Raw genomic sequence first — 72,089 nt, 5'->3', positions numbered from 1 at the left:
TGAGGACAGGGCATGGGTGTTCAAGACTCTTTGGTGCAATAAGTGTGAGGGCTGTCACAGCAGCATTCTCAGAAGAGTGTGTGTGAGAGAGGGAGAACGAGAGCGACTGGGAGAGGGCTCTGGTTTGAGTGTGGGAGGGAGAGGCACGGCGCCAACCCGTCTTTTCACCAGGGGATGAGCCACTAATCTGAGTTTGTGTCCCTCTAATGGAGCTTCCTGACCAGTGTAGGAAGTTGTCATCATTGGTTAATGTTGGACTGGAGCATGGGGCAGGGGCAGGGAACATGCCTGCCCAGTTGGCGCTGCTAAATGAATTGATGCAGTGGAGGGGTCACTGTCAGTCAGCCGTCACTTACCCGATCTCACCTGCTTTTGGCTCCACTTCCCCTGGCTTCTGCTTAGCCATAATTGTTGAGTATTGAGTGTTTTTTTTTTATTATTAAATCAGATTGCAGTGGTGCTCAACAGTAAAAAGTGGTCTCTCAGCAGTCAAATATTTGTGCATTTGTGTAGAGATTCTAAAGGTACTACACCTCACCAGGGTGAAAAAGCCATTTACTGCTGTGGTCACCTCAGACATGTTTCTGGTGAGGATTATGGCTGGCCCTTGAGAACATTGCCAACCCTAACGCCCACCATCCAGACAGAGAGCATGTGGGACGGGTATATTTATTCGCTTTAAAGGTTGCAAGCGGGCATTTTGGATGGCACAGGGTGCCCACCGTTTCCATACCGCAGCCGAGGTATCCCACTTTAGGGAGGGAGCAGGCACAGCACATTCCCTCTGGTGGAGGCTGGTGCCAGGCCGCGCTCGTGGGGGGAGAGAGATCGATGGGCACCCTCATGGCGTGGCTGGAGCCTGGGGAGAAGGCTACGCAGAAACTGTGACTCATGACTGTGGGTCTAGACTAATGCCACCCGCGACCACAGACAGATAAGTCTGCCTCTCTCTCTCTCTCTCTCTCTCTCTCTCTCTACTGTATTCAGTCTCCCTTTCAGTCTGTCTGCCCCCCCTCCCCTCCTCACTCTTCCTCTTACGCACATGGCCTCCCTACAGGTTGGAACATGAGGTAAGAGGGATGGGGAGCCTGTCTGCTCCTCCTCACACCACGGGAGTTACTCAGAACTTCTGTTCCGTCTCCTCCTCCCCGCACATCACATCAGCAAACACATGCTAAAAAAAGGAGCCCCCTCGTACAGTAAGCTGTTCAGCATCTGCTGAAGCCTGCATCCTGCGGCAGACGTGAGCTCGGAGCTGGGTGCAATAAATCCTCAGGCATGCCACACCACTGTCCGCCACTGTATTCACCCAACCAACGAGAGGATGTGGCAGGTTTTCTCTGAACTGGTGTGTGTGTGTGTGTGTGTGTGTGTGTGTGGGTACTCTACTGGGTTTGGTAGGTCTGGTATGGCTGTGGTGAGATTAGAATGGGCTCTGCCCTGGTGACCCAGTGTGAACTGTGTTCACCTGATTACAGCCTACATAACAACACAAGCGAACATTGTTTACACTGAACGCAGACAGAGTGACAAAGGAGAAGCATGTAGCCATAACAGACGTGTCCTCATCAGTCCTGTTTTACTTTTCCATTGATCCCACAGCACTGTAATGACTGAAACAAACAGGCGAGACAAAGCAGCGCTCCCAGTGGGAAACGCTCCACCTGTGGGTCCTGGGCTCCCTCACTGCTCCCGCTGGGAGTGGTGGGAGACTGGCATGCCCCACACACACACACACACTGCTGCTGTTTGTCTACCATCATTACGCAGCAATGAAGCAGCCCTTCATCTGTCACTCGCTCCTCGTTAGATACACAAACTCATCCATGCAATCAGACCCCCCCCCCCCTCCCGCTCTCGTCCCCCCCAGTTCATTCTCTCCCTTCTGGGTTGGCTGCATACCTTTGATATGCCTGGGCATGACTGGGGCACAGGTGATGATGAGCCAGTGTCTGTCTGTCTGTGCGTGTGTGGTGTGTGCGTGTACAGTACTTGTGCATGTGTGTGTGTGTGTGTGTGTACGGCGGTGTGTGTGTGGTGTGTGTGTGTGCGTGTGTGTGTGTGTGGAGTGTGTGTGTGTGGAATGTGTGTGTGTGTGTGTGTGCTGTGTTTGTGTGTCTGCGGTGTGTGTGTGTGTGTGTGTGTGTGGAGTGTGTGTGGTGTGTGTGTGTGTGTGCGGTGTGTGTGTGTGTGTGGTGTGTGTGTGTGTGTGTGTGTGTGTGTGTGTTGGCTAAGAGGAAGAGACCCCCCTGAGCCACACAGTGTAAGTCGCAGGCTTATAGGGGTGTGAGGGCATAGTCACTTTCTTTTATGTGAAATACCATCATGAGGAGAAGTGTGTGTGTGTGTGTGCATATATATATCATGAGGAGAAGTGTGTGTGTGTGTGCATATATATATCATGAGGAGAAGTGTGTGTGTGTGTGTGTGTGCATACCTCTCAGCACCTTATATAAGTATATATATATATATATATATATATATATATATCATGAGGAGAGGTGTGTGCACACATATATATATATATATATATATATCATAAGGAGAGGTGTGTGCATACCTCTCAGCACCTTATATAAGTATATATATATATATATATATATATATATATATATATATATATATATATATATATATATATATATATATATATCATGAGGAGAGGTGTGTGCACATATATATATATATATATATATATATATATATATATATATATATATCATAAGGAGAGGTGTGTGCATACCTCTCAGCACCTTCGAGCTGAACTGGAATTTACAAAGATAATTATCGCTGTCATTGCTACTGGGCGGATGGATTGGTTAGTGATAGAGTTCCTGAGTGAGTGTGTGTGTGTGTGTGTGTGTGTGCATGTATGTGTGCGGTTTTGTATAGTAGTTTCACATTTGGTTTTCACATTGAGATTCAGATTCTTACACGTTTACTGTGTGTTTGCATCATGTGTGATGAGGCCTTTCTTTCTCTTTACATGTAAACATATAGTATGCAGTTTGTTCATCGCAGTGTTTAGTCTTTTTGAGCTCCAATCAGATCTGTATTTGATGACTACAAAACTATTTTTGCAGTTGATTTGCATAGTCATTTTCACATAGTAAATGAGTAAGATGTGAATCTTGGACATGTGATTACTACTCAAACACTAGATGGCAGTGTTGTGTCTGACTCACATGTCAAGAAATCACATCACCCCGCTGCACTTTTGGACTCATGACATTTGACCTGGCGCTGCCCACTGTCCTCTTCCTCACTTCTCAGAGGCTCTCAGGGATGTCTGTCTACTACAGTCAGGGCAGGGTTAACCCAGCAAGCATAACTGTGGTCTCAATGAAGCGACACTCAGCTAAAATCTGCTATTTATAAGCTATAAATGTAAGTATTCTGAGGCGATGTGAGACAAATGTTTGAAGCTGATGTTTGTCCTATTAATGCATTAATTAACTTAACACTCTGTTTTCCGCTTGGGGTTATGAAACACTCCATAAAAGGGCTCTTAAATGAGATTAAAAACACTTGATAAACGTTCTCAGAGCACCACTTAATGTGCAGTAGTGTTCCCATTTTCCCATTCCCATCCCAGAGTAGGGTTGCTTAAGCAAATTGGCAATGAGACCGGATGGTTTAAGTATGAAATGAATCAAATGTTTAATCATGCGTCTATGTATCATTTTTACTGAGATGTTAAAGAGCTGCTTTCCGCACATTTCCTTAAACAATTGTACTCCTATCCTATAGGTAAGTGTCAAACGCCCGCATAGCTTAACAGATGAGTCAAGTGAAGCATCCTAAGATGTTACTGTTTTGTACTCTTACTGTTTTGTATGCGTTGGCACTGAACTGACAGGTATACTTTTCTTATACCATCTTGAGCCAGTGAGATTCTGTGTGTTGTGAGAGTGTCCAGCTCCTGGCGAGGACACAGATGCCTTGACAAGGGAGGTTGACGGGGTGCAGGACCTCGGGGGCGCGGGCGCTTTGTCATGTCTTCATCACAGGGCCGAGGGCTGAGGGTGGAGGGGAGGAAGTCCTGCAGAATGTCAGGAATCTAATCTCCCGAGAAGGAGGCAGGGCATTTGACCTCCCACGGCCCACAGGTTTAACCTCTTCCTCTTTCCGTCTGACTTGAGCGGACTGACTCTCCCTGGGCACGACTCCCCTTTCTCTCCCTTTTCTCTCACGCTCACACGGCCTCTATCTATCCCATTATCCAGTCGCCTGGTTATACATTCGGTCATCTGCCTATCCGTTCACAATGTGAGCCGACGTGACGCCGTTGTGTTTCTGCAAAACTCCGCCGTCCTTAATCACCTCTCAGTCTAGCGCAGTCTTTGTGGACGCTGTGGGCAGAAGCTGTGTTTGCCACTCCTGTATGTCTCCTGTATGGTTTGTGTCTCTAACAGGGGTAAAGGGTCCTCATTCGCCACTCCCCTCCTGTTGCAACCTGCCTTCGGGCACCTCTGCTCCTTCTGAGCAATTAGAGACCAGCAGTTCATTAGCATGTGTGATAGACTAGACTGAGTGGTCTGGCACTCTCTCTAACGGGAGCTTTGTCACTTTACCATGAGAAGACAGAGGGGGACAGAGACAAAGACTTGAATGAGAAGGAGAAAGGGGGGAGAGAGGAGGATAGGCAACTGGAAGGGGAGAGGTTTTTTGTGTGCTCCACAAATACAGTGAGTTGTTTTTAACTTGAGAGCCAGCTCAGTGTGCAAGATCTGATTCTTCATTCCACTTATGTCAACAGCTCCAGATAACCTCCACGTCTGACTCACTGTGAGAACATTCCAAGTGTTTTTGCTTTTTTTTGAAAAATATCATCTCTGGCTATCGGACGGGCGGCATTAGCACGCAAGAGAACTTTTCCTGTGTCCTGGGTTTTGCGGTCAGGTGATACCGATCATGGTAAACAGTGCTATGGATGAGGAACGCTGGTCCCACTGGATGAGAGGGCATTGTGTTGTGTTTCCATGGCGACAGGACAAGAACACACACCACACACACACACACGCATGCACACACACACACACACAAGCATTGTTTGTACTAGGCCTCACACAAGGTAATGGCTAATCTTTATAAGAATAAATAAAAGGAGAAGCTGACTGTTTGAGACGCAACCTCATTCACCTGAGCTCTTCCCATTAAGTACATTGCAGGCCAAAGTCCGTGATCATGCTTTAGTTTATTCAAGTAGCAGTGGACAAGTGAATTGTAATCTCCATAGAGACCTGGTGTGTTCATTCAGAAAATATTCTGTTATTTGCATGCATTGACAAGTCAATATGATACTGCTGATGTTTGTATCCTCTGAAATTAGAGGAGAAAATTAAGCTTCCTGTTGGTAAATGTAGGCACAGTGCAAGTGAAATCCGACAGCTGTCAACTGGGCAAGTATTTAACTTGCCTGGGGCAATGGGAATTTGAGCAGTCATTACTGATGCATTAAACATGACTGACAAATGAAAATCCCAGACTCCTAAATCAGCCAGAGATCAAAGGTGGCTGGGACTGCAGTGTGGGGCTCGCTTCTCCCATTCTTGTGCAGTGGACTTGCAGAGATGACAGGGCTCACTCATCCTGCCCAGTTTAAACAGGCTCGCATGAGTCCGGCACAGCTGAGGTGGGAAGGGCTGGCTGGCTGGCTGGCCCGTCTACTAGCTTGGCGTACCTTCAACACCGGCAGGCACAAAACAAGCCCCTGTTGTAACATCCTGCTTTTAATCTGTGGAGATCAATAGCTGGTGCCTACTTAATCAAAGCCACTCCCCCCCCCAACACTCTCCCCCACATATCCCCCCCCCCCCCATCCCTTTGGTAGCCGTGCCCTCCGGCACCCTCTGATACCGTGGGGGGATTAACGTTTGATTGAGATCAGCTATTAATCTTAAGTAATATGCAGCCAGAGCGCTGGTGATATCGCTGTCAGTGGCCGGTCTTATTGAAGACGGGAGCACCTGTGCTACCTGCCATCAGCTCCTAATGTGCCCCACGCAGCAGCCTGCCATCAGCTCCTAATGTGCCCCACGCAGCAGCCTGCTAGCAGCGGCTGGCAGCGGCTCAAGCCCTCCTGCAGGGCGTGTCTGCACTGCCGCTGCTCACTGGGCCAGACAGCTCCCCGCTGACACACAGGGCCCCGGGGGCCACGGCGTCTCATTCCAGGCCGGGGCCCCGCGTTTCCTCGTACGCCAGCGCGGCCAAGCACGGCACCAGCCGCACGGGGCCGCCTCTGTCCGTGTTCGTGGGGCCGTGGACGGGGCAGCGGAGGGCCGCTGGGAGGAACAGAGATGTATCTGTGAGGGGACAGAGGGGACATGTGTCATGGGGGACACCTTGCTCCTCTTAGTGCTTGATTGCTGTTTGGTTTATGGGGGGGGGGGAGAGTGGCTGTAGTGTTTGCCCTGTGAAGTGGAGAGGAGTGTTTATTTGCCAAGGCCCATGCTCTCAGGCCCTGTCTCCACCCGGCTCAGGCCTCCAGATTTATGGTGTGCTGGTTGCTATGATACAGCTATGCATTGTGAGCCCTTAGTGGACCCAGTGACTGCGGATGTTTTCTCTCTTTCCAGCACATAACCTGGGAGAGACACTAGACAGCACTGGCCAACTGTTCACGTCACTGTCAAGACGTTTTGCTTCAGAGATACAGCTTTAACAGAGACCGTAATGGAAGAAAAATAGTAGCAAACCTGGTGCATTGCATTGAAATCACTGATGTGTTCATGAAAAACAAAAGGGTCTGTGCTCAGTGTCTAACTTCTGAAAAATTATGTGTTCATTCAAGATTATACCTCTGAAATTCCTTTTAAAAAGGATACTTACCCAAAGAAAATGTTATGTTGGGATTACTTTTTTTTTAAATGTTAAATGGCCAAATGTGTTCTTGTCTAATAAATGTACACGTAACGACTGCATTAATTTACATATGTAATGTGGGTAGGAACTAACCCTATACAGTCCCGCGATATGTGAAAGCAATGAAACTAGCTCTGCCTTTCAGAGCTGGTCCTGCACATAGCTCTCTACCTATCCTCTAACACGCCAGATAATTACGACATAATGACTAAATGAGAGCTGTGGGTTTGACTCAGCAGGAAACAACCGTTCTGTTTAACATCCAAAGCTCACTCTGGGCACATTACTTAAATGATTAAATCTGGACCATGTGCGCTAGGTAAACCCATGGATTGGCCATAAGCGGTGCAGGAGAAGCCGTGTGGTCGGGGGGGGGGGGGGGTTGGCACAATACCTCTCTATCCAACCTACTGTATGCTTCAGGTCTCAAGAGTTTGTTGGGAGCCCCAGAGGTGACGTGCAGCTGAAGGTGACACTGATAGACTGCGTTTGCTGTGATCCTGCATTGCCTTGTACTTTTCACAGCAAACTTATTGGGCTTATGTAAATGGGCCACCCAGGGTCCAGTGGGGCAAAGGGGGCTTAGATGGCCCTTCTGGATGATCAGAGGGACTAAGCAGAACCTTGTGATTAGCCGTAAATGCAGCTGAGACCACTTCATTGTCATTCCAGGCAACTGAGACAGACCAAGCAGACCAAGCATCAGCATGCTAATCCCATCCATGCCTGAACACCCCACCCACCCCCACCCCCCCGACACCCACACACACACACACACCCACACACACACACACACCCCATCTGTTGGTGAATGAGCGCAACACAGATGCTCCCCGCGTCAGCAGGGGGACAGCAGACAGTGGACAAACACACTATTTCCACACAACATCAGCACACAGAGCACAGCGATGCTCAGGCCAGAGTGAGAGCCCCTTTGATGAGCCTCGCTGGCTGACAGGCAGGCGGGTCATGTTCAGGATGAGTGGAGTTTGGGCCTGGGGTGGTGGTGGTGTGGATGTGGGTGGGGCTGGATGCTCACTCAACAACCCACTGAAGAGAGAGAGAGAGAGAGAGAGAGGGTCATGGCCAGTCCTTCCCCTGGGATCTAATAATGTATTGTGGTTGCCTGAGAGCTTGCGGGTTCCTCAGGGACGACCTGGGATGGCAGGCTTCATTTATTTGTGACAGAGACCGCATTTGATCTCGCTGTGGGGATGGGATACATAAAGCTCCGATAGAGCTGGGGAAAAGGGAGGAAGCGCTTCCCTGCTTACTTCCTGTGAACAATGGCTCCATTTAAGAGACGTGGAGTGTCAAAGAGATTGGGCCAGGGTGGGAGGGGGCCCAGGCTGTGGATTTCACCCTTGCAGTCTCTTTGCTCTCAGCCTACCTGTGCTGGCTAATCCTGGGATCCCATGCAGCATAATTGCAAGAGAGTGATGAATAGTGCCATTTAAAAGGTTTTTCGACAGACTGTGTACACTGAGGTGGCATGGTAAATGTGTGCACATGTGTGTGTATGTGCATTGGCTTGTGCCGGTGTGTGTGAGTGTTTGAGCGTGCTCCAAGACAAACTGCTTCCTTGAGAGGGGTCGAGGGTTTTGTGAGAGTAGATCGTATGAGCTATAATGCACCTGCACCTGTTCGCTTCTAACACACACTTTTAAAAGCACCTCTTTTCTTTTGAAGCAAAGGGACGTAGCTTTTGTGCATTAGCCATAACACACACGAGTTCATCCATTACAACAACAACACAAAACATGAAGCACGCAGAGAGCAGACAAAGGACACAGAGCACATCTGCAAAAAACACTGTTTTGTTTAGTTGCTGTGGCAATTACAGCACATCATCTTTTTATTCCAGTTTGTTCTCTTAAAGGGAAAAAAAATACTATCGATTTCATAACATTTGACTTTCATTCAGCAAGTTCATAAAAATGGCAGGGCCTGTGATTCATGCGTGGACAGAAGCATATGAAGAGGTGTCCTTGAGTTTGGTGTTTGGATTGGCTCAGCCAGGGGATGTTTTTCTGCTGGGTTAGCTCTGCAGGGCACTGTTTCTTGCCTCTCTTTGCAGAGCTATGGGAGGAACTCGCACGACACTTTTATTTGTGTTTGCTGTTCTGAGGTCTCTTGTCATGCACATTTTATGATGTTTGGTGAGGACGGGGGGTCTGGCTTGTGGTTCTTTGCATGAGCTTAACATGTTCTTTGTTTTGTTTTGAGTTGTTTCTGAACGTGTAATCAGCAATTAAGCAAGAGCTGTTCCATTGGCAAACCTTCAGTTGTCCCCTCAAAAAGGATCCTTATGTGCTTTTGATGACTTCAACTTTTTTGGTTCGGCAAAAAGAATAATCGGCCCAGAAAAAGGCTCAATTATGAAACCAATGAGAGATGAGCTTCTTGACCTCAGGCGTTTGAGCCTTGCTGCATGAATGACATTTATTGTTGGCATATGACTTTTGAAAGACAACTGACCAGAAATCTTATTCAAACCTCATGACCCTCTCCTAACCAATGTGTAATTGCCATTGTCAGAAATGCTGGGATAATGGATCTAGAGGAAAGGGAGTTATGTGTCCAAGGTTGTTGCTCAATATTTCAGTATGGCCTTTCTCCGTCACTGGGAGGAATGAGGGACTGTTGAAAAGTAGTAACTCTTTCTTGCCCTATAATATTTTCCAACAGAATGACATTTGTATTTTGGGCATCCATGTTACGTCATAGTCTCAGGGAAGATATGTTTCCACATTCCAGCCGAACACACAGGTACTTACCATTGTCTGATGATGTACCAAAACAATGCACTTAAACAACAGCCTTCACATTTCTGTCTTATTCCTACATGTCATGAATGTGCCAGGGGTTATTAAATTTGTCCCCAGACATCTGAGAACTTCCAGGTGGCAGGAGAGAGCCTTGCCTTTGTGAGGGAGCCCAGCTTTGACTTTTGACCGGAGCTGAGTGTGGAATGAGACTCCTGACCGGTCTGGTGAGGTCGGCGGCGTGCTATGATTTGTGTGGCTTCATTCATGTGTGCGCGGTTTCCTTGGGGCCGTTGCATGCCGTCATGCGCAGGGGTACAGGAGACCTGGGCCGTGGGCTCCCTGGCATGTGTTTGCTCATAGCAGCGCAGGGTGGGTTTTTTCTGTTTTATTTTGGTTTGAGCATGGGGTGGAGGATGGGGAGTTCAGCCACAACTTCACCTTTAGCCAACATTTAATTAGAAAAACAGGCTTGTTTTGAGAATACTTCTCACAGTTGTCACAAGTGGAGCAAAAGAAGAGAAGAGTCACAGAAAGCATATTCGTATGTGACTCAAACGAATGTATTAATATCAAAATTAAATTCTCTGTTGTGTCTGTTACACAATTGAGGGGATTTTGGTCATTTTTTGTGTGTTGTTTGTTCCACCATCTAATTTGAATATTTCTGTTTTCTAAATCTGTTAAGCGTGACCTTGCCATTTTGTCCGTGCCAGGAGGTTCAGGCATCTTGGGCTAAACCGTGTAATGTTTAACCAGCCATTGTAGCATGTGTGGATGTGGAAGTGGTAAGGTGTGGGTGCTTGAGGGATTTAGCACAATTTCCATGCATGCAAAACACAGACACACACACACACACACACACACACACACTACACCCCCCCCCACACACACACACACACTTCCTCCCCATTGAAGTCTTAAAGGATTATCTGTCATTTCTTGGAACTGTGCCTATTTTGTCATCAAGAAGATCACATCTTTCAGCACTTTTCATTTGTTTCTTTGTCTCTTTGTCTTTAAATAGCTGTATTTTCATTTGCATGAAGATGAATCAGCTTTGAGAGAGGTGTTCATGGAAAGGGGTTCATGAATAACAAGCATACAAGTTTGCCCATTGCTTTATCATTGATTTGCAACCAGGTTTGCCTCATTTGAATTGCCTTTGGACATTTTTATGGTGTCTGCTAAAATAGCAATGTGCTTTTAAGTGTTTTAGGGATTAAAGACTTTCAAATGGGTTTAATTTTTTCCTCTAGGCGACAGAACAAGGGATTAGCCCACTAGCTCACTTGCAGTTAAATCTCTTGTTACACCTTAGCCCCTGGTCTATAGACTCGGACCTGACAGTGCATGCTAGCTGCAGAGCTCATGTAATATTTATGACATGACATTAAGTCTTTCTGTGAAGCCATCCAGAGACACTGCATATTCATGTTTGAATAAAAGTGTCTTTCCAATTTAAGTCAATCCACAAGTAAAAGCAAATAGAATGCAAAGACTTGCAAAGACACAACATGCCATAAAATGATTTGGTTTGTAGATGGTTAAGTTTATTTTGTATCCTTTTAGAGTTTCCTGGTTCAGTGTGTCTCCTGCACCCACTAATTGGACATTACCATCAGAAGGAGCTAAATCTTATGACCCATGACCTGAAAGACAAAAAGCTACCACTCCTCTGTCTCTATGGTTACTATCCCACTGAGATCTTCAGTTATAGGGGAAACAACATTCTGTGCAACTGACACAGGGGAAATGAAGATTGTCCACTTTCATGGATTATTTGGGGCAGCCGTGGCCTACTGGTTAGCGCTTCGGACTTCGGAGGGTTGCCGGTTCAAACCCCAACCAGTAGGACGGCTGAAGTACCCTTGAGCAAGGCACCTAACCCCTCACTGCTCCCCGAGCGCCGCTGTTGTAGCAGGCAGCTCACTGCGCCGGGATTAGTGTGTGCTTCACCTCACTGTGTGTTCACTGTGTGCTGAGTGTGTTTCACTAATTCACGGATTGGGATATATGCAGAGACCAAATTGCCGAAATTAATTTGTAATTTGTATAATTTGTTTTTTAGTATATTTAGCATATTCTTTATCTTCTACTGTCCTTATTGCTCAGTTGTGTTTTTATATTATATACTTTAATTACTCTTTCTGCTATTAAAGAATGTGTTTGTGTTGTCTGTATGCTGCTGAGACCTTGAATTCCCCCTGGGGATCAATAAAGTATCTATCTATCTATCTATCTAAATTTCCCTCACGGGATCAAAAGAGTATGGTTATGGTTACACTTACTTATACTTATAGTAGTAGCCAAGATGGACGACACTCCCCTTGCTTAGGGTCTCGGTTTCAAGTTTCAGGTCTTGAGTCCTGACAAATATCTATCGGGACGCTAAAATGTCTAGGTTTTCCACAACCACTATCAATTTGGTCCGGTTTTCAGAACTTACTATCGTGTTCTGTCTCTCACGAGGCCAACCTAAACCCAGTCAAAAACCATGAACAATGCATTATGCATCTGATTATTTAGCTTCTGTTGAACCTGTATGAGTGTCAATCATTGTTCATATGCGTGCGTGCATGTGCAATGCGTTCCCATGCAAAGTGTCCCGTTTTAAGAGTCAACCTAGCCTTGCTGGCATCAAAACAAATAGAGGATCAAACAGGTTAAGGGAAAGACACATTTCATCATTGTTCACAGGGATTTAATTTGAGGAAAGGTGCATATACAGCTCAGCTTAGTGTTGGACACATATTAATTAAATTCTTCATGTCCTCAACTATGTGTTTTTCAAAACGTTGCTGCTAAACAAGCTTCCCTGTTTTACTGGGGAGGAGTTATGGTGCCAGGCCATTGCATTACCCTGTTGAGCACTTTGAGAACAGAGAAGCATTTAAAGCAGATAGAGTGAGAACCTGTGTGAGGGAGGAGCTCAGAAAATCTCAGGTCGACATGTAATGGTTTCTGTGGAAGCGTGCCAAACTCACCTAAAAGATCCACTCTGGAGCCTCTTTTATGTCTCATTCTTGATTCCTCTTAGCAAAGTAGCATGCAGTGGTAGTAAAGTGACTTTCAGACAGGTGATTGACTAAGAGGGATCAAAACACCAGTAGCATGAGGTCTCTGTATTATAACTCGGCATTCTCATACCTAGCACCACCCAGCATGAGACACCCATAGTGCCAAACAGACACTACATAGTCATGTTTAAAGTAGTGGTGATTCAACAGCTGCCTTAACCCTTCAGCAGGGGAGTTTTGAACATTCCAACAGAAGATTCTGTTCCACAACAATGTAAGGTTCTAAAATTCCATGTTGAATTCAATGAACCCAGATATTCTTTAGAATATTCAATTCTCAACATTCCCTAAGGGTTAATTAAGCAATAAGCCCCGAGAGGCCATAGGTTACACTGATTCTACAACAGCTAAGGGGTGTTGTTAGCCTGGCTAGCGCCACCACTTCTCAATGAGACGTGGTCTGGGAACCAAACGTTCATTTTCTCGTATTTGAATAAAATGCCCTGATACGTTTATTGGGTGCCACGGATGTCTATCAAATGCGTCTGTGCATACTGTAGTTCATCATCGTCTTGCTTTCCCCCCTGTTCTGTGATTGGTTCCCTATCTGAGGCAAAAATTAGGGCGGTAGTTTCCAGGCTGCCTTAGCAGCGTGAATCAAATCGCGCGCAAGGCAGCATGGGAACACCCAGGCTAGGGTGTTGTTAGGCACAACGTTCTAGCGGAGTGCCTAAAACCCCCCTTAGCTGTTGTAGAATCAGTGTAACCTACAGACTCGAGTGGCTTATTGCTTTTCTAAAACTGTTACTATAAATACCTGGCAAAGTTTCATAAAGTAAAGACACAGCAACTAGAAATATAACTAGTTATTCCTAGATAATCATTCTTCCGCCAAGAAATATATTTCCTCTATCTGAATTGTTGCCAAGCAACGTTGTTATGGTAGGGCAGACAGTAATATAGAACGAAATGCAGTCAAGGTGTATGTTTATGCTGCATTTTACAACGGCATCGAACGCAATTCAGCCAATCACAATCAGGGATTGGAACTATCAGTTTTACAATTAATAATAATCTGCATCGGGAAGTACAGAACATCCCCAGTACGGGAGCAAGGATGCTGTCTGTGTAAGAGATTCACTAAGAATATAAGCAAAATTCAGCTCTGATTCAACACTCAGGGTGCCTGCATGATATGAATAAGTATAATAAGTCATGTTTTAAAGCCCCCATTAAAGTATTGTTGGTGGCTTGCGGCTTGTGTTATGCTGTATCATCAGTCTTTTAAGATAAAGACAGTTGGAAGACCTAATGAATGTAGTCCAGTGCCGAGGGGCTCCTCAAGACCAGAGCCCCGTGCATGTACACAGTGGGGCCCGCTTGGTAATCCACCCTTGCCCAGGAAACCAATGAAGTGAAATTGCTCTCTAGTTCTCTCTTTTTTTCTCTCTTTTCACAGAGGGATATTAGGGATTGGTCAGGGTTACAAGAACAAAACATTCATGAAGGGAGGAAAAAATTGGACTCACTCCAAAATCAATAGAAGCTTTAGTCAGTGTTTGTGTTGTATTGATTGTACAACTGGTCATTCACTAGTGCAGAGCTGGGAGGAACGGATGAATTGTTTTTCAGTGGACTTGTTTTTCATTCATGAAAATACTGCTTGTGGAGTTTGAAGTGAATGATCTTAGTGTGCACTGCTGTGCCTGCAGCAAACAATAAAAGATTAAATATTACTGTATAAGCTTGGTTGTAGTGCACCATGGTGTTTGTGGTGTTTGTCAAATAGTACTGAGCCCTTTTATATAAAAGAAAGCATTTTGGAGCTCACAACATGAAAACTTGTGTACTGCGGTTTTCATAAGTTAGCTGTCATCAGTTTTGCTGGGAGTCTGAACTTGCATTTCCTGGACCATGAACTCACTAACCTGCGGATGACCGCCGTCGCCTCTGGCTATGGGCTTCGGCAGACAGTAATGCTTCATTGGTGGGCCTCGCCTCTCCCTTCAGCACTCCATCAAGTCAAGACAGAGGAGACCTTGGAGGAGCGGAGAGAGGCCCGAGGCCTTTGGTTTCTCGACATGCCATCTCCGGCTCTGCGCGTGAGAAGGGAGGTGGTTTTTGTGCACGTCACGGAGGGAAGCGACGCATCATAGGTGGCTTCCGATGCCTTCTCCTCTCCTCCTCCTCCTCCTCCTCCTCCTCCTCCTCCTCTCCCTCTTCTAGATCTCGGCGTTCATGACTCACGCATTGTGTAAAAAACACTCCTTAATTGTGTCAGTCTGCAGCTAAGCAAACATCTTAATGTCTTTTTTTTCCTTCTTGTTTCCCTTGTCGGCCTGTTACTGGTTTGCTCCACCGCAGCCGCCTGTGGAAGAGCAGAGCCGGGGTTGCCATGAGGCCAGCCGTGTGGGTCAAACCTGGGCCAAACTCTGGGCTGCGACACTGCTCTCAGCACCTGTAACTCTACATTTTCCTGGCCTGTATGTTTACTCCAAGCAAACTGACATGAACCTTTACTCAGTCACTTATTAAGGATTTATGATAATTTAACTATTGTTATAAGTTACTATATGTAACTTTAATGGTATCTAAGGGCAATTATATTTTAATGCCTTATATTGATTCAGCACAAGAAATTAGAACCTTGTCATGTCAGGAGGTAAAATCATAGAACACTGTGGACAGACAAACTTTTTCCTTTACAGTGTAATGATCAAATAGACTTTTGAGAGACTTTTGAAGATACATTAAACTTCAAATTAATCTTTATGAAATCATTGGAGCAAGTGATATATGTTTGGCTAACCTCTATTCATTTTCCATTGTTGTCCAGATGTCAGTGTTTGTGACTGCAAAGTTGTTTTTTCCCCTGATTATTTTGTTCATTTTTGTTCTAATCTAAAGCATAACAAAGCTTTGTCTTTGAAGTGAACAAAATGTACCAGGACTTAATTAAATCCTTAATTTGTAATTGTTTCACAACTGGGCATTATTTTGATATGAGTGAATCCTCATGAGCACCACTGTTTAGAAGAGTTGTTGATTTTATTAGACAAGAAATTAGCTGCCATTCTCTTGTCCCAGTTAACAAACCGTGATACATAAGCCAGATTGAACAGCATACGCGTTGGGTCTGGAGTCTAGCTCAGGATCTCCCAATAAAAGAGGCTCTCGCCGGCCCCATAGTTATATTGTAACACATCTCTGGCTCCTGTCCCTCAGCCCTCTGTCCCACACTGCAGAGAGGGACGAGAATTCCTGTGAGGGTACGGTGGAGAGAGCACCAAAGCAGTGGGTGTCCACCTCCCCTCCATTTAAACCTCTGGAGTGGACACTGCTTCACCTCCGCCCCAATCTGCCGCGCGCAGCAGGGTACACAAAACACATAGGATTAATCCATATAATAGAACAGGTACCTCAATGGGGTTTTGTGGGCGGCAGAACGGGGGTAATGCGCTGTGTTTTCTAAATGGGAAAACGGAGGGCTTTTCAGAGTGAAAACATGCTGATTACTGTATTGTGGAGTGGCTTTTGATTCCCCTGCAAGGTTTAATCCATGAACACAACAGTGCCCCTGTCTCCCACCAATGGCCATTGAGCTCCTAAAGAGACTTCTATTACCGATGCAGGGAGGATTAATTCTGAACCCGATCGGTCATTAAAGAGACTAGGGCCCCGCTGAATTGGGGGAAATGGTGGGCTAGCCCTCCGCTGCTTTTAACCGTTGTGCCTCTTTCTTCTCCCGAAAAACGGGGGTTCACAGTTTGTTGTTCCAAAACAATGTCTAGCTAGGGGTGGATGAATGAAGCCTCCCACTATGCATTTTTACCCCCCCCCCTTTCTTTTTTCCCCCTTTCGTGCTTTAGCGTTCTCCTCTCCTCCTGCGTCCATGGAACGCAATTAGAGTCGGGGGGAATTGGTTGGAGAAGAGGTTTTTTTTGGATGTTGGTGGTGGTAGTGGTGGAGGGAGGAAGGAGTGGGTTATTATCCCACTGATAAACCTGAAAGGAGTTCACAAAAAGAGTGGCCAGGACAGGGGTCTGAGAACAGACAGACGGACGGATAGAGGGAGTCATGGAGACAGAAATGAGCTTGTTTTAGCTCTCTGCTATATTCCATTAGAAATAGCTGGGATGAGATTAAAAAACTTTGGCTCTGTGAAGGTATTGTGCTGGAGACCGTTTTTGTGAAACGGTCTGGTCAAACCTGACGTTGTCTCTGGCCGCACACATGCCTTTGCATCTTAGTAATGAATGGACCAATACACTCTGGTCACTCCATTCAAATATGTACAGCCTTAAATATGGAAATTACAGCGTTTTCCAACTGAGACAAGAATAGTGTAAGAAAAGCTTTATTTTGGTGGGATTTGTGGATTGTCAACACTTGCAAATGAAGTAGACGTGCATGTTCCAGCATCCAGAAATAAAACAAGCTTTGATGCCCACTTGCACATAACTTTGTCTTAGGAACAGAACCGTACAGTTGCCAAGCCACGTGACATCCAGGTGACATAAAGGTCACAATTTTTTTTCATGTTGTGTTTCTCTTGACCCTCCTCCCAGGCTTAGGATGGATTGGATTGGGCATGTCCTCAGGCCACCCCTCGCTGTGGGCTAACACACAAGGAGCGCGTTCTCCCTCTGTCCCAAACACCACCTCACCTCCTCCTCTATGGACAATACGTGCTCCTGGAGCCAGGCTAACACACAAGGAGCGCGTTCTCCCTCTGTCCGTCCCAAACACCACCTCACCTCCTCCTCTATGGACAATACGTGCTCCTGGAGCCAGGCTAATAGCACTAGGAGCGCGTTCTCCCTCTGTCCCAAACACCACCTCACCTCCTCCTCTATGGACAATACGTGCTCCTGGAGCCAGGCTAATAGCACTAGGAGCGCGTTCTCCCTCTGTCCCAAACACCACCTCACCTCCTCCTCCAGGCTAATAGCACTAGGAGCGCGTTCTCCCTCTGTCCCAAACACCACCTCACCTCCTCCTCCAGGCTAATAGCACTAGGAGCGCGTTCTCCCTCTGTCCCAAACACCACCTCACCTCCTCCTCTATGGACAATACGTGCTCCTGGAGCCAGGCTAATAGCACTAGGAGCGCGTTCTCCCTCTGTCCCAAACACCACCTCACCTCCTCCTCCAGGCTAATAGCACTAGGAGCGCGTTCTCCCTCTGTCCCAAACACCACCTCACCTCCTCCAGGCTAATAGCACTACGAGCGCGTTCTCCCTCTGTCCCAAACACCACCTCACCTCCTCCTCCAGGCTAATAGCACTAGGGATCAGCTCCCGTGTGTGTGTGTGTGTGAGACAGAGAGAGAGGGAGAGAGAGAGAGAGAGAGATAATGTGTGAGTGTGAGTGTGTGTGTGTGTGTGTGTCTGTGTGTGTTTGTGTGTGTGCGCACGTGTGTGTGCGTGTGCGTGTGTCTTATGTGTCTCTACCTGTGTGTAAATGGAACCCTTTCAGTGACACTGCCACTTGAGCCCAAGGTCCAGAACACCCTAGCTGGCCTTTACTTCCAAGGGCTGTTTGATGTCAGTGCCATCTTTTAAGCCTTGTGGACAGGAAGAGCACAGTATCAGGACACACCAGTCAAGCAGATCAGGCCTCCAGAAAACAACAGGCCCATTACAACACTTTCAGTACAGAGCAGGAGGTGTAAAAATAGATACTCACTGAAACACATCCTAACAAATACGCAAATGCTTTAGGCATGGCTATGCAGACATAATAATAAGTTAGATTTATATAACGCCTTTCTCAAACCCAAGGTCGCTTTACAAAAGTCAAAACAAAACAAAACAAGAGGGGAGGGGAATATATATATACACACACACACAGTATACACACTGATACACAAAGGCAAGTATTCTGGGGACACTTCATATTAAATCTGTACAAACTCATCCAAGGTACTGTTTAGGCCCTTGTTTACACAGTTCATAGTTCAATAATTGAAATTAATTTGTTCATGAACAAAACCAAATATACACTGTAGGTCAGCATTATTTCTAGTCAGCACTATTGTGTATGATTATTGTGAGAGTCAGCGCTATTGTGTATGATTATTGTGTATGATTATTGTGAGAGTTAGCACTATTGTGTATGATTATTGTGAGAGTTAGCACTGTTGTGTATGATTATTGTGAGAGTTAGCACTATTGTGTATGATTATTGTGAGAGTTAGCAGTATTGTGTATGATTATTGTGTATGATTATTGTGAGAGTCAGCACTTATGTGTATGATTATTGTGAGAGTTTTGTATTTAATTGAGGGCCACCCTGTCCTTTCTGACTGTCCTCCTGTTGACTCTAAAAATACTCCGCTCTGGTGTTTTGTTTCTGTTCATATTTTCCTTCCTCCATGTCGCCCATTCCTGTGTGACACACACCGCGCCGCTCGGCAGAAAAAAAAGGTCACGTCTTACGCACTTCTCACCGCGCGCGTATCAGGAAAAATCGTTTACCCTGCGGTGTGGAGCCCAGTGCGCGAGTGAGTCTCCCCTCTATATTGGGCTGTGTGGTGGGATTTACAGAGAGCGAGAGAGGGAGAAGGGGGAGAGGAAGAGGAAGGAGAGAGCGAGAGAGGGAGAGGAAGAGTGTGGGACTGAATGCGAAACACAGGGAAAATACAGAGATTGAAAGTGTGAGAAAATGAGAGAGAGCAAAAGAGAGAGTGAGAGATTGAAAGCTCTGAATGATAACCTTACCAAGCAAAAAGCAACGCGGAACCCTGCCCTGCTAATAGTTTCCACCCCAGGCCAAGGGACACTTCCTGCTGGCTGGGTGCTGGCTTGGTGTGGCGAAGCCCCTGCTGAGGCTGGGGAGAGGAAGCCACCGCTCAGCCTGTCCCGGCCTCCCACACAGCAGAGCAGACCAGGACTAGCGCCATCCACCCCCCCCCCCCCACCTCCACCCTCTCCCTCTCTCTCTCCTCTTCAGCCTGGCTTCCCCATATCCTGGGTCAGCCTCCTACCCCCGACAGGCTACACACGACACTCTATCAGTTTTCACTCCACAGCAAGTGTAATTCACTGTTAACTAAGCCATGTGTTTATCTAGCTAATTAAATACTGGGAGATCCCGGGGTCCGTTGGGCAGAACTGACTTGCCAAGAATTAAAGAATTTATCTTGGCCGCTGCGAAAAGTGAGCTCAGATTTGGAGTTCATCATTCCCTTGTCATGTAGTGCCATGGAAATCCCCCAGTTTGCGAGTTAAATGCAATAACAGTTCTTTTTAGCAACACCAGAACTATAATCGTGCAATGTAAGAAGTCAGCCTGTAAATTTATGACACAAGCAGAGTTTTTCTTTTTTTACCGATTTAGTTGTTTAGACTAGACTTAAGTTGTTGATATGATTATGTAGGCCTCCAGACAGTAAGATAATTGACACAACAGAGATGGAGGGTGAAAAAAGTACATGTCATCATTTTGCCTTTTTACCTCACAGAAATGAATTGAGAATTACAAAAATATTCCCAGAAGTGCTAAAACTGCATTAGCACCAGGACGAGAGAGAGCAATCATTCTCTCAGGTGCTGAGATATGATCTGGAGAGGCTGAGGAGCGAAAACAACATCTCCAAGGCTGCACCGCCCAAACCACAGGTCTGGGAGGCTGTGAGTTAGTGGTGGACTGTTGTGTGCAGTAAAGGGCAGCTGTGCATCACAGATTATACATGTCGGGGTGGCCAGTGGTCCAACAGGCAGCAAACCCTTAAAGGGACCCCGAGGGGTTTTTCTGACCCCAGTCAGAAAAACTGAACCCAAAAACGGCAGTTTCCTCTATAGGGTAAGCAGCAGCAGACCTCACAGGCCAGCCGATTCAACTAAAATAAGAGTAGTTTTAGGGTGAGTCAACATCTCCAGCAAAGATCCAGCACGCTTGACTGGGAAAGCCGCAAGGGTCTATAACTGCTTTATTGTGAAAGGGGCAAGGAGACGCAGTTCCAGAACATTCTAGAGGAGATATTGCTACACTGCTATTACTACCAGGCCAGTTTCTGAGAAAAAGAAAAAAAAAACTCTTAATGTGCTCTCTGTCAGGAATGCATATTATTTCAATTAAAAGTCGCCTTTGAAAAAGATGCACATGATGATGAGCCTTAGTCTGCCGTGCGTGGCCCAGAGGGGCCTGCCATCTCAGCGTGTTCCCAGGCCCATTGCGCGTGATGACAGCTGTCCTAGGCGACCGCGTTGCGTGGGACCGCTAATTGGCGGTTGTTCATCCTGTCATAGCTGTATGATGAGTCCATAATCAGAGTCATTGTCTCAGCCATTGTTATTTAGGAGTCAGTGACACAACGCAGTCAGCACGCCAGCTCGTAATTTACTTTTCTGGGGAATCCGCAGTCATGCAACAGACATCCCACCAGGCTCGTCCATGTGTACAATCTCAGTTATGGGTAATTGACTGTGCTATCAATACTTGGGGTAACACGAAATTGGCCGTGTTGTTATTCTGTGCCAGCATATTTCTACTCTGATGAGGGGAGACAGAGTGGTTCCCCATACTACATGGTGCATGGTGTTATGAGTAAGACGATACATAAGGACAGTGCAGCATTTGGCAAAATGTTTTTACTGTTTTTATGTCACAGAGGTAAGGTGCCCAGTGAGATGCTACTTATTAGTGTATACTCACTATTCTACTGCATGGACCCCACTGTGGAATTGTTCAATATTTAAGATGAAGTCTAATATCAGCCTTAGGATTATGTGCAATGTATGTTTGTTTGTGTGTGTGAGTGGTGGGGGGGGGGCATGATATCTAAAGCTATGAGAGGATGTATGGACTACGATAGCGGGTGGGGAGGGAGGGTCATGGCTTTTATGTCTACATGTTTATTTGTGTAAGTGTGACTATGTGTTAATGTAGACTTTGTGCATCCACTCAACTGCTGAAAACATCTTATTTTATCTCATTCATCAGAAAAGAGTAATTACTTTACTGATGTATTGAATTGTATAAGGGCAGAAGACTTGCATTTTTTTGTTCAAACTTTTGTTTTAGTCCTAAAGAAAAATACAAAATGAAGAGCATGGGGAATGTGACCAGGACTAGCTACTCTACAGTAACATCTACCCTGGTGGTGAGAAAGTGGCGTGTGAGGGATGGTCTTCCTCTCAAACTGAAGTTGTGGACAAATTCCACGGTGGTTTCATGCCACTGCACTCCAAACAAACAAATCTGCAATAACCATAACTTGTGACCATAATCAGTTAGTGACCATAACCACCTCGCTCTCCCAGGGTTCAAACTTAGGCTTCCATGTGACATGGGCTCCATCAGTGACCGGGGCTGAGGAGAGTGAGTCGCAGCTCTAGGGCCTCTCCCACTGACCAGCTGGTCGTTTCCTGATGGGCTCTGCATGAGCGTGCTATTTATAAGAGTGGTAAGAAAAATGTTTGCAACTTCCCCTGCATGATGAGCAGGCTGAAAACCAAAACGAATCTGCCCCAAAACAGACTGTTTGTCATTTTCTGGTTTTGTGTTTGGTTGTGTGTGTGTGTGCATGTGTGTGTATTTGTGTCAGTGTGTGTGAATGTTGTGTGTTTGTGTTGGTCCTGTGGCTAAGTGTGAGTGCCTGTCTGTTTGTCGCGATACTGTATGTGAAAAGCTCTGCCCAATGTTAATGTCTGGACGCATGTGTGACTGGGGTGTGTTTTTGTCTTTGTGCTTTGTCCTCGGGGAGTGCCTGTCTGCTTATTGCAATATGCTGTATGAATTACTTGGGCCCATGAGTGTATCAGGATGTGTGTGTGTGTGTGTGTGTGTGTGTGTGTGTGTGTGTGTGTGTGTGCGCGTGTGTGTACATTCATTACTTGTGTGTGGGGAGTGTTCAATCAGTGGCGAGGACACAGATTGACAGATTCTGGTCTGCTGTGTGTGTTTTTCTTTCGCATCTGTCTTCCTCCTCGGCTGCACAGAGACGCCCTGGCGGAGGGGCTGCATGCCGCACTGAGTCCTTGGGAGTGGGGGGGGGGGGGGCGGGGGGGGCCCGGCCGCACATTGCGTGAGACTCAATCATTGTTTGGTGGTGTCTGTGACAGAGGTCGTCAACACGGCATTAATTAGGCTGAAAAACAAAGCATAAACAATAAACACGCGCCCGCAAAAGCCACAACTACCTCTCATACCAACCCAGGGCCCGGCCAAAGTAAGTAAATACAATAATACATTCAAGATTTGTTTCCCCCCACTAGAAAGTGCCGCTATATAAGGGCTTAAGTGAAATGTATTATTCAACAGATAGAATCATAAGGATGTCATTCATTGGAAGCGGGGCAAACCGGTATTGGACAGATCATGTATCACATGGCAGGCTGGCAGCGTCCCTGAGCAGATGTGCAACTTGGCTTTTGGAATCATTTCTCAAATAACCCTCTCTGCGTGCTGAGTGTGTGGTTTGTCTGTGTGTGTAAATACAGCATAGCTTTTAATGTGTTCTAGCATGTATGTGTTCTATGTCATGGTATTCTCTCATTCACACTCACTCTCAGATGCTTTCTCTCTCTCTCTCGCTGCATGTTTGTTTTTTGTGGTTGTGTTTGTTTGCATGCCTGTGTATTTTGTGTGTTTGTGCATGTGTTGAGTGCATGCAAGAGACTTTTTTGAGAGGTTAAAACTGTAACGGAATTACTTCTTAAGTGGAATACCACTTTGGGTACAATAGCCACAAACTAGCACCATTGTCCAAATGTTTTTGCAACATGGCATGTTTTTTTATTCAAAACGTACAGCAGTTTCTAAGTGTACTCTTTGCCTCCATGAAAGGAGATCTTTGAGTGTAGGTGACGGCTGGCTCCCTGTTCTCTGGGCTGAGTAGATGGTGAGTAACAGCCCAGTTGAAACCCTCCTGGCAGTCTATAAACCAGCTGGTCCAATTTCAAAACAGGGAGTGTGTGTCACTGAGCTAAATTGAACAGGCCATAATTGATATTTATTTTTGAGACATTCTAGCCAGAAAAGATGACTACCCTCTGCACTGTCAAAATCCCTCGTACTGCATGGCATATTTTTTGATTACACACTCAAATACTTGATTGAAATCCAATCCACTAAGATGGCATTGCCGGTAAATGCTGAAAAGGGGCTGTCAAGGGCCCATGTTTGATAATAAATGAAGTGAAAGCAGCAGTCTGCATCGATTCTCATGGACGAGCCATTTGCATTCGCTGTGTGGTATAAGAAACAATGCATAGTCTCCCCTGAATTCGTAGAATGGCTTATTGAGAAGTGCGAATGCATTCCTGGGACGCCCGAGAGGGGAAGTATATGGCGGCGTGTGACATGCGGCTTTGTTGGCGGCCCAAGGATGTCTCTCACGGCCATCAGCGTGTCACCTCTCATCAACTCTAATCACGGCTGATTGTTGGGGAGACGTGACGGCCTCATGATTCAAATCACTGCCGCTTGTCCCCCAACCAAAAAAGGAGACGAGAGCGTGACTGCACATTGGACCAGCTTAACATTCCACATGTTTAACTCATATTGCCATAGTTGTGAATCGGGATGCCCTGCCCTGACCCTGGGCCACATTGTTCAAGGAGACGGACTTCCCCATCCCTGCAACCTGGGGACTATTACCATTGGAATTCTCAGGATGGAATTCCTTTCAGGGCCCCGTTGACCTGACTCTCCGCTCAGTGGCAGCTAAAGGGGCATGCTCAGCGATTAGCTACCGGACCATGATGACCGTGGCGCAGAATAGCTGTCATGACCTGAGCGAGACCAGTGACACGGTTATTTATGGGAACAGGCAGAGAACCTAGCTCGGCTACTTTTTTTTTGCTTGTGACCTTGTTACAGACTGAGAAACACTATCGCCTTGGCATGCAATTAATCACAGACATCACATCTATTACGATAATGAAATCAATTGATGCTCCGTTCTTTTGTTGAATTTAGAGACATTTAAATGTGCATGTGACCTCATTTAAATGGAGGGCCTGATTAATGTGTCTTAAAACAATGATTTGGCACTGACTGCACGGTTACAGTCTATATGACATTTGGTTTTCGAGTCCTTACCAAAGTTTCAATCATCACTGACATCTGTCTCACTTAGAAACCAATGATATGACTCATTTCTGTTGTCAATGAAGCATATCGAAGTATCTGACTAAACGTATTCACAAGGGGGATAGAAATACAGCGTTCTTTAATCACATGACGTAAAGTCCCCATTGCACAATGGAGTGTTAGCAACAAAAGCACATGAAAACAACAAAACAAGTAATACCATTCAAATGTGGCAACATTAGACTCTGCTTCTTTTGATCATGGATGACAATTCCTCTACAATTACAGCTCAAGGCACCATTGTAAGTTTTAATCAAGGCCTGCTTTTACAACTAAACAGTCGCAGGGCAAAAAAACAACAACTTTGTATCACTTTGTTGGTTTGACTGGACAATCCCCTTCAAATGTTAATGTCAATGAATTTGAGGTCCCACGTTTGCTTGCCATTTGCAAAAAATAACAACTTGAGTATCAGATGCTGGCTGATTTGATGGTGATAGAATTTCCTTTAAACAGCTACTTCACTGTGTCTGTGCATTTTTGCGGGCCTTGCGTGTACTGGCTTTGATATTGGGAGTCGTAGTTCCACAAGAAAAGCTCTCTTGTGCTTGCCCCTGACTGGCAGTGAATTGACTGTGCGGTCAAACGATCAGGCAATGAGTTTTTATCTTTAGTAAAGACATCACGTCCAATGAACATAATGACTCACACTCACAGCGGCGGAGGTTTGGGAGAATCAGATGCGCGGAGCCGGTGCGGAATCCTGTGGATTACACCACATGTGCAAACAGGATGCACAGCGTCGCTGCCAACAGTCTGAGGCCTGCTCTGGCCACCACACATGGGACTTCTATAGGCTTTCTGGCACGGGCCCACTGCAGTATGCTGTATCATTTTTTGTTCTTATTATCCCCCCCCCCACCACCACCACCACCACCACCACCTACCTCCAGCGTAATGCATTCATGCCTTCTTTCTAAAAATCCACAAGGTCTTTATAGATCATTCTGTGTGATATTGAGTTTAGGTTTAGGTTTTTCAGGCACCATGCACCTGTTTGAACCAAACCTCGAAATGCCTGAGAAAAAAAACCATCCTCGGATCCAGGCTTTCTGCTCTGCCTAAACTCTTGTGGGCTTTTCTTGATTATTGGATATGTCCCGAGACGGACATTCACGCACCCTTTGTTGCGTGCGCTCGCTGTGAGAGTGTGTCATGGAAGATGCTGTGTCATCCACTGTCTACAGCGAGTGAGGTCCACCACATCGCTTATTAGGATTGGCCGCCATGGCGACCCTGTCCTGCACCACTTGCATCAGGTGGCGTGACGTTCCCTCCGGGGGCTAACGTTTTGTCTCCTCTCCTCTCCTCTCCTCCTTCGGCCCTCTTTTTCACGGCCACTGAAGGAGCGTTAAAGAGCTGCCCAAATAGAGAGGAGACACCAGTGCAGCAGCTGGTCATAAGTGGGTGGCTGGGAGTGGGAGGTGTGGAGAAGGGGTGGGGTGGGAGTAGGCTGAGAGGGTGTGGGGTGTGGAGACAATCATGGGAAAAGAAAATAGAGTTGCTGGGTGGGCCGTGGCAGCAACCAACCGCTCGCCTGCCTGCCCGCCTGCCTGCCCGCCTGCCTGCCTGCCTGCCTGTCTGCCTGCCTGCCTGTCTGCCTGCCTGCCTGCCTGCCTGCCTGCCTGCCTGCTCTCTCACTCTCTCGCCCGCCCGCTATGGCACTGGGCTCTTTTCAGGGCCCCGGGAAAGAGGGACCAGTGAAAAGCTCTGACATGGGGAGAAAGGAGCCTCTCCAGGAGCCTTTGTCTGCCAGTCCCTCTGCATCTCAGGCCTGCCGCTCCAGTCGGTGCCTCCGAGCGAGCGAGCGCGCTCTCACCCCGCAAGAATGTTTGTGTTTGTTTGTGCTCCTGCGATCGCTCAAGCTCAGCTCTATTGTTAGTCGTTTGTGAGTCACAGACAGAACTCTCCACTCAAATAGGCTTTGTCATGGGAGAGGAAGAGACTGTCTTCTGAAACAGAGGACCCACAAGACTCTTCATTGCTACATCTGGAAGGGTTTGTTGGTGCAGTACAGACGTGTGCTGAGCATGTAGCTCATATTTTGTATTATTATTCAGTCATTGTGTAAAATACAAAGTGGAGAGTAAACGCATATGTATATGGCTTTAGCATAACCATACTGAAAGTAATACCCTGTAATTGTCGTGTCAGCCTATATTTTTCTCAGCAAGGGCAGAAATGGTTAACATTTACTCGGAGTAAGCATTTTGGTGATATTAAGTGCTCATGTCAAATCCTGCTGTTGGTTTTACCTTCTGCCATTTCTGGGTTTTGAGCGTAAGAAGTGTCTGGATTCACGTTGGTCCACTGTATGACACGATTTGTTTTGGTTCGGCAGTCAGCCTGTAATTTTAAAGATTTATTCCCCATGCTGACCCTATAATTAACAAGGTTTCTAATACTTAAGTTCATACATATATAAAACTTTAATTGCCCTACATATCAGCACAACAGCAGTTATTGGTATGTGAGCTTCTAACTGAAAACATGAGATGGTTTCCATAGTGACAGTCATCACTCACTTCACAAGCCAACTCCCTTTCTTCATTTGGGTTTTTGTCTGAGCGCCAAATCAGAGCTGGGGTGACCACTTAGAGAAAGTCTTGGGGGTTTTTATCGTTTTTGAAGAGTGCTCTGAAGAAAACAAAGCTGATTGATACACCAGTCTGTGGTTCACAATGTTAATTGTGCCTTCATAACTTTCTGTAAGTGTACTTCAAGGAAATGTGGGCCCTGTTTTCATAAATGAGGGACAAAGTGTTGCTTATAATTTAGCAAATGTGGTAAACACTAGCGGAATAATCTGCGCACAATGGCTTGGAACGTCGACAAAGTGGCTGAAAACCGCTCATTAGCTTTGTCTGTGTTACTGTACGGTAGAGACAAGTGGTTTCTCCTTGCCTTCCTCCATGTCACCTCTGTGTCACAACAGCCCAACTTCCATCCTCTCTGACCGGCCCGTGTGGACGAGCCTTGTCCATGGTGTGGCACTCTGTCGGCAGCCATCTGGTGCCCCGGGCCACACCCCTTCCCTGGGCCAGGCACGGAGGGTTTTTCGGTCATGTCTCGCCGACGGGCTCAGTGAGGTCGCGTGGATGGTTGGACTAATGGTCAGACGCCGCGCCCTTCCAGCGACCACTGTCTGACAGCTCATTCAGAAACCTGGACTCATCGGAAAACGTGAAGGAAAACCAAGAGCACAGGGAGGATGTGTGTTCGTCTCTGTGTGTTTTTCTGTGTGTGTGTGTGTGTGTGTGTGTGTGTGTGTGTGTGTGTGTGTGTGTGTGTGATCTGTTCTAGTGATGTTCTAACCTGGCAGCTGGGGGGCTGACAGAAAGTAGTGTGTGTGTGTGTGTGTGTGTGTGTGTGTGTGTCATGGGAGTGTGCATTTACTCTCACAGGCCCAGTTTTACAGGCAGCGGTGATGAGAGGTGTAGATGTGGGATGCAGGCCAGCAAAGCAGCACAAGTTAAAAATGGCTTTTACAGCTGCCTGGAGACCTAATGCCACTTCCCAATGAGACCTAATGCGTTTATCTATTTGTGGATTACTTTTTCATTACAACTCACTGTCATAAAATACAGAAATGTAGAGGCCAGCATTTACTTTGGAAGGATGAGATGTAGCGGAATTATAATTACAAGAAATTATAATTAGAAATGAGCTTAAATATTTTCTTCTACTGTCAGCACATTTATACTGTGCAAATGATGGTTTCTTTTTTTCTATGGATGACGCCACTTATAGGCAAGGCTGCTCATCTGTAGACTTGAATCAAGGTCTTGACATTAAAGTCGTACTTTCAAAATAGATTCTACCATTAAGTGTCAAAACATTTTTTTAGTTTCTGGTGGCATCAGCCTTTTGTTAAACTTTGACCAGATTTAAAAGTAGAAGCCATTAAACTTAATGTTTTCATTAGGTGAATATGGTTTCATATGGTTAATCTAAAATATGTCTAAAATCGGCTTACTATGCATACTATGTTATGTATTGTATAGAAAACATACAGTATCTGCACAGAGGTACTGTTAATCTAATGCATTATTGTGTCACTGATGTTCTAGATTTTTGTGGCCCCTTGGCTTCTCTCTCCGGAAGCTCATTTGGTTGGGAAATGACTATGATATCCATCCGGCAGCTGCCTGATGTTGATTTACTTGAACACCTGTTGCTGGCACCATGATAAGAGATAATCTGATCATATTTGATCAAAGTGTTGAATGTGCTGAATGCCATATATTGAGCTGAGAGAGCTCTTTTGAACCGGCATGTATTTGTACTGCCTACCGTGCCTTGCTACAAGATATCCATCTGAGCTGATAGCCCCTCAGATTAGAAAGGTTACCCTGAAGTTTGCCAAACCACATACCTCATTAACCTTGTCATTCAGAATGGGTGGTCTCGGGTCACTGTCCTTAAAGGTAAAAATCTTTTCTGGAACTTTTTCTAATGTCAGAATGTCCGTGAAATAATTTATTATCAGTAAAGGACATGTTATAACATTGGTCGATGTTGCCCTTCATGTTAGATGAAGCAATGCTTGTTTTGACACCTGCAAGACTGTTAAAACGCTGCCTGTGTGTTAATGGAACCAGCTGAGGCCCAGGACTAGTGTGCCCTCTGATGTTGGGATGGACTGCCTTGCGGCTGCTTCCTCCTCTCTCTTTACCTCCCCACTGCAGGGACCCTGGGTGGGGCGCACTGAAGCTTGGCAGCGAGGACTCTGCCAGCAGGCTCCTCGGGGATTGGAGAGGCCTTAAACAAAGCCACGTGTTGCCAGAAGTCCCGGGGAAACTTAATCCCGGCACGCTTACGCCTGGGTTGGAGAGGTGAGACAAATGCCTGTGTGTGTGTGTGTGTGTGTGTGTGTGTGTGTGTGTGTGTGTGTGTGTGTGTGTGCGTGTGGAAGACGGACGTGTTGTGTAGGGGAGATGGTTCTTGGGTTAAACTCCCCGATCAAAGGGTGACGTTTCTCATTGACATAAGTCCATGGACAGTCGTCAACACCTTAATCCCTATGGTGCGTCCATGACCCATGGATGGTTCTCTGTTGTGGCTGGTTTGAATGGAGAATGGAGGGTATATAGGGGTCTGCTGGAGGAAGAAAGTAAGCTTTGGTAGGTGGGGCGGAGGGGCTAGCACGCACCAGAGCGGAGGGAAGAGGCCTGGGGAGGAGGCCCTGGATTACCACCAGTAATCCCTCTCCTGCCTCTCCAGACCACAGTAGCCTCCCGTCCATCGGTCGACATGTTCAAAGGCATGTACTCCAGCCCACGATCAGCCTGGGACACAGATGGGGACAGAAATATATGCGCACCGGGCAGCTGCTCTCCGATGCAGCCATGGATGTGGTGTGCCTGCCTGACAGAAGGAGTTAGCCGTCAAATCCATCCACTGAGTGACAGGCTTGCCCACCAGCAAACATCTGTTCCCTGCCAGAGTGTGCTAAGACTTCATCCCTCACATTCACTCCTGATGATTCCGTGTGTCGCCAATGCGCAATAGCAGAGATTTCGTAAAAGGAAACAACAATTGTCTCAGACTGTATTTGAGTTTGGGGTGAAGCTCCACAGTTTTGCAAGCAGCCGAAGGAATTCCACAAAATAGGTCATATTTCACCCCATTCCACAAAATAGGTCATATTTCACCCCATTCCACAAAATAGGTCATATTTCACCCCATTAATGTGGCAGTTGGTCCATGAAGTGTCTCATCTAAATATTGTTGCCCATTTTTCCTCTTAGTTGCTGAACGATTTTGGTAATGTCTTTTCTTGTTGACACCATCTCGCGTGCTCCAAGGGCAAACCAAGATGTTGAAAATGCAAATATTTTCCAAATGTCCAGGGATTTCTTCTATGGGGTATCAAGTTCTGTGGTCTCAGCTGCAGTGCATATTGGTGCCGTTTTATCAATGGCATTCAAAGCATGGCATCCAGAGTGGGGTTTCATGTCTTTTCATAAACTGAGCAAGCACAAGACATTGTTTTTTTGCTCTAGGGAATTATTTCTCTTGTTTGCTAACTTTTCCCAAAGTAAGTAATGTTTGATTTTGAGTTTTTCTCCTATTTTTTTTTTTTCAGTGGTGCAAGGTTGAGATAAAAAACCGACATAATATGTTTTCCACTTTGCTTCAGCTGTTTTAGCAGGGGTACATTAAAGGACTTTAGCACATACTGTATGTAATCTCAAGATAAGTGCATAATGACGATAGATAATTCTTCATTTTTCCAAACCATTTTGTGTCTTGCAAAAAATACAAACCTCCACAATATGGTATTTTCTGTATCTTTTGAATACTTTCACAGAGCAGAAATATTGTGTGCTCTGTTTCTCTCAACACGACCAACTCTTTGCAAAGGGCAAGCTGTTTATGGGGGCTTCTTTTGAAAAGTGGAGGGCCCTGAAGGGTCTTTTGTCAGTTCCACAGAGGTGGAGTCTGCTTTGAAAACCCCAACCTCACTCCAGCCATAAAAACAAAAAAGCGAAGAAAATATCCTCAAGGAGAAGCCGTGGCCTGGCCACCACCGGACAGTGTGGAGGGAAACGCGTGTGGGCCGTCCTCGAGCTCTCCGTGCACAAACCCACTTCCCAAAAAGTGTCTCTAACAAACACAAAGGCACACACAGACACACATACAGCTGACAGAAAGACAGACCCACCTACACACAGACACACACACACACAGACACACACACTAAAACAGACAGACCACCGTTCCCACAACTACTAAAACACCTAAAGATACACACATTCACAAAATGAATGATACCTCCTCTTCCTCTCTCTTTTTCACTCTCTCTTTCTCCCTTTGTCTGCCTTTCACACATAAACACACATGCTGAAACAAGGCAGTCGCACTGTGTGTGAGAGACTGCTGATGTTGTCTACTGTATGAGGTAGGAGGGCAGCACCACATCAGCCATAACCCCACTCATATTTTATGAGCGCCGCTCGTCACCCCTAGCCAACACAAACAGGTGAGCATGCCAAATGGAGAGTCGTTATTTAGTGTGCTGGAGTCTCGTCTCCACACAAAAACATGTAACTTACAATTTGTGTATGTATAAACTTCCCTGCCATGTCTCCTTATCTTGGGTTATTTACAGTTGGAATTATTTACTGTTTGAACAGATGTTCAAAAATACTCCTTTAACTGTCTTTTTCTCTGCCTCACTTGAAATACAACAGGCAAGAGAGAAATAATGGTTCTCCTGGAAGGCCCCCTTTAAGTCATATAAGGCACAAATACTTACAAATGAAGCACATTCCACACAAATGAAGCGCAATGTAGTGGTGTAAATTTAAGAGACGTTCTTAGACCGCAAGATGTTAACAGGTCTGAACCACACAGTGTTTTGGCATCAGGGATCCACCGCAGCCTGATTGTTTGGGATGTGCCCATTGAGTTGTCAAGGGTTACGAGTCCCCAACGTCCTGTGTCTGTACAAGGGACAATACCAGATGAGAGGCAGGTATTCCTCCAGGACTGGAGCGCCGGGGCTGCCGATCTCTGCTCCATCTTGTGGTTTATGATGTCACTCAGGCCTCTGCCTTTGAATGGCCATGTGTTCCTCACCACTAATATCAAACAGATGACGCGGAACCTCAAAATGATGGTCTTTCAATAAGACAAGCAGTCAAAACAACGTAAAGTAAATGATGAGAAACACTAGGCTATTCCAGACCAGCGGCGGATAGAACTACACGTTTGTTTCGAAAAAGGCCTACAAGCAGGTCTGAGAGGCCTTGTGGGACACCGGAACAGATGCTGATGGGAAGTGGCAGCATATAGTGGCAGCATGTATCTCTGTTGTTATTGTCCTCAGTCACAGCATGGAGCGCTGGAGCTGTGTGGAGACAGGAGGGCGGAACGAGCGAGAGAGGATTACATTAAAAGCCTCGCTGATGAGCAATATCTAGATGAGTCACTACGGACACATTCCTCTGGGAGGGCATCATTTTTCCACCCCCTCTCCAGGCCCCCTAGGTATCCCACAAGTCCTGTTGGCACACAAGGCCTAAAGCTGTTTCCACATAGATAAAAAGTATAGGGGAATGACAGATTTATTCTAGAAATGAACAGCTCCCAAACTCCTCGGGCTTAACGCAAACAACAAATGGTGTCAGCACAGTAGTAGGACCTGTTTTATCATGTTGTTTTATCACTCCGTCTGATGCTATTAGGATCCTAAATAACGGACTTGAAAGACATGTGGAAGGGCTCTCGGATGATCCATCACCAGCAAGGGCTTCTTCACAGGCTTTATAAGTGACTGAAGACTAGTGTAATGGATGCCCAGTGTCTGGAGGACAACAGTCCTTTCTTTAGAACTGGCCTCTGGCATATCTCAAGCGTCAGTTGAAAGGGCCCCCCGGGTCCTCCATTTGAATTCTCCCTCTCATTTTTTATGTAATTTATTTTTTTGCCACCCCTGGCACCCTCCTCCCCCTCACAGCTGTGGCTTATCTCTAGAGGCCACGCAGCAGATCCAAAGGTTCTTGTCTTCTCCCACCGAAGTAGTAACAAATTGCTGGGTGGAGGAGGGCGGCCCACTCCGCCAAGTCAGTGGAATCCCCTATTGCTTTTGTCACTTGGAGAAGCTACGGAAAAGCTGAGCTGGCCAACTGGAGGCAGCCGCAGATGGAACTAGTGACAGTGACATCCTGATCCGATATGCCTAGGCTCGCAAGTGCCAGCCCAATTCTAAGATGAGTCAATCACATTTTGGGAGGCCTCTTTTTTTCTCCCCCTGAATTCCCCGGGTAACTATTCAGCACATTTTCTCTCGATACGCCGAACATTCAGTACATCTCAACACAGCCATTGAACCTAATCCTCTGGGCACAATAAATCCTTAAGAGAGATCTTTGTGTCTTTCACCAACTCGTGATCCCGACAGGATTACAGTACTTTTAGACTGGATATCAGCCCGAGTTCTGGCAATTGGCTTGGTTGTGTTCCATTGCATTGGCGCATCAGACAGGGGCCTGAGGAGCCTCCCCATTTTTCTGAAACCCTGAATGAGGATTCTGTCTGTGGAGGAGGGCAAACACACCAGGGTCAGTCTCCGGCCATCGCCACCGGAGAGAGAGAGAGGAAGAGAGAGAGAGGGAGGGAGAGAGAGAGAGAGGGAGGAAGAGAGAGAGAGAGAGGGAGGGAGAGAGAGAGAGAGAGAGGGAGGGAGGGAGAGAGAGAGGGAGAGAATGGGAGAGAGAGAGGGGGAGAGAGAGAGGGAGGGAGAGAGAGAGAGAGGGAGGGAGAGAGAGAGAGAGGGAGAGAGAGAGAGAGAGGGAGAGAGCCTGTGTCGTCCCGAGAGGAGGGAACAGTTTCTTGCCACTTTTCATTTCAAATGAAAGCGAGAGAAGGGGATAGAGAGCTTGAGAAAGAGACAGAGAGAGAGAGAGAGAAAGAAAGAGATTGCGGGAAGAAAAGAGAGAGTGAGAGTATCCGGTTCCCTTTTCTTCCACTTGTACCCCCAGCCCTTTTGAGGGACTGATGGGATTCGGAGGGGATTTGGCTCCTGCTCCATGCTGTTGGTATGCATTTGAAATGCAGCCCTCCTGTGTGAAGAGTTAACTCCAGCGTGCCAACATGGCACTCACTGAAGCACCCCCCTCCCCTCCTGTGCCTCTCCCCTTTGCCAAACTCAAGCATACCATGATTGCTATTAAATATGAACTAGTTATAGATATAGATCCCACCCTGTGGTCCACCTCCCCCTCCGGCCGCTGTTACGTTGCCAGTCCTGTTGGTAGGTCTGATCTGAAACAGCAGTCATGTCTCTCCCAGAGTGAATTAGACCAGAAGCATTAGCTTGCAGAATAGAACCCAATGAACTAATGATTCTGACACCTAAACAATAGCCGCTTTAGAGGCGCGCACACACACCACACAGTCTGTTTTTCTATCTCATATTTTTTAATGACAAAATGTTTGTCAGAAACAAATGGATTTATTTTTCTCAATCCAGGGTATAGTATGGGAGCTTATGTGGTTCCGGGCCCCAGAGTTTCAGACAACTAACAAAACACATCTTACTTCTGCTCTGCTGGCTGCCTGTTATGCTTTTCAGCCTAGCAGAGAGCCGCTGAGTATCCAACCAGCCAACAAAGTGGCATGGCTCCCTTTTCACCATGGCGAAGGACCACTTCAAAAAGGGAGTTTGCGCTGAGAAATTTTCATGATGAAAGCACACTTATGTTGAGGGAAACCGTTTTCAGTGTCCTAACAACACAATTTTATGCCATACTTCAACCAGATTTATTCAGGGGCTGACTCTTGAGACATAAACTATAACTCTGCATGTCATATTTCCCCCTAAAGTCTAGGGAAAGCATTTTTTTACCAATAAAGTCAGTAACTTTATTATATTTTAATTTACTCTACTCTACTCTATTACAATAAACTATATTATTTGATTACTGTTATAGCCCCGGATCCAAAATCTCAGTCATATATATTGTGTTACAGCTCGTACAGTAGGCTATTTCCAATACAGGTACCTGTCTTTCAAAAATACAAATCATTTAGATTTTACATATCAAATTTGTATAATAGGAAAATAGGGACTTAAAGACATTTACCATTAAATTAATTATCTTATTAACATCACAATTCCACAGGGCTCTGCCACTTTCAGTAGAACTGCATCCTCCCCCCCTGTTCTTTGGGTAAAAACACAACAGATCCACACAGGCTGTCTCCTGCTCCACCTCGATCATAGCCAGCCATTGGAATCCGGAGCTTCTCAACTCCACTGCAGGTAGATGAAAACATGGCTGTGACAGTCATTCCTTATGGTCCCACAGCGGCCTCAGCTTTCCACCCAGTCAAAGCAATCACAGCAGAGCAGAGAAGCAAAGCAAGAGGAGCGCTTCCCAGTGAACCAGCTCTGAAGAGCAGTTTATGTTCAGCACGCAGGGCTGTCCAGCAAAGTCAACCCAAATCTTGCTCCAGGCAGCACGCTGAAAAGAAGGAATGACAGCTACAGCAAAGAGGACCATATCGTAAAAAAGATGTTGGAACCAGGGAGATTGTTTTCCTTATTTTCCCTGCATGATTGAGTTTTTTTTTTCAGTCAGATAATTTCCCTTTGTTGCGTGCTTGCCATAATCAAGGATGCTAACCACGGGTTATTATGAACATGTGCTGTGTACAAAATAATGTCAAAGTCAGCAGGCTGTTGGATTTATTTGGTTATGATATTTAATGATTTATGTTTTCTCCACATGGCCAATAGACATATTAAGGGTGGTTGGAACTTCTGAATAAGGGACATTTTTTTCCCCTGCCCTGGCTGGCTCAAATGTGATGCACACAATGGCCAGACATTTTAACTGTGCTCCACTTCTGCAAGCAACCCCAAATCTGGGCTTTGACAGGGCTAATATGCCACGGCTTCATCTTGCTCTTTAGAAGCATGGAATCTATCCATATCCATCCATATGTAATGTGACTTGACACAATGTGAAATGTACATTTAATGAGCTGCCTTTTTAGCATTTGTCATTTGCTGGAAGGTGGCGGTATGTTTTGTCCTTGTTTGACTCACTGTTGTTATGGTTATGGAGCAGAGCGTGTGTTCAAAGTGTTTTTGTTAATTTCACCACCTGGTGAAGCAATGCCAAGTGAGCCTACTATCCTTTCCTTTTGTATTGTAATTCTGTCAGGTATATACACACATCTTTATATTAACAAGCATCAATGACTTTTAATGCCTTATCTGTTAGCTTTGACTTGGCCAGAGAGAATACACCTGGACAAACTAAATAAAGTCTCCTATAGTCTAAAATGACTGTTCATAATTGACTATCTATACAGAAAATTCACATTAACATGCTGAAACTTACACAACTCACGTATCTAACAGCAGGACTACACCGTGCTCCAAACTGAAGTGTTCCGTTCACAGAGCATAAAATAGTAGTAGAAGACTGGTCTAATTTTCTTGGGATGTGCGCAGCAGCCAGTTCCACTGACGATAGTGGAAGCTAATTGTTGCAACACACACTCTGTAAACGGACCCAGTTGCTCTCCCGGTGTAGCCCAGCTATAAGTTGTTCCTGGTAAATACAATATACCATTGTTGAAAAAAGACAAGTCCCAAAATAGGACATAGGCAGGCCTAAATTTAACTCTGTAAAAGTAAAATAAAGTGAACGATCATTCCATATGTTTATCACAAATTATGTTAAATGTCAACAGAAAGGCCACAAAAATACTTGTTTCTCTAACTGGGAATAAATGTAAGTACATCTTCACATATCAAAACTCCTTTAGTTATACATTTTAATGTGTTCTATATAACAGTTTGACATTAAATCTATGGACAAATAGATTCTTTGAGATGTTCTGTGAAGAGTTTACTGAAATGCACTGTACATATGTTGCAAGAGAGCAGCAGTTGGCATTTCAATGATGATGGTGGTGAGATTCTTTTCTGAAGGTTGTGGACATATTGTGGAGTTGTGGACTCCCTTCTCTGATTCATGAGTCTTCTGCAGGATTAGCCTCTCAAATAAATATCAGAACTCAGACAAATTGATATTTATTTAGTTTCATTTAAGTTGTATCTGAATAGAAAAAATATCAGTGCAGCACTCGACAACATATCCAGCAACATATTAATGTCACGTTTAATGAATCGAGGAAGGGTTTCTTTTTTTTTGTTTGTTTTTTGAGGATTTTTTTTTTTGCAGCTTAAGAAAGTTGTCTTCTTGTCTATGTCTGGAAATGCATAATAACCGGGAACAGGAATCATAGTGCATATCTGACTGCAAACAAAAGCTATGCTAGAGAAAAATAGAACCCATTTGATTGAGAAATATACTGTTCTATGAGTTGATTTCTGAAGTCAACACACACCAGAAGTGAAACCACTGAAAACATTTTGGAAATCAAGGGCTTTTTGGTTGGGAAATGGTGGGAGTTTTTTTTTTTCTAAAAGACACGCACCTTCAGTCAGAGTTTCTAAAAACGTTTTTTTCTCTCTTTTACACTTAGTACAAAATAAGACATTTCTACCCGTTAGTGCTTTGTTTTAAGATACTATTACATAAATAAACAATTTATTTTCAGTGTTCAAACAGACAGTTCCAGTGTGACTGGACGACTAACATACTCCACCATTTTCCAGTTGGCAGTAGAAGGCTTACGGTAGAAACCTCCCCATTTCAGCTTCCAGTGCTCCCATGGACACTGCACTACCAAAGCGTTCTTCATTTCGGCACAGTCAAGTTGCCAGTTTTTTTGCCATCGTACTTTCATCTCTGCTGTCCCCTGTCTTGAAACCCAAGAGTTTGAGACTCAAAAGCTGTGAACAGAACATTTGAAACCCTTTTTTGCTCAGAGCAATTCCCGTCACTTTCCACGTCCCACGAGTCACTCGGTCTTGTTCTCAGTATGCATCCCTTGGAATAAAGAACTACAAATCCCAGAGTGCAATGCACAGTCCCCATCCAGGGCATGATTTGTATCCTGCAGTCAGAACTTCCAGTCAGTGTGGATACATCAGTGCATGAGCACCCAATATTCTTAACTCAATCAAGAGCTGGGGTTGTACCTAGTGATATTTAGCCTTTACTTTGTGTTAAAGCAAATATAGATTCTGCTGTGCAAAATGATGCCATGAAGAGCTGATATTGTAATTTCCATTCTATTCCCACTCCACTGGTCCAAAACCATCTCTCACTCTTTCATTCTTTCTCGCTCTCTCTCTCTCTCTCTCTCTCCTCTTTCACACCCACTCCCTCTCGCTTTCTCTCATTCTGGGTTTCCCCTAAGCTGTCTGTCCATTCTTCCCCCCCTTCTCCCTCCATGTTTGAGCTGCGTCTCCCCCGTCCCTTATTTACAGGTGAACACCTCCGTCCTCTCACTGCACGTGTTGCACTTGACAAAGCAGCACCACTGGAACTTGCAGTTGCACTGCCACACTTTGGTGTACTGGTGCGTGTTGTACCCTCGGCCGCAGCACATGAGGTCACAGCCGTCCGTGTGCGGCGAGGTGCGGTTGCACAGGCGCCCCTGGGTGCCCACGCTGCCCGTCTTGGCGTCCTTCTCGCAGTAGTTGGGCGAGCGCTCGATGTAGACCAGGTCGGTCTCGATGGGCTTGCGGTAGCTCTGGGACTTCTTCACCTTGAGGAAGGTGGGCTGCCGCAGCCGGCTGGCACGGACCACCTCCACGTGGACCGCTTTGTTGTACTTGTCCTTCAGGATGTAGCCGATCTCGCGGAACTTGGGCAGCGTGGTCCAGCAGGTCTTGGTGGTGCACGAGCCCGACACTCCGTGGCATTTACACTCCAGCTTCATCCGCTCCTCCAGAACCTGAGGGTAGACAGCCAGGTGTGTTAAAAAGGTGCTTACGCACTTACAGCCGTCCATCTATGCACCGCAGCACAATACATGCATTTGTTGGACCATATGGCATTCTCATGTCTCAGGTCAGTTAATATATTTACAGTTGAGCGTGACAAAAAATGGCTAGCAGACTGGGAAACAGATCCTGACGATCAGCAGAGCCACAGATGTTTGACAAGTTTTATGTAAGATTAAGATCTGATTTAAAGGTTACTGCAACTTCAGTAGAATTTCCTGGTTGTGGTTGCTGACAACCTTACAGAGTCAAAATCATCAAAATGAATTTGAATGAATCTTGGTTGAATTTAACAGAAATGTAACTGATCAATTTCATATCCTGTACATATCCTCATATCCTGTTGAAGAGCTCAGATGAGTAAAACCTGTCTATTGCCAAAACATCCGAGAGTGACTATCTTCAGTTTAAAGAGCCTTCTGTTTAATACAGTGTGGCAGAGCACAAACAGTTTCCATATACTTACTGCAGCAATGGATTTCTTCACATGCTAACAATATAATTGGGTTTGGCTTATTTATAGTATTTCTTAGCAAAAACATTAGGACATTTTAATAGTCATCATTGAAGTAATTACAAATATGGTTCCAGCAACGCACTCTCCAAAGGAGACACTTGGAAAACCTATTCATGACCCATAACAGTCCTTTTGTATAACTACATAATGTATTTTATGAGGACGAGAAAATTACTTGGCTCTAAATATACTTATGTCATATATCTTTTTAAATACATCAAAAACTAAGATGGTGGGTATATGTATAGTATTTTAGTTGGATCTGCCCAGACCAGTCAACATTTCAGCAGTAACGTCTTTATAAAAAGTTTTGCTGATGTAATGGATACTTAGTTGGGGGGGGGGGAGATTTCCAGAAAATCTTAGTCTCCACCAATGTTTTATGTCCTTGTTGTTACGTTGGGAATGCATGCCCAAGAGGAGCTGTATTTATTTGAATTGGATATTAGATGGAACAATGAATAACCAAAGATGTCTGGTCCTGGAGTCGCCTTTGTTCAAATGCGATCTATTAAGAACTAATGGAGGCAATGATAGATCCTTTCCCATTAATATCTAGTGCATTTATTTCTGAGTACTTTATGATAGCCTAACAGTAGCCTTCTCTTCTGCTGGTGAAAGTTTTCTTTTTGAAAAACATAATCTTGTGGAGGAGAGCCCAGGAAAGCAGGCACAGTGGGGAAGGCTTTTGTTTGGCGCCTTGGCAAGGGAATGTTCAACATTAGCATTCTCAATGAGCAAGGAATGACAGTTTTGTATGAACTGAACCAAAACGGAGCATATCTAAAATTCTAAAATGGCCCCCGGGGCCAGCAACATGTCAAAATCTGGGGGGGAAAAATGGACTTACTGGTAATATTCTACCCTGTAATTCCCCCTACCTTCCCGAAGACCACATCAATGGGCAGGAAAAATAAATATAAATCTTGTATAACCATACGCATTACAGTCGAGCTGAAAGTGGATCATTCGGCTATTTAATGCATTACAGATATTGTGCAGACATAACCAACATATGACCATTGACTGTTTACAGCTGGATCATTCAGAGGTGTGGGATCATGGTTTATTAACCAAAGAAATATGCCATCTGAATGACATAAAAAAATGAGGATTCCAAATGTGGAGCACCAATCAGTGTGGAGTAATGGGATGAAAAGAAGTGGATCATCTTAGAAATAAGACATGCAATGGTGGGACTAGCACAGTCCTTGGAGCCATTTGGAGTAATGTCCACAGCAACGTAAGGGCATAGCCAACATCTAAGCCTAGCTGGGTATTTGTCCAAACCTCTGCCACAAGTAGCTCACCCGTGTTGTTTAAGTTACCATTTCATCTTTTGAATGCATAATAAATCCGAGCGCAAATAAGGCAAAAAAAAAATAAAAAATACAAGCACGCCGCCTCTAGGCTTGAGGGACAACACAAACCACGTCTGTGTTCGTATAACATGAATTCCTCAACCTCACGGGAGACTCCAGTGAAGAATGTGCCTTGTATTTGTTGCATGAAATGTTACATTTTCTTGGCGAGGCCTTTTTCCAGTGCCTCTTCTTTCCTGGCGCTCTGCCTTGCCTGGGCCCCGCCATCGTTCCTTCTGAGAGACTCACACAAAGTCATTGATTAATCCCTCCCACCCATCATGGTCACGCAAAGCTATTGTCTCTGGGGCTTGGTCATACATTCTGCTCATTTGCGGTCAGGCAATGCCACGACAATGAGAGGGCAGATTAAAAGCAGGAAGCGTCTGGGAAAGGTGCAAAACCGCGAGGGCCTGACTGCTCCCCCCCCCCCCTCCCCTACCAACTAGAGTAGCTCGCAAAGGCTGGAGGCATCTCCTCACACTCTCTCCATCAAAGTCAGTTTTCTGCTACCAATTAGGGGGGATGTGACAAAAGATCTTTTTCCATCAGACACGGGATGAGAGAGAACGGGGCGAATTAGGAACATCTGTCGGTGGAGTGTTTAGGTGCCATCTCAGAAAAACAAGCACACTCAGGGCAGCACGCAAAGCCAGAGGAGTTGAAGGCTGGTGCCCACCATAATGCAGAATGTCGGTGCGAGAGCTCGTACCCGTACCAAACCTCGCACTGCCTCTACTCCATGGCACTTTATTGTAGCTTTCAGTAAAACTTTCCAAAAATGTCCAAACAGTGCTGTCACCTCAAAGTCAATTGACAATATAATGGTTCATTTTCCTTTTTGTTTGTTTGACTAAAGGTTTTTGTGCTGAGGATAATGGTTTTCTCCCCAGGCAAACTCCCAGCGTGGTGAGCTGTGTGGCCTCTGAACGATAAACCAGCTACAGTGTGTTTCACTTTTAAAAACACTAATGTTTCGCCTCAATTCATTTATAGATAGCTGCGACCGCAGCGCAAAAATGGGACGGCAATTGAAATCGCAGAGCGCCGCCGCGACGCACGGCAGCCCCATGGCCTCTCCCAGCCTGTCAGCCCTCGATCGCTCCCCCCGCTCAGCCCCCCTGATCCCGGGTGTTATGGCTCCAACATCTCCCCGGCTGATCCACAGTTTGAGAGAATAGAGAGAAGGGAAAAAAAAAAAATCAACTCAAAGGGTGCAGTTAAGTGGCAGGGCTGTGTTTTCTGCATCGGGGTGGCTGGGGACGAGGGTGGTGGGAGGCAGGGAGGACTTACAATAATATCCTGTTTCTGACTTTGCACTTCATAACTTCATGAGAGGACTGGGCAGACCTCCATCTGGCAACTCTGGGTACAAAGCCTGGCTTTCCCACTGCACACAATAAAGCCCAACGCTATTAATTAGATCCATTTGTCACCGTCGTGCCGTCGATGGGGAGAAAGGCCATGCCATCAGGGGTTTCATGTTGTTTTGTGTTCGTGAGTGACTAATAGCAAACAAACATGGCCAACGGGGCCACAGCCAAGCTGTTGCTTCAAGCGAGAGGAACCCGCAGTATGGTGGGGAGGCTACACTGTAATTGAGGCAAAACTAGCTGCCGAAAACGGACCTGCAGCTTATCAATCAGCCTGGGGGACGTAGGCAAACGGAGGCAACAGGGGCGTCCCGCCAATCAGCAGCCAGATCTGTTTCCTGTTGGAGGGGCTGCCAAGCGCACGTCGACGCTGGCAGCAGATAGCACCCCCGCCGCTTGCGCTGGTGTGGAGGCGAGACGCGCGGGACACACACCAGGACACAGCGGCTGACACACAGCACTCACTTACTCACAGGCCTGCAAGGCAAGGCAAGGCAAGGCAGGCCAGCTGAGGATGAAGAGGGATTTACTGAGGAACTGCAACCAATTTAAGGCAAAACCCAAACAACATAAGAACAGACTGTACACTTTTATTGATGAACTTTCAAATGCCCTGTAAGATGAGCTGCTTAAACGTGTCAGGGTGAATAATAACAACATTCCCAGGGACAAAATGACTCATTCAGAGCAACAAAAGCACCGATTAATTTCACATTTACCTTCCTTCCCGCCTCGTTATTGTGCAGGTTCATCAGCCTCCGGGCGTTTTTTTTAATCTCGCGGGCGTCCACGAAGCGGCGGGAGAAGTCGATGCCGTACTTGATGTCGGCCGAGCAGCCGCCCCACTTCCAGCCCTCCTCCTGGTTGTAGTAGCCCTGCTTCTCCCGGTCGCAGCCGCAGTGGCTCAGGTTGCCCTGGCTGCAGGCCGCCGTGATGGCGTGGGCCACGCCTGCCGCTGTGATGGCATAGGTGAACGCCGCCTCCCTGCTGCCTGGGGGGAAAGAGAAGACAGGCCATGAAATGGGGCTGTTCCGCCACACTGCTAATAGATAACATGTGAGCAGACGAAAATACAAATAAACCAACTGAAAACGGACTGTGTATGTGGAGTATTAAGCCAAGTACCCCTGGGTACAATTAGCCTCGAACCTTCAAGATGTTATACAATACTAATGAGGACATAAAATCATTCACATACATTAAAAGACATCCTGACCAGAAATACATGCAGTGCAGACATCTGCCGAGGTATTTCTTAAAAGGAAATTTGCAAAAACACTCTGCATTTTAGACGCTTTAATGCGTTCATGTCTCAGTGTTGGAATCCTTTTGAGGCAGCAATGAGCACGTAGCATTAGACATACTTTATTAAATCTATGCAAAAAAAAGTACAATCCATGGGAAATGTGTCCATCACGCTGGGCCACCCTCTGGCCTCCCCGGCGCAGGGGAATGCACCACGGCCCTCCCACGGCCCTCCCACGGCCTCTCCTCCTGGTCTCGTCTCCCGCTGCACCTTGCTGAAATTACAGCGCGGCCACGGCGCCGACCACAAAGTCCTTAAACACAGCCTGCAAATGTGCTGTGCTGTGATTTCCTAGCGGGAGAGAACTATTGTAGGTGCTGTCCAAAGTGCTGAATTCCTCTCGGTGAGAGCACCTTGCACGTGGGCCGCAGCGTGCGGAGCGGCTCTCAAGGTCTGTCAGACGCTCTCCCAGCCAGCGAGGCAGCCAGCCTGGCGCAGCGCAGGTCCAAAGTCCCCCCCTTTTGCTTCGGGATGCGATAAGCTCCAGGGCTTCCTGCTGGAGAGGTTCAGTAGTAGGGCTGCTGCTGCTGCTGTGGTTATTTTCAACCGTCCTGTGGTCCGGTGGCATGTTAGCTTTCAGGCTGCCACTTTGGGAGAGGTGACCCAGGTACTGTCTGAGCCGTCGCTAATACAGGCTAAGAGCTTCAGGGACATATGAGTGTCTCTGTTGGCTTCTCCTACAAGGCACGGTTCTGCCAGACAGTTAGCGCACAGTGGGAATGAGGGCTTCATTAAGAATTACCTTGCTGTGACCATTTCAAAGTTATGGCTTAGGCTTGACTACTAAACTGCAGATGGATGAGGTTTGAGTGTTTTGAAGTCTGCCATACACACAGCTGGATTTAGTACAATGTAAAATTAGTATTATTTACAGTATTTCCATGTGTGTATATGTAATGCCATCTGGGGTACTGTTAATGTGTTCCAAGTGCAAAACAGAAAGCTGTCTATCTAAGTCAGATTTCTCCCTCTTAAATCAATGCACAAGGAAGTTGCAGCCTAGGAAAAGGGACATGTTTTGGATCATTTCACGTAAAACAAATCAAAACAAAAAACTGTAACACTCATGGCATCTTAAGTCTCTAAGGGACAGCGATCAGTACTAACGCACATTGTCCCAGAAAATGTCACCTTTAAAAGACACTAAAGTTTGCGGTCGGTGAAAATCAGGGCTGGTAATCCGCGCTGGAGGCTTGCCTGGGTATGACTTCTGTGGCTGATGCCCTCTCCACTGGTTCTTGGGCACTGACTCACAACTGCTCGCCATTCTGGTTACCATGAGCACTGAGCCTCGCCAGCTTGTGGTAATTTTCAGCAACCCCCCCCCACCACCACCACCACCACCACCACCACCCCACCCACACCGACCCCCCACCCCCCCAACACCGCCACCCCAGCACCCAACACACAAATACACACGGCGTGCCAGCGTAATGGTAAAAACAGCATCGGGGCAGTTTCCAAGGAAAAGGGTGGTTCCCTGTGCCATGGATGCATGTGTGTGTGCCGCTCTCCGCTGCCCGCTGCCCGCGCCCCATCCAGCCCCAGCCCCTGAGCCGCTGCTCGTGGGGCGAAAAGCGGCTTGGTGCTCCGATTGGTTGTCACCCCCTGTTGGGCCTGGAGCAGCTGAGTGTGGTAATGAGAGCAAATGACTGTACCGCTTTATGCTTGTGCAGTGATCACAGCAGGCCCTTAGTGTGCCTCTGGGGAGGAGCTGGCTTTGCTTGTTTCACCCGTTCGCCATTACGCGTGTCACAAGCAAGGAGACACTGTGAACCCCAACCCCCCCATTTCCTATTTAAGCAGTTCAAAGACTTTTATTAGCTGTTCTCTATTTTTGACACCGGTTTGTTAAGCGCTTGGTGTTCCCTTAGATTCCCTGTGCTTTTTTGGGGATGCAAAGGTGTAGCAATCGGTGGTCCACAACATGTCAGGAAGAGATGGAGTGATAATTGCTACTCTAAGTGTAAAAAGAGTGTTTGTTAACTACCAAGATGGGGAGGGGGGCAGGTGGTAGTGCCGGCAGCTTTAATAATGTAGAAGTTCAGTCAGAAAGGCCCTGAATGTGGTTACATCACAAAATGGAGGCTCTTTACTAAAGTGTAGTAGATGCAGCCTTTCACCAACTTTGCACATTGCAAAACAAAGACACAACACAGAGTTTTGAGTGGCACAGAAAGTTGTACAGAGTCGCTGTACAAAGTGGTGCGACTGTATCGCACTTCTACGGGTGTCCTGAGGTAGCTTTCGCTTGCTCTACATGCATGTGGTTCACAAAATGCTGAAGTGAAAAAAAGGAAAACCTGAAGAAGCCAGCTCCAAAGTCCTGACAGGATTCCAAAAGGAACCACCCTGGGATAGCCTTGTACGCTGCCAGTGGAAAATTGGACTGACCAGAAAAACCTCAATGAACTTGGAAAGGTCTGGGGAGAAGAATAGGGGAATATTAAACCAGATGTCTAATGGAGTTTAGTGGCAAGTGTCTGTGACAGTGTCCAAGATGGGGAAGGAGAGGCATCAGTGCTACATAAAGAGAAAGCTCTCCCCACTTCCCTGTCACCCCCAAACTTCTCTCTCTCTCTCTCTCTCCCTGACTCACTCACTCTCTCTCTCTCTCTCTCTCTCTCTTTCTCTTACTCACCCTCTCTCTCTCTCCTTAGTTAGTCGGACATGACCCCACGGACCAGGGCAACTCGAGCATCAGCTGACCGCTCTGGTTTCAGTCCTGTCCGTGATGTTGGTAGGCGTAAAAAAAAAAAAAAGAAAAAGGAAAAACAGTGGAAGCACTGTGTCCAGCATTTCTGGATGTGGTGTCCCCAACTCTGCCACTGTGTGTTTAGAGAGGAGGCTGGCAGACCACTAAACAAATCTCTTGTGACACAGCATGGAGAGATTTATAACCTGAGAGAGAGAGAGAGAGAGGGAGGGAGAGAGAGAGAGATAGAGAGAGGGAGAGAGAGAGAGAGAGAGAGAGAGAGAGAGAGAGAGAGAGGAACAGGCAGAGCTTCCATCCTCAGCACTCCTGGTGAACTCTCGTGCTCCTCCCATCTCCAGGCCACTGGGGCTCGTTCGCACCGCCGGCCACGGCAAACACACCAGCAGCTTAGGGACACGGTGTCCAGCGCAGCAACCACTCGTGCAAACACTCCCTGATCTCAGCTGATCTCAGTGGGGAAGGTAAATGGTTTCCTACCAGTGCAGAGTCTTGGATAGTTTAGTTGCCTTCGGTCTGGTGCTGACTGCGCTATGAGTGTCTCTAAGTTACTCTCATTCTCACCCTCCTTCTCACCCACACGGTTTAGTTCACACAGGGAAAAAAGAAAGAGATGCATTACTCACACATGAGGTTTCACACAGAAAATGGCAAATTACATTAAGTGGCTAGAAAGTGGTTAGCATCTGTTGGTAAATGGTATGCTTCTTAACCGTGGTTTTGTCACCATTGTTAACTGGCTAGATTAGCTGTGGTTGGTTGAATGTTTTGACTGATGCTACTACATCTGTTTTCCAGAGCATGACAACAAGTGTTGACGGCAAATGGTACGAGGGCCACAACACTTTCCTCAATGCTTGTTTCTCCATCAACATCTCTTTAGTATGTCATGATGGAATATGTGAGATGACCAACGCTCTAGGCTGCAGCATTGTGGCCTGAGTCACTGATTCATTCTAACATCCAGGATGAAGTCATGAACATGCGCATAAACACATAAACACGCACGCACGCACACACACACACACACACACACACACACACACACACACAAGTAGCAGTGTAATCCTCTGTCTTTCAGAAAGTACTGGTGGAAAAAAGTCTTTAAAAGCGAGGGCAGTGGGCACATACGAGCCATCACTGTGCAACAGGACCCACTTAGGGCCTGGTGCATTTAGTGCCCTCACATGTGTTGGGAAAACAGGGACAGCTGGAGGAGTTACATAAAACACATTGTGTAAGCAAAGGCAACATAAGTTGTTTGTCCCCAAAGTTTGATAGAATACACATACTTGGTTTTATGTGTTTGATATGCACGTTTCTGCACAATGCACAATATATGTATTCATTTATTCATGTACATGTCACCATCAATTAATAGTTATATGAGTGTTTATGAAAACAGTGTAGCAGATCCAACAGCAGTGCACCTTACTGCCAATCAAGCAACACAGAGTGCTGGCATGGTTTGGAATGTCACCACATAATATGAAAGAAAAAAAGTGGCATCTGCTGGTGGCCCTGTGGTGCTGCAGCCGAGTGGTGAGGAGGATTTCAAGAGATGTCAGGGGCGCCCCCCACCCCCCCCCAACACACACACACACACACACACACACACACACACACACCGCTCAGCTCCAGCAGCACGCTGCCCTCATCCGTGGTCAGATCGGCCCTCCGCATCCCTCATGCCTACTCATACCGAGAAGAGAAGCGAACCTGACCTCACTTCAGCCGCTCTGAGTAGCCCAGGTCAAAACCACAGACTCCACTCTGAGGATAAATGCACTGTTATATCTTGTGCTGCAGCCAAACGACTGAAACATGGAAATGGGACTGGTCTGCTCTCGCGACTGCGGATAAGTGACACGGGCTCTGGACAGAGTATTGCCGCATTGGCTGAATACACTTAAAAGCGCGTCCTGCTTGTAGTGTTAGTCCTCCATACCCAGTCTCTTGGGGCCCATCAGAGAAAAAAAGCCCTGCTTTGTATATCAGTCACAGAGAGAGCTGACCAATGCGTTCTGTCCTACTGCTTTCCGTTCTGCTTTATGTACCGTTGCTATGAACATATGCTGCGAGCAAATTACAGACGAAGTTGTGGTACATGAGGTTTGCAGCTAGAGGAATTAGTACAGCCATGTTCCTGGTCAATAAAATAATATTGTTTTACCAGAACTGCATATTTGCTGCAATCACATTGTAAAACTGTGAATATGTGTGCGTGTGATCATGCGCCCGTGCGTGAATGAGGGTGCGTGTATGTGCATGTGTTTGTGTGAGAGAGAGAGGTAGAGTGTGTGTGTGTGTGTGTGTGTGTGTGTGTGTGTGTGTGTGTGTGTGTACGTATGTGTGTTTGTATGTGTGTGTGTGTGTGTGTGTGTCTGTCATGTCTAACATGTTTGTCTTTCACATTACACACACACACACTGTGGCCTGACAATGAAAGGTAAAGGGCTTGGTGACATAATGGAAAGTCTCTCCTGACCTCATCAGATGGACGGAAACCTGTTATTAGGGCTAAAAGCTCACTGCAAACCTGTTGCCTCGAAACCCCTCATTACACGTCTGTGTTTGAACGGGCGCTCACTGATCTCTCTCTCTCTCTCTCTCTCTCTCTCTCTCTATTTCCCTCTGCCACCAGGCAAACAGGTAGCTGCCTTTGCATGTGCCCCCTGTGAGAAAGGCCACCGAGGACCTTTATTTGATATGAAAAGAAGCTAAGTGCTGTGAGCCATTAGCTTTTCCAGGCCGCTTCACTCCAGTGCACACATTTGACCAGGGCGAGAGTTCATCTGAGGTCACCGATGGGGCTTTACCGTTCAGATGTTGTTGACTGTAATGCCGTCTATTTGGTCTCCACTGTCACGGCAGGGTTTCTGCTACCTACGCAGCGAGTGGTATCCAGAGTAACTCATGGAAAAAAAAATATATAGCTTTGCCATTTCACCAACCTCATAGTTACACATTCCACAATTCCATAGCTCTAGGTCCTTTACCACAGATATCTGATTGTTCCCATGGTGGGCCATTAAAATGCAAAAGCCAGCATTTCCATAGCATCCAACAGTGTAGATAAGGGTTAAAGATCACCACAGATTCCAAGCATCAAGCAGCGTCTCACTTCCATTTCCCCCCTCCCCTCGTTCCTACCCTGCCCTTATCGGCACTGACGTTGTGATTGTAGGCACTTATGAATGTCCGATTCCGCGCTCGGCACAGTGAATACAGTTGGCGATCTGATTGTGTTGGACAAAGAGTGCTTTGAGGTGGCGATGATCCTCTCACATCCTGTTCACTCGCCTCCGCAGCCAGACGCAGATCAGAGGCGATAAACAGTGGGCCGTGCGGAACAGCCCGGCTGGCCAGCCGCTCGACCGGCCAGCACAGCGTAGCGTGGCCCGACCCAGGCGAGCCCCGGCCCCATCCCAGCCCAGCCCAGCGCAGCCCAGCGTGGGCCTCCTCTTGGGGCTGGGGGGCAGCCAGGGACAAGCCCACTCATTCGCCGTCCGCCCCACTGACCACCCAGCCTCGTCAGCAGTCCCCCACTCTGTCTGTCTGAAGGTCAGACAAGGAACACACACATGCACTGACATGTACACACACACAGAGAGACAGAGATATAGAGAAGCACAAACACAGCTCACAACACACACAAGGCATATCACATACACACAGACATACATATACAAACAATTCATACAACACACACAAGGCACGCATATCACATACACACAGACATACATATACAAACAATTCATACAACACACACAAGGCACGCATATCACATACACACAGACATACATATACAAACAATTCATACAACACACACAGACATATTTACAAATCCAGACACAAACACACATGTGTAGTCACACCAATACAAACTGTTTGCTCACATGAAATAACTCTCTGATTCACAATCACACACACACACACACACACACACCCTCCCTATCTTCTGGCTTTTCCTATCGTTTGCTCTCCCGCAGGACACTCTCTACCTGATAAGCCCTCAGGAGGTCATGGAGCCCACGTGTCTGTCTGCGTCCTACTCTGTTTGCTCTGGCTCCAGTGGAGCAGGCGGCCGATGGAGGACTGGGCCTACCCACATGATGATAAGTCTAAAATAGCCTTTTATACAGCGCCACTCTTGCATAGCGCGGCGGTAGATATGCATCATTTCCAAAGGGTTTTCCTCATGAATGACTTGGCGGCGTGAGGCTCCTCCATTTTGTGCAAGTGGCTCATCACATTGCACGGTTTTGTCGGAGGGCTGCAAATTGTAATGCTAATGGGTGGGCAAGAGAGAGAGAGAGAGAGAGAGAGAGAGAGAGAGAGAGAGAGAGAGAGGAGGTCCTTTATGCAAGGGCCTCAATTGCATGGAAGGTGTAAGACACATTTCCGTGCAAATTTACCGGCATCTTATGCATGCCTCTCAGACAACAACAACAACAGCAACATCATAAAGGCATTTGGAGAAATGCATTCCTGAATACTCTGTTGTGCTGGCCAGCTCCCTGGGATAACACTTGGCTTTGGCACTGAATTTATGAGGTACTAGATGCTTGTGCAATGAGAGGCGCACCAAATCATTACTTTAGCAAGAATTTAATTACTGAGTCTGACTATCTGCACTCGTCTCAAAGAAGAAATATGTGGTTCTGAAAAATCCACCACACACACACACATACACAAACACTCTGTAAAATAGGGAGGGGGACCACCACCCTGCATAAACTTTGACTCCTCACATTGGTTCTTGACTAATTTACTGTACTTAGTTTAATGGGACGTTTTCGTTTCTCTCAGAGCTAGTGTCAGCTGGGCCTGCGGAAAACACTCTGTGTTTTCATCTTTAGGAGCAAACGAGCTTTTCTTTCCGAAGGTTGACATTCAAGGAAAGATGTTTCTCATCTCATTTGATGTTCCGCTTTTAATGTCTACATCAAAATTGTAGTGAAAAGAAAGTGGGGGTGTGTTGAAAACATGCAGATGGTTAAAATTAATATTTCAAAATGCATTTCCTTTAAATTAGTTGACTTGGAAAAAACATACAATACATGCATAAATTAAACCACATGTGCGTGATTTTCGGCATAACAGAGCATTGAGATATATCGTTAGCTTTCAGAGGATAGTAATTTGCAATTAAGTTCAGATTTGACAAAACTATTGCATTTGCATTCCTTAAGGATATCATTTCACCGCAAGTTAAGGGAGACTGATTCAAAGAAAATGAAGGAAACTTGTCCATTGATCCATCCAATTTGGAAAATTTGGGTTCTTTTTTTGCATTGTCAACTTATGGCACATCAGAGACATCATCATAATTCAGATGGCAGCCACCAAAGGCAGGCTGAAATAAACAACTGCTTCACAGCATCACATTGCAGTGGAAGTCTACACCACTCAAAGACTATGCACATCCATCAATCTTTAACAATTACAATCTGTTTAACAATGCAGTCAGAGTTTATCCAGGCCATCTTGGACTCCTTTAAAAAGTCATTCTGCTTCAGAAAACAAAGTGGGAAAATAATTTTGATTGTGCCTATGTGTACGTGTGTGTGTGTGTTTCTTTTGTCAGGCTTTCACCAACTAAAGGCAACCCTGATATTCAGTAGCTGATCATCAAAAAGTACAGCAAAACAATAGTACCCTGAATTGTTTTTAAAGTCATCCATTAGGCAGCATTCTTTAGGAATGACAATCCCATGGAAAATAAATACAGCAGATCCAACCAAGCGTCTCAGGCACTCTGAGCATTCACCACAATGTTTATGGGGAAACCGACAAAACCATCTAAAATGACCTTGATTTGATCAATCTCTGCTGCGGCTTTGATATTAACATTCAGTCGGACACAAAGAGTGCTGATGTTTTTCTGATGTTTTTTTTGTATCAACCGAGTGTCCCAATACGCAAACAAGCGGGCAGTGAAATATAATATAATATAATCGCAGAGCAGAAACAAAGAGAGAGATGCAAGATCAGTGCCCTCACAATCAAGACAAATAATCCCCAGGAACGGGCTCGTCTTTACTGTGGAGCACTGGCGTGGCTTCCAAAGTAAAAAATAAAATGAAATTAAAAAAAATTAAAAAAAAACCCAGAGCACTGCAGTCTGTCCACCTAACTATAAATTAGATTTGCTCTTCCGTGTTTGGTAGGTGAAAGTGAGGTGAGGTCCTGTGAGATTGAATAATAGTCAGCATACTTTGCATTTCCAGGCAAACCCTCTTATCAATGATTCATTGTTTGCACTTGAGATGTTTTTTCCCCCCTTCTATTGAACATGCAGTCAGTCATGGAAGTCAAACTGCAGGGTATGAGTCCACAAATCCCATCAAACTGTGTGCAGCAGCCTTCACTGACGACAGGTTTCTACAGCCATCTCTCATCTCTCCCACACCTCAACAAACACCCTGTTTGGACCCTAATTCACTTCATTTATCTCAATGTTCCCCCCTGATCAAGTATGTGTTTATCTGGGACCCTTTCCCCTCAGGTGGCTTTCCCTGAACCTGATGACTTACACATCCTTTATCTGCGGAGACGTTTGTTTAGTCCTCACACACAGCCAGCCCTGCTGGGGGAGTCAACTCAGTTTGGGGGAGCGGGTGGGATGATATCAATGTCGTGGCATTTATCATCCACACCACCATAGCCTCCTGAGCAGACCAGAGGAGAGGCCCCTGGTCCGGCTGGAGAGCTGGGCCGTCAGCGGGGATATGAGGGCCTGAGCGCGTTTCTTATGGTCAGCATGCCGTGGAGCGCTCTCTCCGTATTAGCACCCCACCCCCCCTCACCACTTGGCCATAACTCACCCATAACTCACCCTGCTTGTCGAGACCGGGTCTGCGCCAAGCAAATGGGCGTTGCAACAAGCACACGCAAGCATGCACAAGCTCACACACACACACACACGCACAAGCTCACACACACACACACACGCACAAGCTCACAGAGGGGTAGTGCTGGACGAGAGGCCGAGCTGCTTCATGGCTTATGATTGGGAGAGAACGTATTGACAAATCAAGGCTAACGGTGTATGAACATGTAGGTCACTGGATAGGGTGAAGTGACAAAACTAGAGACATGACTTGAGAGACTGGTGGCACTATGAACTCCTTGCTTGGACAATATTTCAGTCTTGTCATAGGTTACTTGACCTCCTAGAAACACACTTACTGATGATAAATACTAAACAGGTTTGCATTGACAGTATTAGTAGCAATTGATGCAGCACAAGTCTGGTACTACTTTTGGCACCAATCGGCCCTGATGCATCCTCTTGTACACTGGGAAAGGGGCTGAAAAGGCTAAATAGTTCCCTTGTGTAACTATCCCCTTTTCATGAAAACATATGTATCAACATAAAGATAAAATGTTAAACAAAATGTAGCAGGAGCATAGTCATATTTCCTGTTGTTGATGGTTTCACCGTGCTGTTTGGAACACAGAGAAAAGAATGCTGCCAGAGCAACTGACATGAACCTTCAAAATGGTCAGTTATATTTACATTAACAGCACAGCTCAGGTTTGTTCCAAGTTTTATCCTGAAACACAAAAAAAAATGTACTCATAATGTCCCAAGACCTTTACTTATCAACATCTAATCCTCTGTGAACACTTGAGTCTTCCAGTCTGGCACAGGCCATGAGGACAAGGCACTGCAGTTTCTTACAAAGTCTGGGAGCCATCAAGTCTTTGGTGACTCCTCACTACAAGGTAGCATTACTTGAGGCATGTTGCTGAGCTGAATGGTACTGCGTTACAAATGTCATAATACCTTCTCTGAGCACCGAGGCACTCCTAGGCCTGCAATAAAAATAAGTGTATGTTGGCTTGCTCTCAGGTTTCTCTCTAGATAAGGACATCTCACAGTATGGCTGATGAATGGCCATGCCATTACAGAAGTTGGCCAGTCAGTTGAGTCAGCTGAGTAGATGCTGATGGCATGCCATATTAACAGCTGAAATCCCGCTTTTGTATCAATAGTGAAGGTTAAGAAAAGTTTGGTAAATGGTCATTGAAGTCTTAATGTGACAAATTGTTCTCAAGATGAAGCTTAAAATTCCGAAACATTTATAGTATGAGATGATAGAATTCTCCCCATATAATTGCTGCACGTACTCAAAAATGGAGCGAGAATGAAAAGCAAGGCTGCCCCTCCTTTGTTTGACTGTCGCCTGAAATTGGTTGCCCTCCATCAGTGTTCCCTGTGCCAACCTGTCATATCGAACATGATGGAAAAGCCAACCACCTCTCAGCACAACGGTCAAAACTGCTGAAGGACGCAGCCCTAATGCAGAGAACTATCCCCATCTTAGCGTCCACTCTGCAACCTTTATTCAGGAGGCACTGCCAGTATTGGGGTATGCATCACTTGCCAGAAGCGCCCTCTGCTTAGGGCGATTTTTCTTCTCCTGAAACTGAATCCTTGAATCAAGATATTTTTTTTTTTTGCTAAATCTGGTGGCTCAGTAGTACTCAATAACCCAACTATTAATGTGTACCTTCCTGGAAAGCCAACGGTAATACTACTGAGGCTGTCCAAACTGACCAACTCCGGCCAAATGCAGGCAGCGCGGAGAGAAGGCATTAGCCTTGCGGTTCCTTGATCTTTAACTCTTGAAAAACAGTGGAATCTCTATGCCAATCCAAAGCTAAGACTGGATCTTTGGGAAGAGAAAAGGTTTAGTGGTCATAATTTGGGGGATTGACATGAAAAGTCTACTGAACGCAGACGGGCGAGTTGCTTTTTCCCCCCGTCTCTCTTGCAGTTGATTATGTGGGAATTTGAAGATTCTGGAACCAATTCGAGCATTTATCTCTAAAGTGCAATCAATTCCGCGCGCTGCAAACCAATGCCATCCAAAGGATGGGATTACATGTTTGATTCAATCGAATCAACACATCTGCATACTGTACACACACACTCGAAAGTCAAGTACACGAAACAGTTATGCTTGAACTCATGCATGACCAGGTCTGCCACACCCACCAGCCCAAGAGAACCCTGTTCACAGTAAGGTGTCCAGTGAAACCACGAAATGCAGCAGTTTTTCCACATCCCCAAACTGGAAGTTGAGAAGTAATAGCTGTGGTCAGTGTGGTTGTTCAAGATTGCCTTATGGGACATTAAATATCATTGTCAGTGCCCCTCTGCAGTATTTGTCCACCCGTCATGGTTCCTTTCCACCTGACGATGCAGTTGAGTGAAAGAGATCAATAAAGACACAAGCAGCAAACACATGTAACATGCAGCAAAGCATTATGACCTAGAATAACTGTGGAGATTTGTATTGCAGATGTGGACCATGAATTGTTGGAAACTGCTGGAATTGTCGGAAACTTACAAGAGGTGATGCCACTTTAGCCGGCCAGACAAAAGTCAATAGTCACAACCTGAATATGGTTAGCATACACATATGCCACCTAAATGCTGCAGCTAATAATTTCATCATTTAACTTATAGAAATAAAAAAGCCATATTAAAGTATATACAAATACATTCTTGGGTATGAAGTTTATGCGCATGTTTTTATATTGCTATTATGAAGATGGAGTACACATTCCTGGAAATACATGAGACACTAGCACAACACAGTGTCTCGGAGACACAATGAAGAAAAAAATAAACATCAAAGATTCACTACAAAAATACCAAACAGGCTAATACATTCCGAGGCTCTGGGTTTGTGTCAGATGTCTCTAAAATGGATGATTGTTAACAGTGCCTTTGGATTAAACAATACTCAAACCACACTTAAAAAGCTATACAACATTTCTAAATGAAAGGAATTGTATAAAACCCGTCTGTAAAAAGTACAACTCGTATAGAACCGTATTATGAACAAAGGAAAGGCAAAATGTAGATGCTGCTCTGGTTATAGCTAATTTTGACTGTACCCCAAAACGCTCTCTCGCTCTCTCTCTCTCTCTCTTCATCTCTCTCTTTCACACACCACAGACACACACAGACACTCATAGAAAGATCAGACTTGGACATAACCATAAGATTAACAACAGATGTGTACGTCTGTTTTAGTTCAACAAAGCTCTGAAATAATACCATTAGCTGTCCCCTGATTTGCAATATCATTTTTCATCCGTCTTTTTTCTTCATTAAACTCAAGGCTTTTGGTTGCTATTCCATGCCTTTGGTACCGCCAGCAATGTCAAGCATGGCTTTAACCATGAACTGAATTCAAATATTAAGTCAACAGCAATGTATTGAAAAAAAAATATATTGGTGAGAAATATTTTGAATGATTATGAGAAGGCGTTTGTTTGACATGAACCTGTTTCCTCCACGATACACATACCGCTATATAACAATAACGCATGCGGTTGCACTTTGTGCCGTTAGTTAAAGCATTACTACAGTATGCATTGTCCGACACTACGGTTTGTCTTGTGGTGACCCACACTATGAATGAGAGACCTAGACTCCTTTCAGCTTAGACTAGAAACGCCATCAAATCTTACTATTGTGGATAAAACAGTCTGCAACAGGTAGTGATACAAACACAACCATACTTAGCCCAGAGAAGGAATCATGATTCAAACGTCACCACACAAATATGAACAATAGGATACTACAGTAGGCCCATGTATAAAACACCTAAAATGTGATGGACAAACAATGGACCACCAGTGGCCCCATGAGTGCAGACTGACCTACTCGAAGCTCCTGCCCAAAGACGGTCCGCTCCCCCAGAGCTGAGCAGTTCCAGCGGCCGTAGCGGAACTGGTACTGACACTCATTGATGCCCAGCTGTGCGCCCTCTCCTATGACGATAATGGCGTCTGGGCGGCTCTGACAGATGGCCCTCTGGCGAGGGGCCAGCCCAGGAATCTTATTGCAGATGATATTGGCACCCAGAGCCACCACAGAGGAAAGGGCCCTGCGAAAGAGAGTGAGAGGAATAGGCAGAGAAAAAAAAAGAAGTTAGGGTCTGGGAAGCAGACTGACTTGACACATCCTGCCAAGGATTAGCATTTATTAGTCCATTCGCAGCTCATCAGAGGGCGGTATTGGCTGAGGGGCCTCCAGTATGAAAACTGAAAAAAATAAATAAAATAATGTGGCAGCGCCAGGGCAAATACGGAGGGAAATGATATTTTGTTTATTTGCTTACTGACAAGCCCTTCCCCGCACTGGTTTGGCACGGAACCCCTTAAAATGAGCTGAGGTTTTTGTATTAATTGTTAGGTAACATTGCTCGAATTGTTTCCAGGCATGAGCTGAATTGAGAAATGCTGGGTGCAAATATGCCAGTCGTAAGCATCGTTGCTCATGTTCAGATGTGCTCGCCCCGGCTCTGTGAAGGAGTGACACAGAACATGTTATCCCTTATCATTTGAGATTCATTCGGGTTTTGGTGCACTGCACACACGTGTTGTGTAATGGACGTCCCTAAATAAATACAGCCGCGTGTGTGAGATCATTCCTCTGCCCTGATCTGAAATTGTGGAGAGCAGCTCCCGCCATTTCACCTTCTGGATGAGAGGAGAGATGGAGATCTGCTGGGGGATAGCCAGATTTCCTTATGTCACCCCATCACTGTAAGTTTGTTTGACCAGATGCCCTCCTGATGTGGTCACCTCAGCATCTGATCACTGCCTTTTGTATTGGCAGGGCTGCAACAATTGCCGCAATAATTTGTTCTGTTCAAATAATTGTCTGTGTTTATGACAAAATACATTTAAAAAAAAAGACGACGCACAGACTCGCTGTTTATGGCCGACCAAACCCTGCAGATACATGCTTTTCCAACAGGCCAGAGACAAGGAGCCATAAAAGAGCATGGAGGGAGATGCCAGCTTTGATGTATGACGTAGGCCTCCGAGGGTTCCACCGCAAGCAGGGCAGGCTGATACAAGCAAGCTGTGTGTCAGCGAAAATGTGAGGGACTGAGTGAAGTGCATGGTGTGCATGCAGCCCTCTAACCCACCAGCGCATGAACACCCCAACCCCCCACCCCCCCACCCACCCCAACATAAAAAAATTCATAGAGCAAAAACATGCTCCCCAAAGTCAAAGGAACAAAAGGGGCACATGTTGATTGGAAACTGGATATGGCCAGCCATGTTCCCTCTATTTTGTTGATTAACTGTTTCCACAAAGGCACCAAAATAACTCTTGAATACAAAACCACATGCTCAAATGAAACTATAACTGAAACAAGGCATATATCTGTAACACTACATTTAAGACCCATTCTTTGGTCTGCAAGTCAACTTCCCCTCTACATTAATGCAGCATGGAGTTCTTTCATGAGCTACAAACGGCCAAACATCTTCCACAGACACACAGCTTGCTGAGAATGAATTGTTCGGTTGGTGATACATATGTCCCAGTCTCCCACTATTTAATAATTAAGACAATTACTTTTAAAGTTAACCCGGGGGGGCTGTATCAACTTGTGTTCAATGTGGCTTAAATAGTCCTTCAACTTGTCATTGAGATTGAATAACATACATTTATTTAAAGGAACCGTATGTAGGATTTTGGCCAAAACTGGTACTACAATCACTTTCAAAATACTGTAGAGCGGTGTACACCGCAGATGTGGTAACTAAAGCAGAGCTGGCAACCCAGATGCCGAAACACTACTGACTTTGTGATTACTAGATAGGTGGAAGGTGGCGGATCAGGCTAAAACACAAATATGTAAACATCAACATCAGTTGAGGGCTGCAACTTCACTTTTTTAAATGACGATATCCTGGTCGGACTACTGTTGTCAGTGATATATATGTATTTGAAATTAGCATGATTTCCTAATGTCTAGTGACAAATCAGGGCCATTTTATGATTAATTGAATTACATTTCTTACATACGGTTCCTTTAATATGAAAAAATTAACTATAAGAAAATCATGTGGAAAAGCATTTACAACCATAGCATATCCCATATATATAATCAACTAAAAGACAAAACTGTCTAAAATTCTAAATATGTCTGATAATTTCATCATTTTACAAATCTAATAGACCTGGAATAGCAGGCCAAATGAAGTTAGAATATTGTAGAATAGATATGCTGAAAACATATCTGATTGAGTCCACTGATTTAACTCACTGTAGTATGTGAATTCACTGATTTAACTCACTGTAGTATGTGAACTCACTGAGTTTCAATCCCATGAGATGTTCACTTGTGATTTCAGCAGTTTCTCTCTGGTACAATATGAAGGCTTTCTAGAGGCCTCTTGTTCAATAAATTATACAGCACAATATCTAATCATGTCTAACAGCTGTTAACAATTAGTTTGGTGTCTACATTCACCACACACAAATATTTGGTTTGATGTCAGCCACAAGTCAAGTTGAACTTTAGGAAGTTTTTGTTTTCGATCAGACCTAGCAACAAACTGGACAGTTTGCCATTAACATCCATCTGAGAACCATAATTGTGCTGAACCACTTAAAACCGTTTCAAAATGGGTCACATGTGTTATGAAGTAGATTTATAAAAAAAAAAAAAAAAAAAAACATTTGAAAACTGTGAAATAAATCACTGCATCAAACAGGGCTGTGCCACATTGTATTGCATATTGTGTATTATCATCATCATTCTTCTATATCGTAAGAATCGTATGGTATGTTTCATATTGCAATATTGGTGCATTATGATGTTTTGCACTTTTTCTATATGCAAGAAGGTGTCCATATGTATTTTTGCAGAGCTGTGAGAACCATTTGTTAATGTTTTAAATTGAACACAACTATTAGGATGTATAACAGTTTGAACTATTAACTTTGTATAACTACATTATTTGATAATATATTATTACATAGTTTCATATTGTGTATGGGCATTTCTCCTCTGCATATTGAGATCAGAGGTTTTTGCCAATATTGCCAGCCCCAGCATCAAAAGCTGGACATGAATGAGCTGCTGAACTGCAACTTCCATAGTGAACTTCAAAACCTATATGGTGATACATAGCGCTACTCTTATATCTGAAAATTCATTCAACACACAGATAATTTCCTCAATAGAGCTTTCAAAATGTTAACAGGATAATGTTAATGATCTATATTGCTTTGTTTTAGTAGCTAGAAGGCAATCCGTCACCTTTAAGTTCAAATAAGAGAAGCATCAAGTCAATGTTCTTTTATACTTTCTATCATGTAATGAAGCATATTTCTGTGAAACGATGCTATAGTTATTATGAGAATTAGTTACATATACTCATTCAAAGCAAGAGAAAGAGAAATATTTACAAATGCATGACTTGCTGTGCTCTCGCACTGGGGTTAAATTACACTTTGTTTTGGATGATTATGATTTGTTTTTGGGATGTAAATAAAGCCGTATAGGCAAACTAGCTGAACCACAAATGAGTATCCGCAGCAAAGTGTCCATGTGCAAGTCATTCCCATGTAACATAATGTCCATTTCATGGTTGTGAGCGTTGTGAGTGAGTGTTACGTTTTCCTCTCCACCCTGGACTGACCATGTGAGGCCCTAAAAGGTTGACCAGCTCCCTCCTCCTGGCGCTCTGAGAGCCCTGGATGCTCTCGTGCAAGCCTCTGAGCACTTGTATATACTTTGGAAACTTAATATAACTTATTGTTGCTGTAATCATAACGGCAGTGGGCAAATGCAGCCATATTTGGAGAGGTGGTATTCAGAATTTGATGACATGTTGGTGGTATAGTAGTAGTAGTTGCATTCAGTTTAATATTAGTTGTACTATGAGAAAAGGTGATAGTTTTAGTATAATGGGTATGCATTCTATAACCTAACTAGCTCACTAACAGTTCATGAAGTTTACCCCACACATGACATTGTAATAAATGTGTCAAGTTGGCCTCGGCCCACAATACGGAAGGCTGTCTAGAGACTGCACCTATCTCTGAAAACCTGCCATGCTTCTCTCACTTGTGCCTGTTATCACCTGCCTTTTAATGTGTTGCTACCGGTACTAACACGTGTTGATGAAGCCAGAGGTGCTTATTGCGTGTTGATGGAAGAAATGAAAAATGTGCTTCCTGATTTACTACAGAAAACATGACACAGTTCTGAAAACTCTTTAACATCATGTCACTTCACAAAGCACCCAAAACACTTGTCATGCTCACCCAGCAACAACCCAGTGTGATGTTGCTGTGCAACTGCATCATGCGATCAAAAGCTGGACATTCCACAGCTAATCTCTCAAATCCCTGCATCATCAAAGTGCACAAATGCGATTCTGTTTGCTTAGCGGCTATCCTGTGTGCTCTGTGACAGTTCACAAGAGCAGCTCGAGCGACACACATTTCAAAACAGTTAGGCATGCCTAGTGTTTTCTCTACTGGTGTGAACTTTACTAAAAAGGATGATGGCACTCATATTAAAAATGCCACCTGGTTGTTATATCCGGCAGAAGGTAAACTTGCAAGCACTCTTTTAATAATATGGGGTGCTGCAATTCAAAGCACTTCCTAGTTTATGGAATTATAAATAATCTACTTCATGGCTAAATGCACTTCCTTTTAAACATGTCAAATAAATGTTACCAGGTCTCCTGGCTCAGAATGTGCCACGGCGGTGGTACTGTATATGACAAACTCACCTAACACAAACTGAGAGCGCAACATGGAAGGAGTGTCTGGCAGACATTTCTTTTAAAAAACTAACAAAGGTTAAAATTAAAACTCTGCGCACAGCAGAATAAATATTGTGCCCAATTTTGGTACATATGCTTTATTTTGTTGGGCAATTTCTACCTATGCTTTCAACAAAGTTTGACAAATAACTATGTTTAACTTGCTGAAGTTGTCAGTTGTTTAATGGTTTAACTGCTAATATTATGCACAGGATTATAGTCCAACTAACAAAAAAAGAACACTGCTTGCTCCACTGACAACAGGCATAACAATGTTCATGTCTAACAACATAATTCACAATGACTCATATAACCTGTCATAAAAAACATTCATGAAGAAACAAATAATAGTGATATGTTCAAAACTTTAACCAACAGGACTTTACCAGAGAGGCAATAAAAAGCAACTTAAGACAATGATGTGCTAAATTTGGACATTTACCCTCACTGTATCATTATCACTGTCATCTGGTCTCATCTGACTCAATAATGACTTTAAAATGGAGAAAAGAGGAGAGACAAGGGGAACTAGAGACAGCAATACAGAAACATATACAAATTGTATTTCCCCACTCTAATAATTTGTCCAAACAGTGCAACACAATATCAGATGTGTCGCAACAATACATTGCAATATTGTACAAGTCTGGGCATTACAATTACTGGGATCCTTTAGTTATTCCACTTCTTAAAAAAAAAACACTTTATAATGTTAGCCTCTTTGCATACGTTTGGTTACAGTGCTGGGAACTGTGATGGCGACCATGAAGTAGCCTAATAGCCTGGAACGCAGCTCTTATCCCAATTCCCCAAGGGATATGCACCACCCCTCATGCACCTCAACACATTTCAATGTGTGAAATTTGGACATAGGCTTCATAATAGAATAAGTGATAGGAAAGGACTCTTAGCAATAAACAGGGATCACATTTGAACGTCAGTATATTATTTGGACTATAGAATCCAAACGGCCTCTATCCTGAAGTGTATCAGATGTGCTGTGCGCAAGAGTGTTTAAATTGTAAAAACAAACAATGGTATGTAGTTTCTAATGTGCAAACCAATGCTAAACATAGACATGCCCTCTTTTAACTGTAACCAAACCACATCTATTTTAACATCAAATTTGGGGTCTCTGGAAGCAAGATGAATACCATAGTTCCGTAATTATTTTAGAAGCGAAAATCAAACCTTATGCTCGGAGATCTGTTTTCTCTATACACATTGGTGGACATGTCAATTAGCGAGAGCATGTAGGCTAATTGGTCGATGTTTAGGAATCTCTTTTTGTGTGTGATGATATGACACTTGAGCAGATAACAGCAGTCATGATGATACTGCACATAGCCTTACAAGTCCAGTAGGTAGCCTAAAACAGGACAAACATTCTTCATAAAGACGGCGCTTCCCTCTCTTTCAATTGTATTGAACTTCTCTGCCGCTCCGTGGCCAAACCTGTCCACATTGGAAACGTAGCCTACTGTAGGCTATATGTCTGTTTTTCAGTCACTCTGCCGTAGGATTTCCAACACGTCTAGCAAAGCTCACCCTTTTATCTCGAGGATGAAAACTTTTGCTTGTCCAGTGGACGCCGGTTAGCTAATAATGATAACTACAAATCAATCCCACGTGGACCTCGTTTATTCACAGTGAACAACTTTCCAGCGTTACAAAAACGTCATAACTACTGGGGGAAATAACTTGACTGTCAGCGATTATTGTCATTGACGCGAATCTGATGTTCCTTTGTCACTTGAACTGATGTTTCAGTTTCTTTAAAATCTTCCTTTCGAGGAATTCACGAAGTTTATATTAAATTCATGACAGAGAGACTACTTGTAAACTCAAATAGCGTTTGTTACAGCATCACTTGTGCGAAAAGCCATGTTCTGTCCCCCCAAAACATTTAGACCATCAATAACGTTAGGTGTCAACATTCTACAGCGCAAATGCGTGGTTAGACAATATGCAAATGTTAATATCCCGATCACTTAACACTAATTGGCGTAAAAAGATGCCACACGTGTTTTTATTGTCAAATCCAGTCCGCCCAACGCCCAGCTGTAAAGTGATATGATGTGATACCACATGCAAGTCACTAGTTAAATGAACTTACAGGTAGCTACCGCTGGTGAGGATGAGGAAGATCTGCGGGTAGTAGACTGACAGCAGTACACTGCGCGATGAGAAGATGATCATGATTGAGCAAACTGCCGCTTTCTGATGAAAAAACTGGCATAAAAACTCCTTATTCCTTTAGCTGCGCGTTTAGTTCCCGTGCATTGAAACAAAAAGACTTGTCTTCCAGATTAGCTGTAGTGATCAGGAGAGTCAGTGTCGGTGCTCCTATGCAGCTCCCAGCTCCCAGGGCCGTGAGTGTGCGCTGGAGTCTGGCATCTCTCAAGCGGTAGGGGTTGTTACAGAGTGTGCTTCCCGAGCCGGAATGATGATGGTTTTTAGGGATTTTGGATGGCAGAAAAGTGCCTTTCTCTCCTCTCATGAGACCCGCGGCCTGCCATTGGGCAGAGAGACAGTGCAATCCGCCCACTTTTGTAACATACCACAACGACAATACGGCGACACAAGATCTGGAGCTCCGGACTTAAAACTTTTCATTGATCTCAACGGGCTTAAGGTACACAATCGCACAAATTGTGTGACTTTTAAGTTCCTTATAAGGTCTACCGCTGAAGTGTCACTATTCACTTCCCCTGCAATTGCCAGTATTACTGGTATGCAAGTGTATGCCTGAAATAGGTACATAAGGTAATTGGTAGTAAATCATGGATTAATTAAAAATGCAGGCTTTCTCATAAGCCCTCTCGTTATGAGCTACCTTTGAAAGACCTGCATTGTCTTTTCATGAACTATATTTTCACCTTTTAAATATTATTCTGGTTTGGAACACTTGGATACTTTGTCAATCAAAGCTGAGCTAATAATGAAGGTGGAAGGTGTGGAAGTTTTTTGTACACAATGAAGACCATTTAATGCTTTTCCGAGCCAACTGAAAAGCAGAGAATATGTGTATACTTTTATACATTTCACAAATCAATAATTCTGGAGAAAATTTTTCAGAATAAGGTGATAGTAGCAAAGAGTCGCAGGGGGCTCTCACAAACACCTGATCTGTGATCTAAACCTTTCAGAGTCAACTGCTGGGGCATCCAGTTATTTTTTTAAGCACAGAGGTGAAGAGTTGACAGGAGAGGAAACTGAAAGCCTTACTAGTGCAGGCCTTAATGTAGATGACTTAAAAGAACTTGAATCGCTGTATATGGAGAAACGTAAACATTCTTCAGTAGGCCTATGTTGACAATGTTACCTAGAGTGTGCATTTAGCAGCATTTTGTCAGTGGTGTTGGACGTGTCTGAAGGTGTCTGTCCACACACCGTGAAAGCCAGACCTGATGTCCGTCATCAACTGCTGCCTCTCATTATTGTGAGTGAAGAGGGTATCATGAAAGATTTTCTCAAAGAAAAGACCGCTGAAGTGAGCAAACAGGTTTGGCCTGATGAAACAGCCAGATATGCAGTGGCGCTTCTCATACAGTTTTCCAATGCAAATCCCACACCTGATATGAACCACCATCATCATTGCCATCCTCATATGATGTGGATACATGCAAATCCCACACCTGATATGAACCACCATCATCATTGCCATCCTCATATGATGTGGATACATGCAAATCCCACACCTGATATGAACCACCATCATCATTGCCATCCTCATATGATGTGGATACATGCAAATCCCACACCTGATATGAACCACCATCATCATTGCCATCCTCATATGATGTGGATACATGCAGATATCACATTATTTTGTCAGGTCAACAACGAAAGATGTGGGAAATGTCATGATTTTTGTTTGATTTCCTGTTATTCTAACAGATACTTTGTTTAGGCTGATTTTTAAAGGCCTGTGTAACCCTGCATAGGTCTCATACTCAGGCAGTTTCAATTAATAAAATTGATAAAATAAAAAGAAAATTGTGGAAAAAATGTAACCTCAATTTAAGCAATTAAACATTTAAGTAATTTAAATCCATGCATGTCTCTAAGCTAAATGTAACTGTCCTGCGTAGCCTACTGACTGACTAATTAAGCAGTATCTGCAGTGGGATAGACTAATGTTTAGATCACTTTAAATAAAATATTAGGCTACCTCTTCAACATGACACTGACAAATAAGCTATAGCCTACATCATGCATCCAAAGACTCAGAAATAAGTTTTGGTTGGTGCTTTGCACATACTGGGGCTTTCTCAAGAATTCAGGTGAGGTATTGCAAAACAGGTAGAAACTCTGTCTAGGCAAAGGAATGTGGAAATACAACTCAGTGCCGCTATTAAAGAGGGTATGGAGAGGTGAACCGAACACACGATGAAAAGCATGGCACTTGCCAATAGGGAAATTAATTATAGATACTTTATAAACCGATAACAGGAAATGCAACTTAATCACTGGGACAGTTCTACAACGAGGATAACGAATCAAGATCACCAGTGTCTTGGATGTATCGGTCAGCAACGGATCCACTGAACGTAGACTAGTAGCACTCTTCGCATTTTCTGCACTGTAGTCTTTCACACCTCAACTCATTCATCAACCAATTACAACAATGAAGTGAGAACAGTTTGGACTCGTGAATGCCGCTTTGAAAACTCACCCGAGCCTCAAGTAGATGATGCCAAAGCATAAGAACACGTTGAAAATCCAGTGTCGGGGGGGTCTGTGCATTGTCACGGTAACGTTTGCGCTCTCATTGGCAGTGCTGTTCAACCTTTCCAGGTACAGCAATCATTTCTGTTTCGAGTTGAAGTGACTCTGCAATCCTTTAAAATCGTCGTTACTTTGAAATCCATAGTAAGGAGACAGCAGGTGGAATATAGAATTCTGAGTCGAGCTTAACTTTCGAGAATGAAAGGCAAAAGATAGTATATGTGACGAATTCTACTGCTGCATTCTTTTATCTCGACCGTTTCTTTCAAAGTGGCGCAAAGTAATGTGTTTTCACTTGCTCCTGCGCCCCAGGTAAGGCAGTCTCGCATGATAATGCTGGCTCTCTCTCACTCGCGTTCTCTCTCGCTCATTCTCTGGAATGCCGGCAGATTATGTTCCTGTCACCTACAGGAGGTTACTCCTATGCTTTGACGATCTGAAATTCTTTCCATGTAGCTTCAGGTACACAAGGTGCAGGTAAAAATCCAAATCCACGCCCCTCTTTTGAATCAGTTCGAGTATAAAGATGGGACGGGCAACCAGTCCTCTCTAAACGCAAGTGTAATTGGGTAAATTCGCCCTTAGGAAATATATTACACGATAGGCTACCAGAGACTTTGCTGACAAAATCAGCGACAGTGCTTCCTTGGAAATAATACATTCCAACATGTTCACACGTTCAATTTTACAGAACTGTATGGTTGTTTCTTTTTTATTCTTACCTCACTTGAAAATATATAACCAATAATCCAGGTTGTTCTGTTATTCTTTACCTTACTAGCACTACACATATTTGTTCTTTTTAAGTGCATGTTACGTGGAAATACGTAAAGAAATGTGCTCTTTAAAGTGGTAAATGATTGAGAAGTCCAGGGTTATAATTTACCTTGCAGGTTTTATTAAAGGAAACCCCCCCTTGTGGCGATAGGACAAAGTATTTTATAATTTCTTATCCATGTGATTTCTACACATTGCAGGAGGGAAACGCTAATAATTGAGACTGTTAGAAATGTGTTGCAGGAAGGGTGGAGGGGTAAAGGGAGAGACATTCTCTCTCTCTCTCTCTCTCTCTCACACACACACACACACACACACACACACACACACACACACAAAGACTAGTATGAATAGCTGTAAGCTGACATATCAGGGGGAATTGTGTGTGGTACAAACCAGTCCTGTAGCCCATAACTGGGTGGTACAGTGGCAGTGGTGCCTGTCCTTGGCTAATACCTACTGGAATGCCCAGAGCAGAGCAACTCTCCAGACAGTCTGCTTCTACTTTACAGCAAGCTTATAATTGTGGAGTGAGGAATTACATGTGCTGTGCTTTTGGACACTTGCACAGAATAATATATTAGGTGCGTATTTTACAAGTATACGGCATTATTATACAATATAAAATATCACGCAAATCCACATGCAACACAACACAACACATGCAAAAAAGAAATAGTCTCATACAGTATAAAGAGACAAATGCCACAACTGGAATAGCCATAGTGTCAGAGAGCAATTTAGATGCCCTTGCAGTGGGTACATAATGCCTTCAGGGATGAAAGTAACAAAAGCCGCAGAATTCTTTGTTCTGGAACATCTCTGCTTTTACCATCCGCAAGACTTCAAAACATGCACATCAAAATGCCAGATGGATTTCAGAATGATTGAAATCCAACATAAAGTTCCACACAGGGTGACATAAACTGAGCTGCATTTGATCTCCCCCTGTAAAAGATGGCCTTGTTTGTCTTAAACCCATCATGGTTGGTGGGTGGAGATGGTCCTGTTTAGTTTAATTAAAATCTTCAAAGCACAAGTATATTTATAGGGTATGGACTTCAGACAAAGGACAGCGTGGGTCACATTGTTCTGCACCCAGCATTGCCCAAGAGTAGAGAAATATAATTTTTCTGAATAAAGGATAGCACTCACAGTTCTTTTTTAAACTTATTTAATCGCCCCAATTGGTGAGGTGACCCTCAGGAGGATTTAGCACCTAGTTGACTATACTAAGGTGTTGAGTGCGTTAGTCCAGTTATTTACGCCAAGAGTAGAGAAGCCATTGTTGTTAACACAAGGAATGGAATGGTATGGAATGCTTTGCGAGTGTTCTGAGTGAGATTTAACTTCCAGGGAAGGGAAGAGAGAGCTTTCATACCCTTTCAGTACAACTTCAGCTATTTACTATAAATACTGGAACAGTGTGCATGGTGCACTCCATAGTAAAACTGGACTATTGCCATATGACATGACTCTGAAGGCCATTGCAAAGAAGGGAGGTTTAATATGAGTCTAATAGACTTTGAGGGGGACATGTTCCCCCCAACATAAAGACATGCATTGTTATGCTACAATCCAATCACTCACCGCTGTCCGAAATAATCATTCACAGATGTAATCACAAACTAAACTTAACAGTTGTTAACTAGAATACTTTCTATACATAACTAGCAAACAGTCGCTCAGTTGTTGATGCAACATTTACTGTTTTAATACCATACGGTAGCTTGCCTTGGGTTTGTCTGGAGCAACCCGCCAGTGGACCACTGGAAAACAAATAAGCAAAACGGCATCAGACCACCAGATATGCCCCCCAACAGTGGTCCACATGATGATTTTAGACATTATTGTAAAACAAACACATAAATAAACAACGTATCAGCTTATAAACATGTCAAAAAGCCCTGCTGCACGTACATTTTTCTACATTAAGTTAGTGACCTTTTTGTAAATACTCTTAATTTTATTAGTGAACTGCTTGTACTAATACTGTGGAAGTAGAACACCCAGGCATTCTTCAGAAGCTCATAACTCCTCCAGAGATATTGAGAGTTCACTGACAGGGCATGTCATTTGTTCATTTCTCCTCTCACAGAAAGGCTGTTTTTAAGGTTAGACCACTTCATTTCTGCTTCTGACAGACAATACGTAGTAAAACGCAAAATTGAAATCCCACTGTTTAACCACTCGTTCGTCTGGTAGGATAGATTATTTTAACATTTTGCATTGACATTCATAATTTATGCAAGACTAGTGTTGACCTGGGTGATCTACCAAATGGCTATGAGCTGCTAGATTTCTGGTATTCTCTGCCCCAATATCCAACTGAAGAATTATCAGAAGATTTGGGGTTGGAGCACCAACTGAGTGGTGAAATAAGGCTGAGACTTTATAATGAGAAGACACAGCACTCAAAGAAGAAATATAGGGGGTTGTTCGTAATGTCAATATGGCAGTTGTCTATATCCCACCCCTTCCCGTAATGAAAGCAACCAACCGCATTTTTGGAAACGGCATAATGGACGTTTTGCCTCCTGTTCACTTCTCCCATCACCATGGTAATAGCCATGCCGCAATTGTTGGTGCATGCGCACTGAGCAAGTTAACGTATAAATAATGTCTTTTTAGCCTTTTAGCCATTACCAAGATGGCCCCTGAGTGATGGGACTTGCCTATAAGGTCAGTTTTAGGAGAAAGTGCAAGATGACCCACCCCCTTTTGAATGGATTGATTAGTTTACCTTAGATATGTCACTGTAGCAATTGATATTTTTACAATTGATGTTTTATTTATTGGTTACACTTTACTTGACAGTGTCAACATAAGAGTGACATGACACTGTCATGAACATGTCATAAACAAGTCATAAACGTTTATGACATTAGGCTTCTGTTATTAAGTGACATTCGTTTTTTGTCATAACAAGATAGGGTTAGGATTAGGGTTAGGTTTAGGGTTAGGGTTAGGTTTAGAGTTAGGGTTAGGGTTAGGGTTAGGGTCAGGGTTGGGGTTAGGATTAGGGTTAGAGGTTAGGTTAGGGTTAGGATTAGGATTAGGGTTAGGGGTTAGGGTTAGGGTTAGGGTTAGGGTTAGGTTTCATGTGTCATGACAGTGTCATGTGTTCATGACAGTGTCATGTCACTCTTTTAAACAATAGTGTCAAATCTATTCTGAATCAACAAAACACATTTTACATGGTACCACAAACTGCTTGAATAGCAGGGGCTAACCCCCTGCAGGTTCATGGGTGAAATCTCCTGAGAGCCCTGAGGTTAGCATAGATAGGACTGCCTAAAGTGATTTTGTCAGATACTGCAAATGTAAGGCTTCTGTTGGGTTTCTTAGGGTTACACACAACACCCCTCAGTGGCACCCAGACTATCTGTGCTGTAGTTATGATTTTTGAAGATTTCATCAATCATTCATCAATAGCTCTGCCCAACAGATGGCCCACAGATATCCTACACTGGAAGAGGTGATGCGGGTTCAGACTGGGCTACTATTGAATAAGTCCTAGATTTTTTTATGGTCTTCCGTAGTCTACCCCACCAACAGAATCGAAAAAACATTATTGATCAATATTGCTCTGGGTATGTTTAAATTGATAGAGTTGATATCAAAAAGAACAACAGCAAAATATGGACCAATGGCAACCACAGCTTATTCATTTGTTCCTTGTTCCTTGTTCCTTGTTCCTTGTGATCGAAATGGTAACAATGTACCATGAGAGGGCAAGTGCAGAAGAACATGCATGGAAGGAAGTAATCCATGTGGATAAAGAAAGGGTTCGCCAAGGGTGGAAAAGAGTCTGTGAAAGCATAAAGCGAACCAGTATGCTACTCAAGGTGGTGCTACTCAAGTTGTCTGAAGTCCTGTGGCAAAAACTATATGCATCCTGACCCCGGGGATCCATCTAACCCTGGGCCCTACCATTCAATTTTGATTTCCCAGGAGCGTATCCGGGGGGTGGGGGTATCAACAACTTTTAGTCGATATAGAATCATGGATTTAATTTTTAACTTCTCTCTCGTAGGATTGGGGCAGCCATGGCCTACTGGTTAGTGCTTCAGACTTGTAACCAGAGTATTGCCGGTTCGAACCATGACCAGTAGGCACGGCTGAAGTGCCCTTGATCAAGGCACCTAACCCCTCACTGCTCCCCAAGCGCCGCATTTGTTGCAGGCAGCTCACTGCGCCAGGATTAGTGTCGGCTCACTGTGTGCTGAGTGTGTTTCACTAATTCACGGATTGGGATAAATGCAGGAATCAAAAGAGTATATATACTTATACTTAAGAGTTTGGGGATTTAGCTAGTTATCTTTTCACTGTCTTTATTGATTTAGCATCTACCCGTAAATTATGATCTACAGTAGCTGGCAGCTATATAGACTATGGACCTCCCATAGTGATCTTTTTTAGTTGAGTAGTTTAACAGAACTTAGCAGACCAATAATAAAGACTGGCTTTGTCCATTAATTGGGCAGCTTTTTGGAGATTGGTAGGATCCATGTAATATTTGTCTCATCCTGACTGGTGATAGATAGAGAATGATAGCAACCAAGTAAC

The 72,089-nt window shown here is 44.7% G+C and overlaps 1 protein-coding gene across 2 annotated transcripts; it reads right to left on the bottom strand.

Annotated features, from left to right (window-relative positions):
* Positions 1-37,719: 37,719 nt before the first annotated feature.
* Positions 37,720-67,367, bottom strand: wnt7bb (wingless-type MMTV integration site family, member 7Bb). Of its 2 annotated transcripts, none has more exons than XM_076271532.1 (4): positions 66,691-67,367; positions 57,087-57,313; positions 43,098-43,369; positions 37,720-39,078 (listed from the first exon to the last, which is right to left on the bottom strand). In XM_076271532.1, the coding sequence occupies exons 1-4, from the start codon at positions 66,759-66,761 to the stop codon at positions 38,599-38,601; spliced, it is 1,050 nt and encodes a 349-aa protein (XP_076127647.1). In that variant the 5' UTR covers positions 66,762-67,367; the 3' UTR covers positions 37,720-38,598. The 2 variants fall into 2 exon arrangements, with proteins under 2 accessions (XP_076127647.1, XP_076127646.1); XM_076271531.1 differs by lacking the exon at positions 66,691-67,367 and adding an exon at positions 64,129-64,213.
* Between the last annotated feature and the right edge of the window lie 4,722 nt (positions 67,368-72,089).

Source organism: Alosa pseudoharengus, unplaced genomic scaffold, assembly GCF_046254945.1.
Source record: "Alosa pseudoharengus isolate Yale_2024_CS ecotype anadromous, Long Island Sound unplaced genomic scaffold, YU_APseudo_1.1 YU_APseudo_1.1_scf_10, whole genome shotgun sequence".
Lineage (NCBI taxonomy): Eukaryota > Metazoa > Chordata > Actinopteri > Clupeiformes > Clupeidae > Alosa > Alosa pseudoharengus.
The sequence above is the reverse complement of the archived record's forward strand: the minus strand, read 5'-3'. Positions and strand labels throughout refer to the sequence as shown.

What these genes read in the sequence shown, in the direction of transcription:
- wnt7bb (XM_076271531.1), bottom strand. Translation starts at nt 64,211, where the DNA reads ATGATCATCTTCTCATCGCGCAGTGTACTGCTGTCAGTCTACTACCCG. An exon ending in CTCACCAGCGGTAGCTACCT is followed by an intron (nt 57,314 to 64,128) that starts GTAAGTTCATTT and finishes TCTCTTTCGCAG; the next exon opens with GGCCCTTTCCTCTGTGGTGG. An exon ending in ATAACGAGGCGGGAAGGAAG is followed by an intron (nt 39,079 to 43,097) that starts GTAAATGTGAAA and finishes GTCTACCCTCAG; the next exon opens with GTTCTGGAGGAGCGGATGAA.